Genomic DNA, 72,089 nt, shown 5'->3' on the forward strand with positions numbered 1-72,089 from the left:
CTGAGGGAATTTTCCTGAAAAATCTCTAATGATCTCTTAGTTCGTTGCAGCCTCAGTTTTGCAATGAACCCATAATACTTTTATTATCTCAAAAAGAAAACAAAAAAGGGGGGGATCTATTTTAAAACTGTGTATCTATACTAGGTAAAAAGGAGCAAAAACAGCCTTAAGGGCAGCGTTGAATCTTTTTCCGTTCTAGCTAAGCAATTCTCTTCTCCAAGCGTGATAGGAAATATCATGTTCAACAAGCCCCGTCTGGATCAGTGAGGTCTGGGGAGAGAGCATACGCAAAAGGCAGAATGGCTGGGCCTCTTTGGGTCTTGCTAGAGAAAATTCTTGCAGCAGTTAGGAGGATGGAGTAGAGGCAAAATGAGCTGACACATTCTACACGCCCTCCCTTATACTTCAGAGTATTTCTGAGAGGACACATCGCAGAGAAACTTGCGGAAACATAGTCTCATAGGAGACTGACACTGAAGAGAAACATTGGCCGTGTGATAACTGTCTGCCATCAGCTGGTAGCCAGGCAGAGGAGCGTGGATCTTGCTCTCTTGTTAGCCTGGACAGCCATGTTCACTCTCTTTCTCCCTTCCTCTTTCCTTCTCTTTCTCTCAACACACACACATACACCAAAATTTTCAAAGTATTCACATTACATTCTACTTACTCAAGAGACCAAAAATTCAACCAACAATAGAATAAAACCATAATCTTTCCTAGGCATCGTTGAAACATAGAAGTAACAAAAGTAAACATAAAAAAGGTAAACATAAATATAAATGAAAATAAAAAATAAATAAAACCACTGCTAGAGCATTTTGGAAGAGAAGTACCTTTTTAATCGATACATTAATTATAGTTATTTCATTTGCAAAACACCAACAATTCTAGTGTTTCTGGTAAGTAGACTTGGTATCTCTAGAAATAGTTACATGAACTTGATAAAGACCTTCTTTAAGGTCTTATGAGTTATTGTTACAATGAGTAAGGCCCAATTCTAACACAAAATACATTCTTTGAATATTAAAATAATTCTCCCAAAGCCTCTATTAAGCTGTGCAAATTTCAGGAAAATTTTTGTATCTGAAACTCTGCCCAAGATATATACTGAATAATGTGTTGCTATGAAAGCTTTTTGGATGAGGAAAAAATGAACTTTGGATCTGAGAATATTTGATTTACTGGATTTTGGCTCTCTCTTCCGTTTCTCTTGCTAAACGTTTAGACTGAGACTTTACTATGATTATCTAATCTTACTCCATCTTGGAAGTCTAGCCTTTGTAAATAGTGAAAAAGGAGACCCTCCTGGATTGTTATGGTGAATATTTGGCTCTGAATTAAATGAATGTTTAAATCTCTAAGATTTCAAGTAATGTTGAATTTGGCTGGATACCCTGTGGTTATAATATTTTAAGCCTTTAGAAATACATGGGTTCTCAAATAGCGATATGCTTTTTTTTTTCCTGACTAGCATTTTGTTATTACCCTCACTGTCTACTTCAAACAAATTTTATGCAGTTTACAATTCTTGTAGCATATGGCTGCTGCCTACAAGACTTTGTGTGCCTTGGCAGACAGCCACATGTGACACCAAAGAATGATTTCCTGCATGAGTAGTACAAAATCTTGCTTTTATCCATTTTTCTACTTGAGTTCAACTTTTAAGGTAGGCCTGGGTTAGATCTTTTTTTCTTTCCTCCCTCCGTCTTCCCTTCCTCTTTTCCTTCCTATTTCTTTGGTGCAGTTTCTCTTTACACCAAGCAGAGTAGTTTATACTGTCAATATTATTAGAGGTTCTAGTCGAGAAATGATAATGTAATACTCATGTACTCGTAGACAACTCCAGGTGTTTCTAGCTTTTGCCTTCTTCTGAATCCTCACCTATTTTTCCAAGTCATTTTGAGTATGGACCCATTTGTCCTTTGTTTTGTTTGTACTTCTGGCTGTAGAGAATTTCTCAAAGCAGAGAATGTGTTTGTTTGTAAGCCTTACCACTCGTATTGAGACCCTATGTGGATTTCTGTTTTGGAAAAATAATAGTTTTTACTTAGCAATATCTGAGATGAGGTCTGGGTATAATTTCCTACTGCAAAAGAGGGGGTCAGAAAGAAGGAGCAGTTGTTCTGAGAAGATAGACTGAAGCAGTGACTGCAAGAGGTGTTGGGAAACTCTTTGGAGACAGTGGTAGGTGACAGGGAGGGAACCGAGGAGTTGATAGGGGCAGGTGAATATTCTGCCTCAAGACTATTATTTACAAACAAACCCATTCTCTGCTTTGAGAAATTCTCAAGACTTTGGTAGCACAAGAGGCAGGGGATGAGCATAGCCTCTTCTCAGTCTGAGGACCCCAATTCCTCCCTGCCTTAGCACTTTCAACCCACTTCCTTTCCCACTTCCAACCCTTTCCTTGCAGGAAGCCATGAGTGGCTTGAGTTGCAAGGCATGGTCTGAGTTGTGTAGAAGAAGCAGCTGGAAAAAGTGAGCAATTTACAGCTCCGAGCGTTCCCCTGTTCTGTTTATGGCCTCTTGTGGTCATCTTTGTTATCTGTGCATTCTACACAGATTTGCAATCTAACCCAGCTGCTGTTCTGTCATTTGATCAATTGGCTGAATTTATTGATTGATAATTGAGTTACTTATTTTTGCCCTAAATACTTGTGTTCTGAACCTACTTCTGATTTCATAGGGCATTAGTCTACTGTAGTTCCAAGTGCAAGTAAGAGATCATCTTTTTGACTGGCATCTAAATATTTTGCATGAGAGAAATTCAAAAAAGGATGAGAGAAATGTATGTAAATATATACATACATATGATATACACATGTGTATATATGTGCAAAAGCACATATATGTATATATTCAAAAATCAATCCATATGTATATATGCACACATATGCATATATTATTTGTATAATGTTTAAATGGAACCTGGATGTCCATTACTTACTATAGAACTTATTAAACTATGGAAATAAATACAACATCACATTTTCAATAGTTATATATTGTAGTGGAAGTCTTTAAATACCAAATATTACTGTTGATTAACAAATTGAATTAAGTCCAATGTTAATGGCAAATTATAATAATATAAATTTTCTATTCGTATGTTTTGTTGCCATCCAGGAAAATTATACCGTCAACCAGTGTTAACTAGAAAAGCTCCGTATCAGTTATAAATTGAGAACAAATAGCAAAGGCTGAATGTGCTCTACATAACATTTAAAAATGGTTTGATTCTAATTAAGTCTCTTCCAATAGACATCCCTAGTCCTTAATGCCTCTTTCAGAAGAAAATCTGTTATGACAAAGATGTGAAGTCAGGAAGATCAGCCTCCGAGGCCGCGATGAGGCTTAGTCTACTCCCTCTAGATTGGGGTCGGACCCTTTGGGCACCTGGGGTCTGGCTGAGACCCCTTGTAGCGGGCCCTCTGCTGCTGCTGGTGGAGGCTGCCTATTGGGCTCACAGCCAGGTGCTCCAGCTGGAAGTTGCTCACCTGCTGGGGGTGGTGGGGCAGGACCATTTGCCTCCATTACCCACAGGGAGGCCTCAGAGGGGGAATGTGGGGCCTGACTGGAAGCTTCTGCCTCTGGCTTCCACGGCTGCTGATCAGCCTGTGCTTCAATCCGGAGACCCTGGTCTTGGAGCTCTGCTTCTGACGCTACAGGGGGATTACTGGCTATGGGGGGCTCCTCTGACTCAGTGCTTCCTTCTGCCTCAGCTTGGGGAACTGGGGGAGGCAGGGGACTCTCTGAATGGCATGCAGGGCTCAGAGGGCATTGGTCTGGCTTTTTGAGGGCTGCGTCACTGGCCCCTGGAGGACTGCCGAATTCTGGCTGGAATTCTTTGGACAGGTCGAGGGTTGATCCAGGATAATGAATTACCGCTAAGGCTGTGGCCAGACTTTTCACGGCATCTTGAACTCTGTTGGCGTCCTCTGTGTCAGCCTCTTCACCCGCCGAAACAGTTGGCTCTGGCTCTTCATCCGAGGTGTGCTGAGCTTCCTCATCCTTTTCTGGCATTTTCGCTTCTCTAATTTTTTTGTAGAGTTCATTTCTCTCTTCTTGTAAAGCTCGACAGAGATTCTCTAGCCTCCCAATTTTCATCACGAAGCACTCATATTCTTTTGCTCTCAGTGCTTTCTGTGATTTGAAAACATACACATGCATAAAACATCATGAAAAGCAAATCTGCCAGGATGCTTTAGGAGACAAAATCATTGGTCCAGGAATTTGTCTACCGGGCTCTGGGGTCTGACCACAGACTGGTGGCTGGATAGACCCTTGGTCAGAGACATCAATTCTTTTTTTTCTCATTATATGCTAGACTCTGGTAGAATTTTAGTCATTCTGGCAGAGGTTAGGAGAGAAAGATGGCAAAGCCTGTCTCTGCTTCAGTCCAGGGCCTCTAAAATCAAAGATGAATTTTCTGCTTGCGAGACAGCATGTAAGCGAAAGCTTGTGGCAGAATGAATGAGATGGACTGGCACTTGGCCATCAGCAGTGCCTTATTTATCCTATAGATAAACGCCATATGCTAATCCAGTGACTGTCTGATTGATGTCGATGATAATACGCTTATCTCTTTGGAATTGGTTGCCATTTGGGATGAATTGTTAGAACAGTCATTATAACCAGAGAAATTCACCACACCCTAAGTCATGATGCTGGCTGCTCAAAATGTTCACTTTTCCTTCTTGTCTCTAGAAACGACGGTGTGTTTGTGCATGACATTGTTCTTACTCCTTCGGCCCATCTTTGTGTTGCTCTGTACCCTTTAAGACATTTTTTATTTTTACTTGTTTACATGGAGAGACCTTCACCTGTCAGCCCTGCCTCTCAGGTCAAGGTTCATGTATCGTTGCCTGTATAGTCTCAAAACCTACTTGGAGCCTGATGTAGTATCAATGTTTAAATGACTGTTGGAGGAATTAATACATCTCCACATCTGTCTATAAAATAGCACATATCCTGGGTGCTTGGGCTAAGGTCTTCTCTCAATATGTTCAAATCAGTGAACTAATTCATTCTGTACCTGTGGTGTGCTAGGCATTGGGGAAAATCAAAGACAAGTAAGACACCTGCCAGGCCTTTGAGGCCTTCACAGTCCAGCGGGCCTGCTGCTGCTTTGGGGACAGCTTCGGGATCCACAAGTAGGCGTGGGAGTTGAGAGTCACAATGCTCCTTGTGAGCCTGGACCCGATTCTAAATTACTTCACTCTAATTATTTTCGTTTTATGTTCATCTATCACATCCCAGAAAAATGCAGGCCTTTTTCAAAGGTAATCACTTATACTATTAAGTTATAATTTTCTACGTCTGAATGTTTTGACGAGCCAGGGGAAAATAAGCTAAGGGAAAAGCTTCCTCACCTCTTCAATCATGTCCAACAGAGCTTTGTTACAGCTCTCAAACCGGGCTTTCCACGTGGCCGTGTCCTTTTCCAGCTTCTTCATTTTCTTAGTTGTCTACAGAAATTAGAGTGTTTTAATATTAATCCTGAAGAGTTAATATATCAAAGAAGCTATTAGTTCCATATGTGATATCAAGAAAAATCCTTTTGTTACCAGCTGCTGAAGTAAATGCAAGTTTAAGGTCAAGGAATGAAGACTGAGTAGGGAAAGTCACAGTTTATTCCCGAATCATCTAGGTCAGTGGTGAACAAACTTTTTTGGCCCTGGAGCCAATTCAGGAAACTTAGGGCCACACTGTTTTGTCATTGGTTTTTCTTTCATTTAAAATAAAAATAGCATCAATCAATCAATAAAATAAAAATAGCTTAATTTAGTCCCCCAAATAAGCTTGCAATTTTGATTATTTACTGAGTAGAAGACTATCGGTGAGAAAGCTGGCCTGGCTCTTTAGCCATTAAAGTGTTGATAATATCTGGGTACATCAGAGGAGTAGCCACACAGGGCAGTTTTCTATTTTCTCAGTCTTTACGTTTGTAGAGTGCAGTAGGGTTCACAGAATGCAATTACACATCATTTCATCCTTGAAACAGTCCCACAAGGAGGTTCTTTTTTTCACCTCCACTTTAAAATGGGGGAGCTGAGGCTCAGAGAGGTGGAGTAATAGTCAGGTGAGTTAGCAGAGACTGCGGCTGGAATTATTTCATTCCATTTAATGCAACGGAATGACTGGTCGTCACCAGGCTGGGCTGGGTATGTGGGATACAGAAGTGAATGAAACACAGCCTGTCTTTTTCAATCCTGAAACTACTCGCATTTCTGGTTGTAGGCTCAGCTAGAGCTGTCTGCTTGGATAAAGGACAAGGCACGTAATCAGGTGCAGTTTCCCTGGTGAACCACAGCTGGGCACTTGCTGCTTTGTGCCAAGCTGCCTGAGGCTGGGGGAGGCCAGACGCTGGGCGCAGGCTGTCAGCTCCTGGGCTCTACTAAGAAGCTAGGTTAGCCTTGAGTGGTGTTTCATTTTGATCATTTTTTTACCCAACTTATTAGTTGATAAACTTTTTAAGGTCATCAGCCCTTTTCAGAATTTGATGAAATTTGTGGGGCCACACTCAGAGAAATGCAAATATGAATGTGAAATTTTTTTGCTTATTCTCAGATTTATTTCTGAAAGTTTATAAACTCCAGATTAAAAACTTCTTCTCTTAATCATGAAGATTAAGATTTCTCTTTAAGATTTATTCCAATCTTAAAGCTATGTAATTTTTAAATAAACATTTTTCCTGATCTAATATTTATTTCAATCTTAAAACTCTATAATTAAAAAACCTTGTTTTTTAATTGGGTAAATCCATCTAGGAGTGGGAAAGCTGTCACTGTTAACAAACGTTGGTCTACTTAAATTTGCTCACTGAATTATGAAAGTTCTCATTTTGTGAAAATGTTTTGAAAAGGATGCTTTCTATGCTTAAAAATGGTTCATGCCAATGCTCGTTCAGAAGCACAATTCTGATGCTGATCTTGTTTTGGGAAAACACTACATTGAATAGGATTTAAATATTATAGCCCACAATACTATGAACACCTTATATTTGTAAAAGACTTTTAAAACATTTAAAACCATTTTAAAATCTATTCATTTATTTGAACTTCCCACTCTTGTGAAGTAAGCAAGAGAAATAGTACCTTGATTTATAGATTTAAAAAACAACATTGAGGAAGTTGAGTGAATTGTCCAATACTACTTGATGAGTAAGAACACACCCAAAATTTAATTTAGGCTTCCATATTCTCATTCAAACGCTCTGTAAGTTACATCATACTACATATTTTCTCTTCTAAGAAGGGTCCTATAAAATGGTATTTTCTATCCTAATATTCCAGTCTTGAATATTTGTATAAAAATTTTTTTAACTTTTTTTAAATTAGTTTCAGGTGTACAGAACAATGAAATAGTTAGACATCTATTACTTATATCCCTCACGCAATGACAACTCCCTTACCCCCCTCTACTGCCCCTCTGACATCCATACAGCCATTACATTTAATTTTTTTTATCTATAGAACAGATATTTTTTTTCAATATAAACAACATAATGTTAAACTGCTAGTTCTTGTCTTTTTTTATATTTTTATTTTTATTTATTTATTTTTAAAGCTATCCATGGACTAGGGAAAAAAATAGTCTTTCTTGGAAAGAAAATGTATCCTAGTGTTTTTGGACTCTTCTTAAGATTAATTCACCAGATACTTGCCAATAAAAAAATACAGCCCAAATCACATTGGCACCTATAAATGTTTCATTACTTCATGAAATGCACTGGAATATGTTAGCGAGAGAAAAATGAGCCCAAAGGAGAATTGCCTGTCAAATTAGAAAATGTCAACGTTTCGTGTGGGATAAGCAATACTCACTTTATCCATTTCCTGTTTGAAAGTGGCAAACACCTCATTGCTTTTTGTCAGTGTGCTCTGGAACTCTTCAAACCTTCCAGAGTAGAGAGTGAGCTGTAAGCAGGGGAAAGAGTGAATCTATTTTAGGGCTGCTTTCTGAATGCTTCCAGAACAAAACAACATGTCGTTGTTCATTATTTGAGAAGAAAAATGATTTAAGGGAATTCTCAGTACAGTGTCAGCAATACGTTCAGTTCTTTTATTGACTATCAGATCAACCTAGGTCAGTGACTATAATTGAAGTACTTCTTTAAAGAAAAATGAAATAATCAAACATGTTATCACCATTGCATGATATAACTTTTACCAACAAACATTTATTGAACTCTGAACAAATGCATGAACTCTTATGTACAAAAGTATTTAACGTGTGGCTCCTGTTTCTAAGGGACCTGCACTCTGGATGGGAAGACAATCCCAAAGACCACTTGACTACGGGACTGTGACTACAAAGTGGCAAAGCAGGTAAGTGCAGTGCCTGGTCAGCGAAAGAGCCATGTTTGTGTAGAGATGGTGAGCCTTGAACCTGGTCTTGGAGGAAGTGAGGATGTAGACAAATGAAAATAAGTGATACAAGAAATGTGGGCGAGACATGCAGTAGGGCTGCTGCCATTACGCAGGTTGTGCCACTCTAAACAATGACTATTTCCATTTTAGACATTGTGGTTTTGTATATTTATGAATCCAGTGTTCTAGCCAATAGCAGTTAAATGTCCCTTTTCATCAAAATCAGTTTCTTATACCAATTTTCTACAGATGGAAATAATGAGTCTTAAGGAAGGAATGTCTTTTTCTCATTTGAACAAAAACAACATCGTATGGGTTAGCGCTGGCCAGTGCGTGGCTCGTCACAGGAGGATAGAGAAGAGCCTTTGTACCTCCACATCCTTAATTCCAAAGCTTGCTTTTGGGGATTGGGTAGGATAGGAAAGGAAAGTTGTCAATACTTGATTGTTAGCGACAGTAACACAAGAATAAAATTTTGCTTTTGAAAATCATTTTAAGACAGCATGTTTTGAGTGAGTGGACATTTAATATGGATGGTTCGAGTAAGTAAAGCCTGCATTTTCAAATGAGCCTTTGGTACCTGTAAGTGCCTGGAACAGCCCCAAGTCCTCCGATGGGCACAGAAACGTCTTTTGGGTAAAGAAGCAAGCCTGCAGCATCCAGCAACAAACAAGAACTTGAGGCTGCCCTTGGTAGGTAGGCTGGGATGGTTGGGTTATTGGCCAGAAGGCAAGCACCAGCTGACTAGCTGCTGGTACCTGTGAGCCTGTCCTTGCAAAAGCAGAGAAATGCACACCAAATGAAAGCCAGCAGAATGGAGAGTTCTTAGTCTTGGGGTGGGAGTTAGAGGGTGTGCGTGGGAATCAAACAACCCCTGGAACCCAGAAAATGTGCTCATCTAGAATGGTTCATTCTCAAATGATTCAGAATAGTAAAGGTTTTGCTGAACACAAGAACAACAAAAGGGCACCATAAAACCTTTTCATAAAATACCAATTTTCCAAAGAAAAGTCAAACAACAGCTGACCATCATTGTGAAATCATTCATTAGCACTGTGAGTATGTGACAGAGTTTGGGGCAACCAACTCTGGTGATCTAAAATGTGTTTCTCATGATTCCTTGGCACACAGATTAGAGATGACTGGATAAAGGGGCTTCAGGGAATTTATGGCCAGGAAGGTTTTGCATTTGTGTGCATGAACACACATGGTGTATAAGACACTATTTGCTCTTACTATGTGCTTTGCATTCTTGATATATTTACTTCTGTTTCATTCAAAATACTGGCTGGGATCCACTGAATTGACTTCAGGGCCCATGGGTAGGTCAGGCCTCTCAATTTGAGAGGCTCTACCCTAGTGTAAGCTCCGGTGGGACTGGCTACTAATACTGCACATGATTTCGAGACCTAAGGTGGGAGCAGCTACCCCCAGCTGATCCTTTCATCTTCTGTCACAAAATCTGATGATTTGTATTCTTGGCCAAGCACTCCTATTAACTTAGTTGTCTTACTTCCTCCCCTTCTTTTTCCAACTTTTCAGTAATTCCAGCAGAGTTACATGGGGATCACAGATTCTATGGTCTTCTGAACTGGTCCTCCCAAGCCTCTCTTGTAGCCCTGTAGTTGCAGGCTGCAGACAGGAGGGGGCAGGAGTGAGCAAGTGTGCGGTCCCTCTCACAGAGACAAACTTGGCAGTATTAGCGGAGCAGCTACACCCGCCCCAGCCAGCTCTCCCTTTGTTCGGGCAAAGTGTTCATTTTGTTGTATCAGTTGGGCAGGTTGAGAAGACAGACACACCCAGAGTGCCAAGAAATAGTGTCTTGCTTCATTACCACCTCTTCTGGCCTTTTTCTAATGATTCTTTTGTTTCTTTCATTAAATTTTGGTAAAATATACATAACATAAAATTGACTTGCGTAACCATTTTTAAGTATAGAGTTCAGTATTGTATATTCACACTGTTGTGCAACCATTCTCCAGAACTTTTTCGTCTTGCAAAACTGAAACTCTGTACCTATTAAACAAGAGCTCCCCATTTCCCCCTTCTGGTGACTGTTTTTAATGTTCTGCTTTTCTTTCTATTTGACCATACATCACAAAATCTGTGTGGATTATACCTTTCTCAAGTAACCAACTCTAACTTTCCTAGTATTCTAGATAAAAATGTACACTTCCTGTTTACTGAATGGATATTTGTTTGGTAGTAGTTTTCCTCTCACTGGTTTGCTGACGTGATGCATGTTTGGTTTGGTGTGTCATGTTCCTACTCTCACTTGGGTATTTCAGGAAAGCATGGAAGGGACATCCAGAGGTCATCGACAGTACCTGTCCTGCCAGAGATAGAAATAGAAAGCAACTGTTCTAGGGTTGGTAATAATAATTGCCTCAACATTTCACTTTCAAATGGACTGAGTGACAGACACATTCCTTTAACTGAGCACCGAATTTTAATTATAAACATTCATAGCATATAGGAAACAGAATTGTGTCCAGGAATGGTCTTAGCAAACTTGTGAGATTTGGTTTGGGAACAAGTCAATTATGATAGCAGTTGCAGAGGAGTCTCCTCTCATCCTGTACTGATAAGGTGAGGACTTCTGAGTTGAAAGATTATGATGGCCCGTCTTTAACAACTTACTCACTGATCTTTCCCCTTGGGCAGTATTTTGTGTCTGCGTTGTCAGGTATTGCTGACTTTCCACATCAACTACCATCTTCATCCTTATCGATCCAATGAACACTCTATCTGTAGTGACAATTGCATTCCATTGATCATGTCTGACATTTACTCTATTGCTTTGGTTTGTATAATTGAAAACCAAACATCTCTTCCCTAAGTGAGAAGCATGCCCCAAACTGGCAAGCTGTTGTCTTATGATTGAAAAGTGACTTCCATCGAGGAAAACATAATTCATCCTTGATAGTTCCCTTGCTCAGATGGTAGAAATGGGACTAGACTCCCTCTCCTACCACTTATCCCTTTAAAGATACTGTGAAACCAAAGGAAGTGTTTGAGTGCTATGCAAAACAATCTGTGATAGACTTTGTTTTTCAAGGTTTAAAAGTTTTAAAAATATAACATTGATCCTGAATGAGTCATTCTCTAGTCCAGAGTCTAATGATTAATCTACTCTTCTCAAGTTCATTATCTTTATTTAGCATGGAGAAGTAGCGATGGCTTGTAACATGATGCAAACAATGAATAGCTTCAAGTATGTCTATTGTGCCCCTCAAGGCTCAGTTGTGATTAGGGCAGAGACAGGGCCAGAAGCCTTGGCGTGCTTCTCTGGACTCCTGCTACGACAGTGAGGTCACACCTCCTTTCCCCCTGCCTGCCTATGGTTAGAGAGCTGCCATAGCCTGCCACCTACCCTGCACCAGGATATAATGGGTGCCATGACTGCCTAAAGGATGACCTTGAGTTTGTAATTCTAAAGTTTGGTCGTTTAACTCTGGGTCCTTTCATTCTATTGATAGTCAAAAACATTATGGCTCCAACGTCTACGTAATTAGTATTTTTAAACGATTTTGATATATTACTGGGGGAAAACAATTCATTGTTGCATTTGGTACACACATTGGAAAAGCATGCTTTAGGAAGGTTAGAGATCCAAATGTTATCTGTGTTTCTGTGTGTGTAGTCGTATAATTTGTGATTTTAACTTTCTTAGTTTTCTTGTTTTTTATTTTACAATGAACAAGTATTCATTAAACCTTTTAATTCATTCAATTGACAGGGTTTTTTTTTTTTTTTTTTTTTTTGCTTTGGTTTGGCTTTATAATGAACGAGTATTCAGCAGTCAGCCCATAAACATTGACAAGTGAATTGCCCAAATCTTAAATTAATGCTGCCCAGCCTGGAAGGGCACTTTCTGTGAATTTACTTTATGTGATTTCACAGTTGCTTCAGCGCTTGGGCATTTCTCCTAGCAAATGACCTATGGCACGATCGCTGTCCTGGAACCTGACAGGGAATGTTTGCCAGGAGAGGCAGAGCCCTCAGGATACAGAAAAGATGGATAGATCTGGCTTTCCCCCAGAGTCAGCTGTTGCATGAGGCTTTTGAATTCCCACAGTCTAGTCAAAACACACACATGACATCAGAAAGCCAAATCAAAATCGTTCCTGACTTTCCACCATTTCTAGACATTTGCCACTGATCAAGCCAACCTCAGATAGTGCAAATACTTGGGCGCTGACTCTATTTTCTAAACTCCTTTTATTATAAATAATAACAAACAAGTCAGAACATTTTCAGTACTGACAGTTATAGATGGCACATCTGAACGTTTTAGGCTGTATTCTTACCTTGTTAGGGTAATGGGTGAGGGGAGAGAGAAGAAATATGAACAGATAGGTGGGAACCTGGACACCAGCTCATTCTCGGTGACCATTCTTGTGCCCTCCTGTGCATGTCAACAAACCTTTTGACTGGATGTGGTCAGTGCAAAGGCATTTCTTTTTCTTAGACATACACTGTGCTTTTACTCTTACTTAAAAATAACAAATATAAAGTTATTCTTCATTTCTAACTCCTGTCCCTCTGCCTCCTGCCACCCTTGGTTTACAGCCTCTTGGGTAGAGCAAGGCGAGCATATCCCAAGCATTGTTTCCACCCCCTTCCCCACCCCACCCCAACCACACACACTTCACCTGAGCCTGCAGGACTGTCTCTTGTTCCTTTAGCACTTTGGCCTGAAGTTTCCACTCTGCTGCCTGGTTCAGCAACTGTGAGGAGAGAGAATGCGTGGAAGGACTGTCATTTTGTCTTTTAAATTACCATTTGGCTGTCATTTGTAGAAACTCTGTATACACTTAATAATTAACCCTCTTAAGTGATTTTTTTGGGAACATTGTAAAGAATCTAAGAAATCTGAAAAACAACTAGTCTAAAAAGTTGGATTCTCAACTAAAAATGAGTGGTTCTATTGGGGAAAAAAGAGAAACCATCTTCAACTGAAGCATTAATCACACAAAATTCAACCTCCCACCAAATTCTGGAACCTTCTGTCGAAATTCTGCCCAACCATCATTCAGCCTCTGCTTGAACATGTCCAGAGCATCCCCACCTGGGGCACTGTTGTGACAACTGTTCCTTTAGGTTAAACCCAGTTAGTCTCCTAAACCCGTGTTTACCATCTCATGCTACAGAATCACCTAGGGCACATGGTAAAATGCTACTCCCTCTCAGAGACTATGAGTTAGAAATTATTTCGTGGGTGATTGGAATCTGTGCTTAATGCAAATACCCAAGATGGTTTAGATGAGTGGGGGCGGCGGTCCATGGATTACAGTTTGAAAAACATTGGGTTAGAAATTTGACCTATTGTCTCAAATCCTGTGTAAGGTTTACAAAATAAGTCCTGTATAAGTTTGCAAAATAAGATCCCTTTTCCTTAAGGTAGCCCTTCAAATACAGCCAAAGTCCCTCATATGAAGCCTAATCAGAGCCTAATGGGAGCTGAGGGGTTAAATTGAAAAAAAATGTTTTAGGCATAAAAATAACACACACATAAAACACGTTATTTTAAGATGTCTGTTCATCTGTTTATCCACTTTGATATAGGGCTCTGGTGTTTGTTTTGGATGTGGACTTTCAGATTGGAATTCAGAGCGGTTTGTTTTGTTTTTACAAAAATCATATCCATGATGTGCCATATAAGATTTAGAATATTTTTTATTCTTTGAACAAACATGGTGGAACCTAAAGACACTTGTGAAGCCACTTGATTGTTTAATTCTCTAGAATTTTACTGCTTTCTCCCAGTGTTTATAGCTACTCACATCTAATTTGACAATTATTTCTTGCTATTTGCTTACGCCTCGTCTTTCAAAGCATTAAGCATAGTTTTCATAGAAATAACTCTTGATTTTCACACTTCTATTGCTTCAGGTAATGTATGATTCTGTTGGTTTACATAATGCAAAAATAAGGATAACTGGAAAGAAAAGTTTTAGGAGCAAATGGCTGATTGATTCTCGATCTGCACCATCTTACTTCTTGGTAACAACCACGTGTAGACAGCCCGGAGTGACTCACTAGCCACACGATTCGACATGCTGTGGGCATCTGTCAGCGCATTTACAGAGAGAATGCTGAACGCCATGGATTAAGCGGGTTAGTCATTCAGGTGGCTATCAGTTAAGAAGATTCTAATGTATTTGAAGAGAGCCAATTTCAATTTTCTTCTTTTTGTTTTCTTTACTGCACAAGTGTCCATGAGGTCCATGTATTACTTTGGTAATCAGAGCAACAACAACAAAGAAAACAATGAAATCGTTATTTTTAAAACCTTGAAGGTATCTTTTGTCTTATCCAAGTTTGTTTTTTCTCATGGCTCGACCTCTCCATTTGTCAGATGGGTTATATACGTTCCTCTACACCTCCCAGCATGCAGTACAGATGAATTATTATAGAAGTGCAGTAATTGGGGAGGTCCGGGCTCACTGTGAAGTAGAAGACCTACAGTGTCCCCTCTAGCCATCAGAGCAGCATGGTGGCCCTGTACTTGGCCCCTGCTTTCCTAAGCAGCTTGAGGAGGCCTGTTGTGATGGGTGGTCCTTGATGGAGAGGAGGCAGGTGGCTGCTTGTTATACTTGGAGTGAGGAAACCTCCCAGCTCTGATGTGATATTGCATCACGTTCAGAAAGAAGCATCAGAGCTAGAAACTGGGTAGGTGGCTGGCCATCTTTGATGAACTGATGGGGGCCTATATTTCTTTGACTCAAAATTGGCTATGTGTTGCCGAACCAGGGTAGGCAAATACATAGCATGGCAGTTTCTGGCTAAGACTGGGTCACCCCCACTTCTGCCCCTCAGCCTCCCTCACATGAATCTTTGCCTAGTCGTTCCTCTCTCCTGTCTCATCTGTTATATACCAAAAGTACTGATATGCTGTAGGAAGCATATTTTACCTAAGTGGGTAATTATGACAACAATGGAACATCCATTTTCTTGGATATGATTAATAACTAAATGTTTTTTTCTTGCTTTGAGAGCTAGGTTGTCGATGGCTTTAATAATTGAATCTGTTTATTAAGAACACATGGACTTCTGATTTGGAATTATTCAATGTATACTAGGTTATGTTCTTCAAAATTCATCCTTTGGTTGCTACATTTGAAAGCCAAAGTTATTTTTAAATTGTTATTCTAACAAAGTGAAGTGATTCTGGTCTGATTTTAGGCAAAGTCAAAGCTTGTAATCAATTGTTAAATGGCCAAATTCCAATGATTGGTCTGTTGACTGTGTCCTAAATCTCTCTCTCTCCCCAGCAATAGACACACACTTCAGCTCTTGCCTCTGAAACACACCTCTGAGTGTGATGTACTGTCACAGTTTGGGTTTGGGGGCAGACACACTTGGGTATGCAACACATCTTGGTCACCCAGCGGTGTGTGACCTTAATTAAACAAGTTGCACATCTTCTCTGAGCCTCTCATCTGTAAAATGGCCTGATCGCTGTCTTGGAGTATTTGGGGTTAATGAGATGTCAGTGAAAGACACCACTGAGTTTGTTAACACAAAAACAAATGAGTCTTCTTTGACTCCTCCCTTTCCTCCCTGTCACCATCTTCAGTGCACAGCGTTGCCTGCTGGTTTTACACTGAAAACATACCTTTCATCCATAGCCAGCTTTCCTTCACCACTGCCGCCTCTCTAATCCAAGCCGTTGTCATAGTGTATCCACATTGCTGCAGTAGCCTCCTAACTGTCCTGCTTTCTTGTCCCTCTTTAGTTCATTTTCCATTCAGGATCCAAATTCATCTTTTACAGATGCCAAGCAGATCATGTCACTTCCTTTGCTGAAACTACCCAGTCCTTTCCCATTATATTTAGAATAAAGTCCGAACTATTTTCCAAGCTTACAAAGCTATAGAACTTGGCTCCTGCTTACTTCTTCAACTTCATTTTGCAACTTTCTCCCACTGGCTCAACATGCTCTTGCTACCCTGACCTTTTCCTGTTTCTGGAGGATGCCAAGCTGGTTCCAGCATCAGGAACTGCTGCAGACACTGCTGCTGGAGACCTCCCTGACTCCTTCTCACCAGGCAGGGCTCAGCTCAAGCCTCTCCTCTAGGGGAGGCCTTTCTTCTGCCCCTTCTCCGTTCCTCCTATTACCCTAGTTGCATGTATTGTTACCTAAAATTACCCTTCCTTGTTTGGTTGCTTGTCAATTGCCTGTCTCTTCCCAGTTAGACGTTAGTCTCCATGCTGGGTCATGGCCTTCTCCGTCTTGTTCACTGCTATACCCCAACACCCAGGATGGTGCTTAGCACATGACAGGCAGTTGAGAAAGATTTGTGAATGGATATATCATTATTTTATGCAGAAAGTAGTTTAGATATAGTGCCTCCTACTGGGCTGGCTAAGTTAGTCTCCAGGGAAGCTCAGGCTCTTTCTCCATCAGTCTAGGGCTCTGTGACCCTTCTCAAAAACAACCTTCTTGGAGGTTCTCTGTCCCTGCCACTGACCAGACAAGCACATTGACACAAGCAAATGATAGTTACATATTCCTTTTCACGTTTGTGTCGCTCCTCTGCTTCCTTCATCATTTCTTGTGCCTGCTCAAGTTTTGCATCCACTAGCTTCTGCTGCAGTTCTCTGTGTTTAAATATTTTGTCCAGATGCTAAGGAAAAAATAAAGTGCACATGTCAAGCCTGACTTGTTATTAGTGCTGAAAAATGTAAATTAAAAAGTAATATTCACATAAACACACATTCTCCAGGTTTTAAGATTAAAAAAAGGGGGAATAAATGCATTAGCGTCACTTATGGCTTTGTATAAAAGCCATCAATTGCTGAAATCCTCGGCATTTTGCACTACACACAAACGTGGTGGCAAAACGTGATGGTGCCAGAATTCAGCAAATAATTCCAAAAGGTCACATTATTTTTCTAAATTGGTAACTATGAGATACGATGCTAGAAATGATGTACATCACAAGGGCTGTGACAGTGTCACTCAGTATTTGGGCTCTTTCTATGAATACAGAACCACATTTAAGTGCAACATTAATTTATCGTGGTGAATTCTCCTCCATACTGTTGCCTCCAGGGTTGGGAGGAAGCTCTGGGATACCAGCATGTGGCCCTAGCTTAGCGCCTAGGCCACAGCCCCCTGACTTCAACTCTGTTACTCTGGTGGATAAGATAAGGCCAAAGGTCACAGGTGCATTGATATGCAAATGTGCTACTTTGTGCTGCCACACCTTTTGATCTCTCTACCGGTGTGGTGAAAAGAAGCTTCTAACTCTACCTCAGTGTGGAGAGTTTCTTGGTCATTAGGGGGTCCCACCGGCAAGAGGACATGAGGAATTCTATCCTTGGGTGTTACCTAGAACCAGTCCCAGGAATATACAACCAGTTTACCAGGCTACCAACCTGAGATCTTTCTAAAGAATGTGGCAATGTTTCTTTGTAGCTCCTTATGTTTTGCTTTTGCCCAAGCCTCCACTGTGTAGCGGGGTCGATCTTTGTGACAAGGAGATGTTTGTGAAAGGGTAGCATGGCATTTTGGCTTATTGTGAGAAGTTTCTCGATTTACCTAAGTGCTGTTACCATGTGCTATTGGCTCAGTTGTTTTCTTGACAAAATCTTAGCATGTTGCCAACAGAACCACTTTGACTATGTTATATTACATTTTAAAACAGACTTAAAATTTGGGTGTGATGGGGAAAGAAATATGATATCTCAAAATCCTAAAGGAACATCTGGAGTCTTAAAAACATATCCAATATTAAAATATAATTTTTGAATAATAAAAGATCCGTATAGTTTCCCTACTGTAAGCTATTGAAAGCAAAGCTCTCTTGGCTTTTGTAACAATGGGTAAGTGATTTAGTCTTGTAGCCTCTGCTTCCATCTACAAAATATGGATAATATTTTATTATCCAGTGCATAAGGTCGTTGAGACAATTAAATGACATATTGTATGCATAGTTCTTAGCATATGGCATACACTAAGCTCTGAATACATAATATCATTCTAATTATATTTGTTACATTACTAATATAGTATTGGCTTGTGGGGTATATAGAATACAGACCCTTAATGATACGGCGATTCTTAAGAGGGACTGTGTGTGATATTTCTTGACTCTGCAGAGAGTTAAAAAGGCTGAGAAATACTGTTTTCAAGGATAACTGTGCTCACAACCTACTGCTTTCTATTTATTGTCTCTGCTTTACAGTGATTCCCGTTCTGAGGAAATTCCATACGACTTTCAGCCAGGTATTTCGTAATGCCATCTGGTTCTATTTGGCTCGTAGAAGAAATCCAATCCTAAATATTAATCAATTGAGAAGGCTGGCCATAACTTTCAGATTAACCACATCCCCCACCTTCTCAACCCAGGTCACGATCTGTGTGCAGTGTTCTAAGTTGTCTGATGTGGTTCTCACCTCCTCTCTGAGCTCATACTGATCGATGATGCTTTTCAGTTTCTCTGCGAGCTCTGTGTTCTCCTGACACAACTTCATATTTCGCTCACTCTGCTGCTCAATCTGGGCCTGGATATCTGTCAAGGTACTCTGGAAATGACTTGTAATCTCTTTTCTTTTCTCTTCTTCCTCGCGTGCCCGCTGTAGGGTTTCTTCCTACAGAAACAAAAAAATAAATAAAGCAAAATCTTTCATTTTACTCATTTACATCACCCCAGGTTTATAGAATGCAGGGTTACATCAATAAAAGGAGATTAGTGTGCAGGGAAAGTAGGATGTTTTTTCTCAGTTCTCTAGAGCTAATCTTGCTCAGCCCCAAAATAAATGTATGAGCAAAGGTTTCAGTTGTGAACACACAGTCCCTCGGAGCAGGTGCAGTGAGAGTCTTGAATTTGACAGCTGGTGATGAATAGGCTTGTTTTAAAGATGATGGGTCTCCTGCTGAGTGAATAAACTGCAGCGATTTCTAATAAACATGCAGTCGCCCGGTTTTGATTTCTTGACTGTGGCCTGGAAGACAGGGCACTTGGTTTTACTGATTGATGAGACAAATCATGCGTTGCTTTGGTTTGGTACCGAAAAAAGAAGAACAGATCCTACATTCCTCTATAAAAATTATGGCACATTAGCCACGTAATTGTGTTATCCAAGTTTTGTAAATATAAGTGATCATGGCATAAACTATTTTGGTAGGAAAAAATCTTTCATCAAAAAACTTGAAAAGGAAACTAAGATACCCTGTTTCCTCCAAAATAAGACCTAGCTGGACAATCAGCTCTAGTGTATCTTTTGGAGCAAAAATTAATATAAGACCTATATTATAATAGGTATATATTATATTATATCATATTATAGTAAATGTTATAGTAAAATAAGACCGGGTCTTATATTAATTTTTGCTCCAAAAGACGAATTAGAGCGGATTGTCCGGCAAGGTCTTATTTTTGGGGAAACACAGTAGCTAGAGATCAATTACAGCAATTTAAGAATGTAAAAGAAAATCTTAGAAAATGTGCTGGATATTTTATTTCTGAAGACCAATCATCCCACATGTCATGTAAGGTAATTGAAATGTTCAATGTAAATTTTGAATCTGAAAGCAATATTAAGTTCCAAATCTTCTTTAAATCTAAAATGAAACATCTAATTTTCCCCTCTTTTGCTTTAACATGTAAGAATTGGAAATTAACTTTGGTATCATTTCTGTTCTCTTTTCTCCTAAATCAAAACTCTCCTTTCATTGCTAACTAACAATGTATCCAAATTTCCTCCATATCGAGTATTGTTTGCTTTGTGATTATTTCTCTCATTCTTTTAGAATAAAAAGATTTAATCTTGCTACATCATACCAAGATGCACTGCTGACAAGTGATACAGACATTTTAGGATTCCTTTCAGTTATGATTAATTGTTATTGTGAAAGCTTGCTTCATTGTTGGCAAGTAAAATTATACTGCATTTGCTTGCTGACCATGACCAAATTGTGTAACAGGATTTGAAAAGAGGAATAATGCTATAAACAGAAGTAATTGCGCAAATCTTTATTATGATAGTAGAATAATGTGATCAAAATAAAAACCGACGCTGAACGTATATGCTCTGGAAATATTTTAATTTATCATTAAGGGTCCTCTTTCCTTTACAATATTTACATAGAGTTTCTAACTCTAACATGACTCCTGATACCAGAATCATAACTTACTCATGGTATAAACATTTCTTGGGTGACCATATCTTAGGGATATTGTAGAAGATATCGGTACTTTGTAATCTGAAGAAATTAACTATCAGAGATATTATTTCCCTGAACGTTGTGTGCTAACACTTATTATACAAAATTTCACTGCAAATGATTATGGCCATTTGTTAAGAGCAATTGAATATACATATGATAGTGATTGTTTCTTCATAGCTCCTGATTAGCTTAGAAGTCAACAAGTTCCTGGTCATAAAATTACGGACATGACCTGAATGCCATTTGCATTTATGATTATCCCATCCATGAATGAATAAGTAAATGAAAGAACCATCTCATGCTATGCAGCAACTCTGAGTTTTTCACCGGCAGCTGGCTACAGAAAGAAGGTGGATGTTATGATGGAGTTAAAGAAATGTCAAACCAACATAGCACCCATTCTTGGCCCACGAAATGACGTTTTGCATTGTATATTGTGTTGTTTTTCAATGAGAGAAAAATAAATCTAGCACAATATTACAAAATTTGAGTCAATTGATAAAGAAAATGCAATCATTTTGGCAGTGAGAAAATTTTCTTTAGCAAGCACATAATTCAAAGTAAAAATTAATAATGACAACAAAATGGAGAGACATATTCTGAAATACCTAAGAAAACAAACTTTGCAAGCATCATGTACATCTTAGAACTGGTGCTGTGCCTGGCTTGTGATCCATTGGTGTTCTGTACATGTTTATTTAATGAATTAATGAATTATTAATTTACATATAGACATATGAGTATGCTCATTGATACAAAGGAAAATATTGTCTCAATGAATGAAAAAATAGGAAATCTCAGGAGAGAAAAATAATATAAAAGAAAGAACCAAGTAGAAATTCTGAAGTGAAAAGTTACAAAATATGAAATTTAAATATCACTGGGTGTACTTAGAGCAGAATAGAGATGAGAGCAGAAACAGTCAGTGAGTATGAAGGTAGACCAATATAAATGATCTAATCTGAAGATAAAGGAGAAAAACAATTGGTGAAGAACATGAAGAGTGACTCAAGGACCTGTGGGACAATATCAAAGGTCTAACACACATAGAATTAGAATCTTAGAAGGAAAAGAGAGAGAGAGAGAATAGGGCAACAAAAAATATTTGGAGAACTAATAGCTGAAACTTCCCCAAATTTGGTGAAATATACAGAGAGTGCCAAAAAAAATGTATACACATTTTAAGAAAGGAATAAACTGTATTAAAATTGTAATACTCAATATATACTGATAACAAAAGATGAATATAAGTCACGTTTGACTTCTGCAATTACAGGAGGTGCTCAAAGTGGTTACCGTCAGTGTCCAGACACTTCTGATTATGGTGAACTGCTTGAGAAACATTGACCAAAGTGTCCACTTGTATATATTTTTTTGGCACTACCAGTCTAAATTACAGATACAAGAAGCTCAGCAAATCCAAAACAGGATAAATATGAAGGAAAACACACCTGGGCATAAGGTAGTCAAAGTTCTAAATACCAAAGACCAATAGGAAAACCCTGAAAGTAGCCAGAGGTAAATGACATGTCACGTAAAAGGGGATAACAATTCAAATTATTGTTGATTTCCATTATTGAAATTATGGAGGTCAGAATACAGATTCTATAAAAGGCTGAGAGAAAGAAAAAAAAAACCCTTATCAACCTAAAATTCTATATCCAATGAATATAGCCTTTAGTAATGAAAGCAAAATAAATTTTAAAGATAAACAAACAAACAAACAAAAAACAAATAAGAGCACTAACTGCAAGCAGCTCTGTATTATAAGAAATACTAAAAGAAGTTCATCAGCCTGAAGGGAATGATACCAGACAGAAATGTAAGGATTCAGAAGGAACAAAAACATCAGAATGATAAATATCTGGGTAAAAAGAGATAGATTTGCCTTTAATTTTAAAAGTGTATATATATATATATATGGAGTTTTATATATATATATATACACACACATACTGGGGCTGTATAGATAGATAGATAGATAGATAGATAGATAGATAGATAGATAGGTAGATAGATAGATAGATAGATACTGGGGGTACTAAAAAATGTATACATATTTATTTTAAGAGATGTTGTCTATGTTCAAGCAGTAGTTTGCCATAATCAGAAGTGTCTGGACAGTGATATATTGATGGTAACAATTTTGAGCATTTCTTGTAACTACAGAAGTCAATTAATACAATTTTTTTATATATATATGTGTATATATATATATATATGTATATATACCTATATATACATATATATATTTAAAGTTTAAAGTAAAAATTATAATAGTGTCATGGATTTTGTAAATATATGCAAATGTAATACTTTTAACAATTACAGTGTAAAGATGGGTGCCAGTAAATTGACTTTAGTTACATTGTTTCTACATATTATGTAGAATGATACAGTATTAACTCCAGGTGGACTGTGAAAAGTTAAAAATGTATATAGTAATCATAGAGCAACCACTAAAAATGGAAAGAAGTATAATAAAAAAATCCAAGAGATAAATTAAAATGGAATTTAAAATATATCCAAATAATCCAAAGGAAGTCAGGAAAGAATAGAAAGCAGAGGTGAAAAACAGTAAAGAAGTAATAAAATGGTAGATGTATATCCAGTCACTCCAACAATTACATTATATGTTAATGGACTAGTACTCTAATTAAATGGCAGATATCATAAGACCGAAAAGAAGCAAAGTCCAACTACATACTGTCTATAACAGATGCACTTTAAATAAAAAGTCTCAGGTTGAAAGAGCTATGCCATACAAGCAATAAAAGTCAGAAAACTGGAGTGGCTATATTGATATTAGATAATGTAAACATCAGGATAAAGATGATTACTAAAGGGCATTTTATAGTGATAAAACAGTCAAGTCATCAAGGAGACCTAACAACCATAACGATGTATATACGTTATATAAATGCTTCAAAATACATGAAGCAACAATTGACATAATTGAAAGAAGTAGACAATTCCACAATTATACTAGGAGATTTTTAAACATCCATCCCTGAGCAACTGATAGAACAACTAGATAAAAATTCAGTAAAGATATAAATGATCCAGAGCTACTTGTTACTTATGCAGCATCATACCTAACATCTGGACAGACCTTCTTTCCAAGTGCATTTAATATTTTCATCAAGACAGACCACATATGATGGGCCATAAAGACAAACACTTCTAAATAATCCCTGGGTGAAAGGAAAAAAAAAATCAGAAGGGAAATTAGGAAATATTTTGAATTTGAATCCTGATTTTGACACTTAAAATATGTGTGACCTTGGACAACTGATTTGGATTGATGAGTCTCAGTGTCTTCAATAAAATGGAGATATTAACCTTCATAGCATTGTTGCGAAGATTAAATAGAATAATATATGTAAAGCACTTAGACCATGTCCTGGAATAATAATGATACTTAATTTCGTTGTCCGTACCTGGAGCCATTATTGAGGGTATGTGAGTATACCTATAGGATCTCTGGCCACTTCCATCATTCTGTGTTTGAAGGCTACCCAAACAGACCAAGCCACATCATTCACTCTTTAAAACTCCTTGTTGATAAATCTTCCCACTATATCTGATTTAATAATACCTCCTTACTATACAACACTACTGAAAGCCAGGAGATTTATGTTAACACAGAGCACTATTAATTGAACATGTATCTTGAGTTGAAGACGACGCTCCCATTCCCAGTCCCCCATCTAATCCGGGGTTCAATTGTCCCTAGAGCAATGATCGAAGAAATACCAGAAGCCCATCTCCATGTACAACTCATAATTTGAGAGTTAGAGTTCATCACACTGGTCTCCCATTTCCCAGATATCAAAAACAGTGTTAGAATATGAGTAACCATTATCCTCTTCTATTTTTTCCCCCTAACTTCATTGTACAAACTCAGCAATGATCTTGATGTCTCTTTTTCTTTAAATATCTCCTCTTACACACATGTGATAATAACTTTCTCACAGGAATATCGGTGTCTAATTCTTGTTCATCAAAAGCTTTCGAATCTTCAGCCTCGAAAGGGGATTGTGGACGCATGCAGTATTATATTGGAGAGCCCTGCACCTTACTTTATTGAATGGAGCTAGTGTCTGCGTGTGTAATCAAATTAACCACACTGCTAGAGGCTTATGCTCTAATTAATGAAACCCATGCAGACTGAACGAAGTGATCAGTCTATTATTCTTAGATTGAATAATCAAGTCTGAAGAGCTTCAGTGTTTTTTCAAGTAGCTTCTTTTTTCAGATGACTACTGGCATTTCGGCTCTCAATTTTGCTTTACTGTGTCAATTAGCTTTGTGCCAATTTATTTTATGTCATGTAGATTTCATTATCATACAAAAAATGTTGCGTTTTTACAAGTTTGTGTTTTAAAGAGTAGAACTAAGGCCTACCTCAAAAAACAAAGCAGAACAACCTGAATGTAAGAAAAAGGTACGGGGAATGGCACACATTTTGCTAAGGGCCTGCTCTATGTCAGCACTCTGTAGGCACCTTACAAATGTGCCCTTATTTAATTTTTCCCCCAACCACACAGTGAAGTTGATATAAGCCCTATTTTATGGATGAGGAAACAGGCTTGGAGAGGTAAAATAATTTATTGAAGCTCACATGTGAGCAAGTGCCAGGGTTAATACTTGAACCCAAGTCTCTCTCATTGTAAAACTCATGCTCTTTCGTGAGCAGACGTCTGTGCTTGTGCCGCATACAAGGAAGTGTGTGTTATGCAGGCCTTGGTGACACGTACCTTCAGGGTCTTGTTATGTCTTTGCAGCTCCCGGCACAGACTCTCCAGTTTGCTTCGAGCGAGGACAGCTCTGCTGTGTTCACTTTGTAACTGGTCCTTTTCTTTTTGGATTTGTACCTGTTTCTTTTGTAGAAGCTTCAAAGTCTTTTGCTCAGTGCGATGTTCATCCAGCTAGACATGGCCATGCAAACATAAAAGAAAATGGCAGGAATCTCTTTTGAGTTGATAAAACAAGAGCAAAAGAGGAAATGCCTAAAGATCACTCTGTGGTTAGGAACAACAATTTTTTTTTTTTTTTTTTTTTTTTGCTATTATCACTTTCCCTCTGGAATCAAATGAACCTCACCAATATTACCTTTCTAGTACTGTAGATACGGTTTTAGAGCATAGCAGTGACAGGTTTTTCTTTACCATCACTATTATTATTGATTTCTTTTTAATTTGGTCTTCTTTTTTGTAGTCCAGAAATAGCTTTAGCTAGTCTCCCCAATGATGCCAGTCAATGTTAGAAAGGCATGTCTCAGAATCTGTAAAATGCCAGAAGTCATAATAATTAATGGCTTGCATCGGAGCAATGGTCAGCAGTGTGTCTGCATGGTTTACAGTTAGTTCTCAATATTCTTTCTCAAAATAAGCTGATAGCAGCCATTTTTTAAAGTAGGAAAGAAAAAAGCAGCCTTCTGGGAAATAGAAGATGAAGTCTCTGGGTTGTGAGGAAGGAGGAGAAGACAAAGTACCCCTTGACTAAGTATTAACGATTTGTCACCAAAGTTTCAGAAATAGGCACTGCTCAAGTCAACAGCATGAATGGCTACCATCTGTAACATGCCCAGCTGCACACCCGCTGTGCTTACGGCAAATAAGTCATGACAATTGTTTTTGCTAAGCACAGGTGGGGCCTTTTCTCACACTCCTCCAGTAGCCGTAACTAAAGTGTCAGGGATGGCGTGGAAAATGAAACCAGTGTACCCCTGGACTTGTCATCTCAGATGCTAAAGTTCTAGGGTAGGGTTGCCAGATAAAATGTGGGACACCCAGTTAAATTTGAGTTTCAAATAAATAAGGATTAATTTTTTAGTGAAAATATATTCAAAGTAATGCATGGGACATACTTTTACTAAAAAAGATTTGTTGTTTGTTTACCTGACATGCAAAGTTAACTGGGCATTCTGTATTTTTATTTGCTAACTTTTGTAACATTTTTATGGACTTCTAGTTGGGCTGGGAGGCGTTTGGGAATCCACCTTGTGAAGCCACCGGAGACTAACATACTCTAGGAGTGTGGATCTCAGACTGACATCAGTGTGGCCACACGCAAGTAGCAGGCTTTGGTCCATTTCCTAGGCTGGACTCAGTTCCCTGAGTGCCTGAAGTGTGCTGAAGCCAAGCAGGTGCTCATCCTAATAATGACCTTGTTGGCTGATGAAGAGGAGAAGCCTTGGGAAGCCCCTGGGTACTTCAGGACTCTGGGTGTTTCTGGCACCTGGCATAATGGTACAAGTAGATACACACACGACATGAGCCCTGATGCATGTCTCAGTTTCTCCATCTTAAAAAAGCATTTGTTCTTTCTGAACTAGATGAACAGAACTATCACTTTTTTTCAGTTCAGAAGCCATTTTACTCCTTTCCTCCCTCCCTCCTGCCACACTGTAATGTCTGTTATAAAACCTTGCCTGATCAAGCTGGGGATATTCATACATGATATTCTATCTTCAGACTTAGGGGCAATTTTTACTTATTAGTGAGAATTAGTGTCAGGAAAACTAGGCTCATATTACTATAAATATTGATTAGAATTGATATCCTTCTTGAGGTTCAATTGGAAAATCAGTGATATTGTATTATATATTTCTCATGCTAACCTTCTGTTCATAGGATAGATGAGGTTCTTTCATTTTGCACCATAGTTATTAGATAGGGGTGAAACTTCTCCTGCTTTTGTTTGGACTTTAAATGACCTATTGTCCTTTATTGAAATTTATATATTGTTATTATTGGTATTGCCATTATAGTTTAGACTTTACTTATTGAAGATGAAAACATATGTCAGGGTTTCTCAACCTTAGCACTATTGACACATGGGGCCAGGTAATTTTTTCTGTGTGGGGTCTGTCCTGTGCATTGTAGGCTGTTTGGCAGCATCCCTGGCCTCTACCCAACAGACGCGGGTAGCACATCCCCCCACCTCAAATGTGATACCCACAATATCTCCAGACAGACACTGCCTGTTGTCCCATTGTGGGCAAAGCTATCCCTTTTGGGGGAACACTGCCCTATGTGATTCATCTGAGCATCAGGAGGATACCCTACATGAGTTTCATAAGTTGGAAGAGATCTTCTGTGCTTACTCATTGACCATTTAATGTTATAGTTTTACTGCAACGTCATACACATCTGAGATTTAGCTAGGTCTGTCTTGCTTTCTTCTAAATAAAAACGCTTAACTCTCCGACAGTTTTTTTATTTTAGAATGTGGCTAATTTTGTTTAAATACTTCAGACTTATGTGAATGCATATGGCGTTTCTTAATGAATGAAAACAAACATGTTGCAACTGAGTCAACTTCAGTCAAATGCTGGCTTTGTGATTTAATAATAACTTGACACAGTTCTTCTGTACAATTGTAACAGTCATATAGTAAGATTTATGGCTGCAGTTTCTTTTGTTCTTTCTCTTTTTATTAAGTTAAACAAGTAAAATTAATGCCAAGTAATAAATAAGAGTAGTATTAGTGATGTTGACGTAACTACATTAAAATTGAGGAAATCTGCAAAAAATATTCCTCCTAGATCATTTCTTAATTTAGTCATGGGCTGTCCTTGTTTATTAATGAGCTTATCCTTGTTTATTATTGAACAGTACAGTAGATTATTTATCAATGAATAGTACAGTAATATTACAGGATTGAGAATCTGTAAGGATGAGTGATCTAGAGTGGCAGTTTGATGCACAGCTTTGAATATGATGATTTATTCTATTTAACACTTATGTTTCAGACACTTTCTATATTAATATCCAAATCAGTGAGCAGGGAAATAGGTTTTAGTCTCCAAGTAAAAGATTGAAAATCCTCATAATTTTTCCTTTCTGAAAAGGAAATGTAACGGTTTTTTGGCCAATCATCTCCTATTTATTTTTTCTAGAATTATCTTTTAAAGTTTATTATAAGACATGATACAAATGTGAAAATATAGTAACTCTTGAATGTAGTAGGATCTCTGGAAAAATAACTTCTGTGGGGGTGACTGCTGGGCTAGGAGACTGAGTAGGTGGAGGGAGTTCCCTGAGACCACGGTGAATAGTCCCGGCTTCTGAAAAAACTCTTGGGCAGACTGGAGAAGTAATTCTTCTCCAATGTACTGCTCTGGGGCTGCAGCACTGTACATGAACTCCTGTGTTAGTCTAGACTGCTGCCCAGTCCAGCCAAGTGCAGAACGTGCACTAGAAACTAAACATGAACAGCGTTGGGATGAGTAGATAAATTGAAGGCGCAAAAGGAAGATCACATGGAAAATACTAAAAAGAGGATGAACAGATGAAAGTGAGTGTCTTATTTTTTTTAAAAAAAGATTGTTTTTGACACCTAACTTATTATAGGGCATTGAAATTGTTCATAGATGGCTAATAGCCAATGTTAAATAAGTTGCAATGAAATTGATATACTGATCCTTGCTTTATAAGTTTTTACCATTCTTTCAGAAAGCAGTATGGTCATTAAAAAAAAAAAAAGCTTTCATACTGTTTAATCCCAATTCTGGAACTTTTTCCTAAGCTCGTAAGAAAGGAAAAGAACAAATCTATTGCATAATGATGTTCACTGCAGCCATATCTGGTAAAACAAAACAGTGGAAGGAATCTAACTATCCTCAAATTAGAGAAGCAGTAGATATGGCCACTTAATGGAAAATGACATAGCTTTTACAAAATATAATTATGAAGACTATAAACTACATGGAGAAAATGTCATATGAGCCAAAAAACCAGACACCAAATTACAGTCGATCTTTGAACAACACAGTTTTGAACAGCATGGGTCCACTTATACGCGGGTTGTTGTTTTTCAATAAATACTATAAATGTATTTTCTTTACGATTTTCTTAATAAAATTTTCTTTTCTCTAGTTTACATTATTATAAAACTACAGTATATAATACATATAACATACAAAATAAGTGTTAATCAACTAAGTTATTGGTAAGCTTCTGGTCAACAGTAGGCTCTTATCGTGTTTCCCCGAAAATAAGACCTAGGCAGACAATCAGCTCTTTTGGAGCAGGAATTAATATAAAACCTGGTCTTATTTTACCATAATGTAAGACCGGGTCATATATAATATAATATAATATAATATAATATAATATAATATAATATAATATAATACCGGGTCTTATATGAGATTAGAAATATTTTTCTAGATTACGAGGTTAGAAATATTTTTGTATTGTATATTCAGCATTTTTCTCATATCATCATGATGTAGTTTATGTGATTAAAAAGAATTAAAAAGTATTGTTGGCTGGCAGAGTTAAGCATTCAGCAAGTCCTTCAGGGTTTCGGAATTTCTCTGGGTCTATTGCATAGTAATTCAACATATTAGGAAGTGTCAAGATAAAAGAAAGAACAAACAAGGATTATAGGACTAAAGTTAGAGTGGCGGGAGGGGAAAAGCAAAAATAGTCACTCATTAAACTCTACTCCATCCATAGGGATAAGATGTAACTAGGGACCCGAGAGGTTTGTGGCTCTGAAGCGTATTTGGTTTTGGATGTCCTCTTTTTTAAAACAAAAACCAAAAAGCAAAATTCAGAAAAGAGAATTACGTCCAGGGCCTCAGAGGGGCCCATGCAAGTGAGAAGCCCTGACTCTTAAGCTTCTTTGGCTGCAAGGTAAATCTGCTTTCAGGAGCAGGTCCAGCTACTGCGTTGGAGGAATTGTTTTGCTGTGTGTGTGGATGTAAGTTTCATTTTCCTGTCACTGTTTTTCCGAATGAAATAAGTAACTGAAAAAAATTTTTTTAAGAAAAGAAGCAGATATGAGGGAGAAGTATTAGATTGGTGCAAAAGTAATTGTGATTTTTGCAATTATTTTTAGCCTTTTAAACCACAATTACTTTTTGCACCAACCTCGCTTCACTTGAAAGGCTGCCACTTCTCAGCGGTGGGCCTCACACACCCTGTGGTGGTACACACACCTGGGATGTCGCTCCTTCAGCAAGTGTTTGTGGGGGTTTACTGATGCCAGACGCATTGGCTTCATTGAACACTCCCTTTTTTCCCAACTGGCCTATTGTAGGAGTACTGGTGAGGAAAGAACGCACATCATGGATTCTCTGATGTCTGGGAGTGGCTTCTCTTCCTCCCAGTATCCCTAACTTATTGAGAGGGAGGCTGCATGTGGAAGACCTAGAACTGGGCACAAAACAGTCCACATCAAATGCTTTGCCATTGTAGGGGAGGGAATGTAGATCAAAGAGAATGAATGAATGAATGAATGAATGACTAAAGTCAAGACCAAATGAGAATGTGTCACAAACTGAAGGAGTGGTATTAACTCAAACTTCTGCCTTTTTGAGAGGACCCCCCTCAAAGAAATGGGGCACAGACCAAATGAAAGTTTGCCTTTATGTTGAGTGTTCTTATGTTTTATTGCAAAGCCAAAAATAACTTTAAAATATTCACAATTTTCAATTATCTATAATTCTCTCTTCCATCCCCCAAATTATACACATACTTGAAGGTGGAGTAGACTCCAACTCTATCCTCTTTTCCCCCTTCTGCTGTTATTCCTCAGTTTTTCTGTTTCTTTTTCCTTTAAAAAATTTTTTTGAATTCTAGCTTTGTCTTGTCTGAGGTAACCGGTTATGGTCTATAATGATGTGCCTGGAAAACTAGCAGCCTCCTTTTCCTCAGCTATAACCGGAGCCTGAATCTAAGAAAAGCAGTTAATCAAAAATCTTACCAATTCAGCATACTTCTTGAATAAAAAATCAAGCTTTTCTTCAGGAGTTTGCAACTTGTTCAGATTTTGCATTAGTAGGTTGGCTTCTTTGCCTTAAAAGAAAACAAAAAGTATAAAGACATTTTTAAAAGTAAGTGTTGAACTTAAAGTCAGATGAGATGAGCTAGAATCTCAGGTTGTCCACTCACGAGGTACTGTCCCCCCTTGACCAAGCCACTTAACCTCTCTGAGCCTCAGATATACATCTCATTTCCTGTAAGAAGGGATAGCACTGACCTGACAGAGTCACTGAGAATTAGTTGAGAACTTTGTGAAACTGTGTGGTATAGTATTAGGCTGATGGTAGAATCTCAATAAATGACTGCTGTAACAGTAGTCCCCAAATTTTCATCCCAAGAATTCATTCTCATTACTCGCCCCCCAGCCCATACTCAAACGTTCAAAAGAATTTTGAAAATATCAAAAGCATCAAAAACACCGACTTCATGAAAGAATAAATCACCCATTTCCCCAATTGATGATAATAAGGAGAAGGAGAAGAAGAAGGAGAAGGAGAAGGAGAAGGAGATGGAGACGGAGATGAAGATGACGAAGAAGAAGCCATCACAATTTCTGACTACCATGAAACGGCCAGCATCGATACATGGAGTTGCTAGAAGTCCTGCCTAAAGCAGAGAAACTTGACTGTTTAGTCTGTCGTTTTTTGTTGTTCTTTTAGTACCTCTTTCCTCTCTTTTTTGGGGGGAACCCATTCTCTTGTTCCTGTGCATGAACCCATTCCGTGGGGTTTGGGTGGGAATAAGTCTAATCATATTTCTTATCAAGCAGAGAATGAAATCAATATATAGAGAAAATGGACCCAAGACCTGGAGGGCCTTGTCCACAGCCTGGTATGTCTCTCTCTGGTTCCAGGTTTTGCCTGCCTGGGCATTCCCTTCTCTCTCACAGACCTTAATCTCTGTTGGCAGTTTCATTTTCCGTTCCCGGTTGGAGTTTATGCTATATTTTAAATCTCATCTGTTCATGATTATTTGACAGTAAGTCTCGGATTCTTTTTCTTTTCTTTCCTCATTGTTCTTCCTTTTGTCTACTGCGCCAACTGCCCAGCCTGCCTTTCTGTGATGTGTGGGAATCTTGTCTTTAAGTAGCCTTTGGGAGGGAAGAGAGGGACCCCTAGGCCTACTTCTACAATTGAGCATATCTTCTCAAAAGTCCTATCGAGGTGAAAGAGTGAGAACCACTCTGTCTAATCTGAGTAGGGCAGTCAAGCCATACAGCCCATAGCCTGATATAAATCTGCTTAAGAAGATTAGCAATTTTGACAACCTCTCCCCCAAGAAAAGGCATTTCCCCTTTGCTGGAACTTTTGCTTTCATCCTGGACAGGCAGATAAATCATGGAATTAAGGTTGCCAGATAAAATACAGAACATGGGACATAGTTCTAAAAAAAATTACGTATTGTATTGTTTATCTGAAATTCAAATTTCCCTGGGCATCCTGTGTTTTATTTGCTAAATCTGGTAACTCCAATGGCATCAAAGAATTTTAGGTCTAGAAGGAACTTCAAAGAGTACACAGACAACTGGTTAATTTTCAAGATAAGAATCTAAGGCCCAGAGAGTCCAAAGTTACATGATTAATACTAGCAGTGCCAAGGCTTGAATCCAAGGTTTGTCTGCTTGCTCTAAATTGCTCTACTCCCATGTGGAATTCTGATGCCAAGGAAACCTAGAGAAATAAAAGGAAACTTTTTTTGGGGGGGAAAAAAATGATCTCATTCCTAACAGCTGGTTTTGTCTGTCTTTGCCCAGTGAGTCAGTTCATATTAGCGACAGGGGAGAAGGTGGGTATGCGTGGTGCCCCAGCAGCTCTCCAGTTGTGGCCTGTGGCATAACATCCTGCCTTTAAACTGAAAATCACTGCTGCCCCACCCCCACCAGGACTGGACTCTGACTTATTTCTCTAGCAGCTGGGATGATTTGTATTGTACAGGTCAGGCAATCTCTTCCTCCTTGTCTATAATCTGTGGAGGGTGCCCACAGGAAGTCTGCTGTCCTGAGTTGGTGTCATCCGTTAAAAGCAAGAGACTGTACTGTTGATCAGATTTGGTCCAGGACCCAGCACAGTGTTTGGCTCAGGGCAAGTGCTCAGTAAATGTTGGTCATAATGGGACAAAAGAAAGCAAACCAGTGCGCACAACTTTCAATCAAATGAATACTGTCTTGAAGACAACTGTGTAATTTAGAGGAAAGATAGGTCTTACTGTCACCTGTGCCATTTAGTGTATGCTAGGGTACCTCACAGTGTGAATACCGACACGTAAAACCATTACGTGTCTCCTTTGGGGAAACAGAGATGCTCAAGTGAGTCCAATAACTCTCTTTTTCAGATTTTGTATCATTAAGTCTCTTCTCTCCTTTTTGTTTTCTTTAACTGTGAGAAGGTTTTTTTTTGTTTATTTGTTTGTTTTTGATTGTCACACTCATTGAGGTCTCTTCTTACATGCTGTTATTTTGTATAGAAGATTAACAATCAGAAGCATCAGTCTTCCCTTCAACAAAAAAATCCAAGAAATCAGAACCAGGTATGTGCAGAATTCATAAATTTATGACATCAGATAGCTTAGTTTTTAAAATTACATTGGTTTTGGTGAACTGGAGTGGTGTGTGGGTTTATCATGGAGGAGAGGAATAGACAAAGAGATTTGTTCTAGAAAAGCTGTGATTACAGTTCCATGGAAATGGGATCATTTGGTGACAGTATCAGACATAAGAGGAAAGATCGACTTTCTTCAGGGACATTTTATTGGGAGGGGGTGGTCTGCCTTCTCCCAGTGTGTCATTGTAAAGCAACATGATTGTGAGATTAGTAATAAAGAAAACCAGCGGCAGACCTGAAGTCCCTATTAAAGGTGACATATGGCCACCATTCCGCAGCACGCTGAGATTGGTGGTTAAGTCTATATGAAACTTAACAGTGCATCAAGAACAACCGTGTCACACATGGCTGTGGCCACTGGCACCGTCGTAGACTGAGGGAGTGTTGGAATATGAAGGAATTATTTTCACATCAAAGAAACTAAGATACTTAATGAAGTCAGCTTATAAAAATGTAGACTGATTTTTCTTAAACTTTTAGCATAGTGATGACTGTTTATATGAAGGTCAGTGGCAAATTACATAGATTTAATGAGTGTTCAAAACTATACTTTTTCTCTTACAAAATTGTCTTTTAGAACTTTGGGGCTAAAATGTGGTCTTGGATACACATGTGCACCACTCTCCTCCCTTCCCAATTTCCAAGTGTGGTGGCAGAAGCTTAAAGCAGGAAAAGATTGTGAATGTCCTTTTCAAATGTTAGACCCAGAATCGTGTTTCAGTGTTAACTTTGTTTTCTCTCTAACATAATTTAAAGATAATGAGGGTAATACAAAATAATTCCTGAACATCTATAGATATCTTTTAAGGGAAATGTATGTATGTATGCAGATAGAAAGAATAGTGTAAGCTTCCAAGTATGTAGATAGGCAGGATAGTATACTGCGGGTGCCCAAAAAATGTATACAAGTGGACACTTCGGTCAACGTTCCTCAATCAGTAGTTTGCCATAATCAGAAGCGTCTGGATGCTGACGGAAACCACTTTGAGCACCTCTTGTAATTGCAGAAGTCAAAGGTGACTTGTATTCATCTTCTGTTATTGGTATATATTGAGTATTACAATTTTAATGCAGTTTTCCTCTCTTAAAATGTGTATACATTTTTGGGGGCACCCTCTGTAGTTAAATTCACACTGGACTAAGGTTGGGAGACCTGGGTTCTGGAACTGACTCTGGCATCTACTATAGTTGAGTAACCTTTTTTACAGACTTTAAAACTCTCTGGGCCTCAATGTCCCTTGTCTATAAAATTGGTAGGTGACCTGTGTCTCCCCAGATCCCTCCACATAAAGGCATCCATGGTGAGCTGTCACTCTTTGGATTTGACGATTCAATGACTGAAATAGCTTTATTATTTTTAGCTTTATTTAAACAACAACAAAAATGACATTGTTTGGAAGGCGTATTTGTTTTCATTCAATGTTTTGGTCCACTCAAAAGTTATAAAGATTATATTACCCTCACTGTCAACCTCTCATAGTCATGGGTTTTATTTGTTTTACTTGGTTTTATTATGTCTGTTTTAAAAATACTACCTTCCCTGTATTTTCTAGACACACTATTTTCCATTTGGCTCACATTTTATTTCTCTTGTATTTTAGTGAACTTATTATATATAATTGGAAATTTGGCTTCTCACTCATTTGGAGAATGGACTTGAACTTTTGTTGTTGTTGTTTTTTAATTAAATTTATTGGGGTGACAATGGTTAGTAAAATTACATAGGTTTCAAGTGTACAATTCTATAATACATCATCTGTATATCACATTCTTATTAGGTCAGTTGATGACGTGTTTAAACTACTAGCAATTTCTTTGCTATAACTATTAAAAAACAAACAAAAAAGCTTTCTTAAAAAAAAACTTTAAGAGTCTAATAACGAGGAAACAATTCTAGGGAAAACAAAATAAAGCAAACCTTCTAATAATAAGAAATGAAAGAGCAGTAAGAAATGAATACATCCTTTCCCAGTGCAGTTCAGAAGACGACACTAATCATTTCATTCAAGACATATTTTTCTCTCTCCTGTCTCCTTACCTACACCCTCCTCTCCTTTCCAGATCTGGCCTAAGTTTTATTTTCCCTATGAAGCTTCTCATGAACCTTTCAGTCTCTGCTGATTCTTCTTCCCCATGAATTCCTCTGGTTTCCTACCATCTCTTCCAAAAAACATATTTAGCATTTGTTTTAAAGCATCAGTTTATTTCCCTCTCAGAGTGAAACTAGAAATCAAGCTGAAACGGATAAAACGGACCATCTAAGACAAGTGACCACTGTAAGGCAAAGTGAGTAAATAACCGATGACATTTTAGGATACCAGTGTCCTGATCAAGTTGCCCCTCAGAAGGGCACTAGTAACTAGAAAGATGAAACCCATTAACTGGTATTCCTCAACCAACAGATCAATTAGTTCAATATATCTTTGGTTCTGCAATATTAATGACTTAAAGCCTGCCCCTTGCTTTCTTTATGATTAATTTCACAATCACATCAATTAGTTGACTAGTTGAGTAACTTTTTTCTTTTTTCTATTTTTTTCTTTTTTTGCAGTCTTTACAGCTCTCTAGGTTTCAATATTTCTGTCCATAAAATTAGTTGGCTGACTAGATGGATTCTGAGCTTAGAATGGACCTGTCTATCAGCTAGCTTTGTTTCCCTACTGGGTTTATGCTTCAAACCTATGATTTCCTACTCAATCAGTTATCAATCGAAATATTCGAAGGTGTATGTTATCATTGTGTTGTGCTTATGACTTTGTGATGCTTGTGCAGCCCACATAATGTTGACAGAGAAATGATTAGACACTTGTAAGCCTAAAGGATGGGGTGGGGAAAGCAAGAGAGAGACTTTAGATGATAACAGGATGTGTCATGTTCTCTCTAATGGTGAATCTGTTTTTGTTTCTTTCAGTTCAGATGCCAAGGAGAAAGTGAGTGTACCAAGTAAAGAGATTTTAGAATGTTCCCCCAAAGCTCTGGTGTACAGTGTGTTGATTGTGGGAGGATACTCAGCCTCTAAAGGAAAAATAGGTCCTGAGTGCTTGAGTTGTAGAGACATTTCCCAAATATTCAGAGGTATTCTATGAAAGAAGAGTATTTTGCTTTAATAAGTTTAGGAAACATTATAAACTATGCCCATCAGTATTAGAAATTTTCATTATTGTATATATTAAAGGTCAGAGAATTCTGGCAATAGGAAAACTTTAACTTGGTCCGAAATCTCAAATATCTCAAAGTTGGAAAAGTGAGAACATTCCAGTGTCTCAAAAATCCCAATAAAGCAAATATCTGATAAATATACAATACTTAAAAACTCATCTTTTATCAAATATGTAAGCGAAATCTAAGGGTATATCTTCAGGTATAGGATGAATGACAAGTAAAATTCTATAAAATGTCCAAATAGATTCTAAAAGAAGACCACTACTGGCACTTTATATTTTCTCCAAAGGGTGGAGGAAGCACTTTTCTGAAACACTAGAACATTGCTTCCACAATCTATTTGTGTCAAAATTACCCAGGGTGCCTTGGCCCCAATCTAGACCTACCAATTTGGAATCACTGTTGCCCACGAGGAGCATTTTTACAAATTCTGTATTTGATTCTAATGCACAGTTAAGTTGGAAAACCATTGGTCCAGATGATAGTGAATGCCACTTGATAAATGGCCAAGAAGCCAGTAAAAATCACTTGCAGGCAACTGAAATAATGTTTAAAATGGTGGTCACATATTTGGGTTAGCTTAAACATGTTTTAACTCATATTGTAGCTGAAACAGTACAGTGATTCAAAGGATATGTTTATGGTGTTCAGAGGAGTGGCATGGAAGGGTAGGCAGCTTGCACACACGTAGTGAGAGTGGATCTACCTGGACGTGCTGACTCACAAACACTGACTCTCATCAAACACGTTTAATTGAAATTTGGTAACTTGCACACAGTGGCAGAATTCGAGTTATGGAATTTTTTTTGTCTCAAATGTTTTTTGATTATTTGGTAATTATGAAGTTAATACCTATTTTTAAATAACTCACGGAAGGTAGAATAGAAACCCAAATCGGTCATCTTTAACTTTACTCCTACTTTCTTCTTATCCATCCCCTCAATACAACACATACACATTCCTCTGTAGAAGTAGTTTTAAAGTAATAAAGCAAAATAACTTTCCTGGTCAGGAACACTTGAAGTCATTCACCTCTGAGTTGTGATTTTGTATTGTCTTATGGAAAGTTTAACGATGACTAATGCAAAGGGACTTTTTTGAGATGCCTTGGATAGAGAAGGAACAATAGCTCTATCTCGCAGAGCAACTTTATTTTCTTTCCCTAAGTTCTAAAACACTACAGTGATTTCAATCTTGCACATTGGAACTTGGTATTATCTGGGTTTATCTTTTGCTGGGTGGGTCAAGTATGCTTTTTGAATGTATCTTTTAGCCCTCCTTAAAAGCATTGCCAGCAATAGGTTTTAAGCTTCATAGTAATATCCTGTGCCAGCCCAGACACACATTGGAGTTTATAGGTAACCTGTTACTGGAGTCTGAACCGAGTTCTGATTCCAGTGCCCATAATCTCACTCTGCCACCTTGACTTCCAGAAATAAATAGTGTGATCACTGCCCTTGATAGATTCTCCATCCAGCTTGGGAGGCAGCTATGTAAACAAAATGATTGCTGCAGAAAATTTAATGGCGAACTAAGGAAGATGATGCTAACTCTACCTGGGCATGTCAGGGAAGGTTTCACATAGGAAGTGGTATTTGTAGTGAGTGTTTCAGTGAAATCCATGAAGACAGGCAGGAAGAGGGGCTTTCATATGTGAAGTAACATCTTTCACTGGTAGCTAAAAAATTAGTTCTCTTACTCTTCTTTCACAGCCATTTTTGGTGTTACCAATTCCTCATGTTCTCCTAACAATTTTCCTGTGCCTGTTTTAGCCTATCCTATATAATAATTAGTTTACATGTCTGTTTTTCTCTCCATACCTAAAGCTCCTTGACTAAAGGGGCATGACAACTTATTTATCTTTGTGCACCTAGCACTGTGCCTCATAAAGCTAGGTATTAATAAATATTTGCTGAACCAATGAAATCATGAGAGCAAGAATAAGCATTCTAAAGCATTCTAAGCAAGAATAAGCATGAGAGCAAGTTGTTGGCATTCTAAAATTGATGTATTTCTAAAGAGTTTTGTTGAATAAAAAACATTTTATGTAGTAATGCAACATATTACTGAGTAATCTAACAGACAATCAATTTAAATATACAAAACCATCTTACACTTATGTTCTGTTTAAATCCAGATTCCATTAGCTTTGCTTTAAATAACTTCTCATTCACTCAATTCATTCATTCTTACAACAAATATTTCTTGAGCACCTAGCATATGCCATCCAGCCATCCATTGTCCTAGACACTAGGCATCTGATGATGTCAAAATACATATACAGTCCCTGCCCTTGAAATAAAAGTGCTAGTGGGAAAGTCACACATTACCCAAATAATCACAAAAGTAAATATACACACTTAAGTGCTGATAAATACTAGGAAGGAAAGATACATAGTACAATAGAAACAAGAAACAGACTTCATCTAGGATTGGGCTAAGAAAATGCCATTTGAGTTGTGAGCTAAATGATGAGGTAAGTGTCCAAAGGACCGAACTGAGTTATGGGTAGAGATTTTTTGGGAAGAGAAAATAGGATGTGCACAGGACCTGTGCAGGATGGAGTGAGCGGGTGTAAAAAACTGAAAGAGAAAATCAGAATGACTACTTACTAGACAGTAGTAGAATGGTGGTGATAGGAAGGGAATGTTGTAGGGTAGAGTGATAGGAGATAAAGCTGGAAAGACAGGTTAATAGCCGGAAAGACTGTTATAGAATTCTGGTCTTTGCCCTAAGAGCAAGGGGAAGCCATTGAGGACAGAGGTTGGTGGGTAACATGTTGAAAGTTCACTTTAGCCCTATTGAGGGGAAAGGGCTGGGAACACGGTCGGCAAGAGAAGGTGTAGGGAGCCCTGAAGGAAGCTGGTAGTCATCCAAAGATGAGATGTGGGTTTTACTAAAGGTTGGAGAAAATGCCCTTTTTAGGATTAATTCAAAGAAAAGTCAGATATTAAAACATAATTACTTGCCTAATCCTTTTAGGATTTTCTTTTCCAATTTTTGCTCTTTATTGCTGACAGTCTCTTTGGCTGTGGGTCGCTCTTCGGAAGCTACCGGTTCTCTCTCAGTTTCTTCAGTGACCTCCTCACAATCCCCATCCTCGTTGTCGGCTGGTTCTGTGTTCTCAGGGTGCTCCTTGGCCTTACTGGGACTCTCTTTCCCTGCTGTGCCAGCAGCAGACCCATACGTGTTAATGATGTCTTCCAGTTGTCGATTCAACTCTTCAGAGATGTCATGAGCTCCTGTTTCAGGCTGCACATCTGCCCCTTTCAGGGGTGCTTGGAGAGAGGTTGAGGAATTCTGATCATGTGGCTTCTCCAGGCCATTTTGACTGGGTAATGATGAACTGTCCCCCAGAGGTGTTGACTGTGGTTCTCCTGAGAGCTGTGCAGAGTGATTAGTCTCCATCCTGGGAGCAGTACCTAGTGGTAAGCACAGTCAGGTTTTATGCAGTTAACCTAGTTACGTATAAATGGTAAGGATACCTCCAAATGGGCGCCTACTAATTACAGTTTCTTACATAGAATGAATGTACTTTTACAAACGATTGATCTTGCAATTAGGTAGGTAGGAACAGTGGGACGCCATTTTTCCAAATCAAGTCATACTATTTAGCATAGTTTGTTTTTGGTCTTTAAATTCCAGTAGTATCTCCTATTGTTGACATTAGCAGAGTAATTCAAGATATTGTTTTTTATGGCCCTATCTGTCATTTTGCTTAGAATAGCCAATTTGTGTTACCATTTTCTTCTATAATCCTATGTAGATTTATAATCACTGAAAGTACATGGATGTATACACTTAAAATATTTAAATTTTAAATGGTGTTATTTTTACAAAGTTAAAATATTTAATACAAGAGCTACTAACTTACTAAAATCCTTCATAATAATGTCCCTAAACTCTATTTTAATCTATAAATGAAGATTTGATTAATATGAGTACATTGATATAAATGAATTATTATGCTGGATACAGGAAATGCTTTCTTGCTTTTTCTGGTATTTTCCTTTTCCCAGATGAGCAACATGTAATTATTAATGATGAAAACACTTTTTTTTTTTAGGTACACTAGCATCATTTTTGGAATAAGGCAGAGAATGAGGGAAGTTATAAATTAACAAACAAACTGGCATGGAAACATGGTGATGCTTATAATAATAATTCTTTGAATTTCTGTAATACATTTTCTTTTTTCCAGTATAAAAACTGGCATTCTTTTAGGAAAAAAAAAAACAGATTACAACATTTTCTTCTCAGTCAAGAAGTTCTAGGATAAGTTGATAATTTTAAAGAAATGGCCATGTTTAAGGCAAAGGGAGGAAATGAAGTAAGGAAATTATCCAGGTGTGATATGGGTTCTTTGGAAATATGGAGTGAGCAATGAGCTGAGTCAAGGATTCCAGGATTTCTGGCTATCCTCATTCCTGGGGTTGCAAGAGATTTGGCTTAGGCCTTTACGTTATGGTTCATTTCCTTTGTAAATGATATTTAGTGGTGATGGTGCTGATTAGCAGGACAAAAATATGACAGGATCCTCATAATGCACAGGTTTTGCTGCTGTGGAGGTATGGAAAGCGAAAACACAAACATGCTGCTCTGTGCACTGCACAGCTTCCTCCTTCTGTTCTCAGGGCAGTAGATATCAAATGCTTGGCCGCCAACAAGAATGGAAAATTCAACGTACAAACACTGCCACCCACTTGTGGTCCTCACCAAGTACACATTAATTTAGAAGGGAGTATTTTTTTTTCCCCTCACTCATTGTAATCCACCAACTTTATTATCAAATGATACAGTAAACAGCTTCATGTCTTCATCACTGGAATTTCTTTATCCTGACCCTTACCTACTTCTTGGGCACAGTCATCTATATATATAACTAGTGCCTCCCCTGAACTTGGAGAAAGACACATGGCACCTGCTTCCAGCCAGAAGCTATTTTAAGCTCTTCTAAAAGGAGCCATGGCATTTAGCACTTTATCCTTGAAAATCAAGGGAATGGAGTACTTTTTAATACAAATCGAAAACAGTAAACATTTGCTGGCATAAATTCATATGTGGGTTTTAAAGTGTTAAAAAGTCTTTTTAGGATGAAATAAAATCTAAAGTAAACCAAACTTCAAAGCAATGAATTTAAAAACTGACTGTCCATAGGAGTTTTGGCATGGTTAGTTTAAATGCAAGCATTTTATTTGTAATAGCTTTATTCTTCATTCCTCAGAGGCCATAATCATTGATGTTTTTATATTAATCCCACGGACAGCCTTTAAACTCATATTCCATGTTTACTTTAAAACAGAATAACTGAGTCATTGTGAACCACAGGAAAACTCAATTCCTAAAAGTAGCCTCAAGATAAATCAGCAAGAGGAAAAAAAAACCCAAAGTCAAAGAACTCTGTTACTTTTAAATTATCTCTTTCTAGATTAATTATACAGCAAAAATTATTTCTAAATTTTATCTTCCATAAATTTTATTGCTGCCTTTTCCCTCCTCTGAAAGAAAGTTTATCACTTGTACTGGCAGTCCCAGTAGATTATCACACACACATCCCTTCCTGAGCAACACATTTTAATTATAAATAAAACAATGGAAAGTTCTTCAACAGTTCGCTGGCAATCTTAAAGTTGCAAATTTCGAACACCACAAACCGCACCCCACATCTTCTCACAGGGCTTGGGGGAGTGTTTGTCATACTTACCAGAAGGCAAGGAGCTAAGCAGAAAGAGAAAGGAGAGGCAAGGGGCAGCAAAAAGTTAGTCAGAACAGCAGCAACAGCAGTAGACAGGCAGGCGGCTGTGTTCTTACAAGGGGACAGAGAAACCAAATACACACACACACATACACACACACACACACACACTCACACACGCACACACAGCAAGAGAGCAGGTGGGGGAGGGGAAAGGAACATCATATGACACAGCAGAGAGAAATAACACCCAAGCTTCAGTAGCTGTCTCCTGGGTCAATGTCTTAGAAAAGGGAAGCAGCTGGTAGATCTGATCAGACTCCATCTTGATTCCTTTAAAAAAAAAAAAAATGAAACTCTCAGTATGTAGACCTTTTGCTAGCACAGTTTTTCACCATTGTTGTTCTTTTGGGCAGAGAATTGGTTTTTCTTATTTCTTGGTTAATTTCCAGTGTGGCCTATGATTCATGTCCTTTTTTCCCCTTCTTACGCTAACCTAATTAGTGTCAGGTTTCTTATAGGAATCATGGAAAAAGGAAAACAATGGCCTAACAAAAAGGAGGTGGGAGAACTACTTTAATTCTGATGTCATTGTTTGGTTTATTTATAAATTTTGAATTAGAAATTTAGACGGCTGTCTTGGCAGTGGGCTAGTATCATCTTCAGGCACATGGTAGTTGGCGTGACCTCAGATTCCTGGTCTGACTTGGGTAACCACCTCCGCATTTCAGATAAGCCCCTGGGCACTTCACCTTTTCTTTCTTAGTTGGTGGCTTTCCTACCTTCTGCAGCCGCATTTCGAGGTCTTCACTATCCTTTCCAAACCCTCAACGTGCTCCTTAATCCCTCAGAAAAAGAACCTCCTCCTCATTCACCATAAAATGCTTCTCTTCACCTACATTCGTTCCCCTTTTCTGTCTGTTTCTGGAGAATGTGTTCCCACACTTTTCCAAAGTAGTTTCCTCCATCAGAGTTTCTGCTCTGGAGAATGGCTGGGCATTGTGACACCCCCTGTGATAGGCAGCATAATGCCACCCCAAGAAGTCCAAATCCCAACCCCAGGAACCTGTGCATGTATTACTTACTTTATCCAGTGAATGGGGACTTTGCAGATGTGATTAAGTTAGGGATTTTTGAGATGGGGAGATGATCCAGAATTATCTGGATGGGCCCAATGTAATCTCAAAGGTCCTTATAAATGAAAGAGGGTGGGGGGAGGGGCAGTCAGAGTGATAAAATGAGATTTGATGACTCAGCAGAGGTCAGAGTAATGCGAGGCCACAAACCACGGGGTGAGAGAAGTGTTTAGAAGCTGGGAAAAGCAGGAAACAAATTATTCTCTAGACCCCCCAGAAGCAATATAATTCTGTTGATACCTGGGCTTAGCTCTGAACTCATTTTTGATTTCTGACTTCCAGCACTGTAATAAATTTACATTGTTTTTAAGCCACTAAATTTATGGTAAATTGTTAGCATAGGGAGGGAAAACTAAAATATTCTACCCCCCAACTTTTCCCTACCACTTTCTCTGTGTTCAGGGGAGGCATAAGTTATATATAGATGAGTACACCCAACATGGAGAGGTCAAGATAAAGGAATTCCAGTGACGAAGACAAAGCTGTGTCCTGTCTCATTTGATAATAAAGTTGGTGATGTAAAATGGGTGAGAGAAAAAGTACTTCTATCTAAGGTAATGAGTGCTTGGTGTCGGCCACAGGTGGGTGGTATTCCATACTGGATTGTAGCGAACTGAATCAGTCAGCTCTCTCGGTAAATGTAAACAATAAATTAGTGATTCTCAAATTTAAGTAATGTACAGACTCTTAACAGGATAACTTAATCTTAAATTTTATTTTAAAGATAAAAAGCTCTCCATGGTTGAACTAAAGAATATTACTATTTGTATTGATATATACTAATAAAAATAGGTATAGACTTCTGATGTTTATTGTTATATAATACAAACTTTAAAAAATCTTATTTAAAAAAAACCTACAAAAGCAACAAATATAATTCAAATTAACAACATTGCTTTTATGTGACAGATAATATTTTGTTGAACCCAAACTGCAATTTACAACATGAATATGGTATTGCCTGTTGCTGGTTCTTTTGAGTTCATGGTACTCGTCTACAATGTGCTTTGTGAAATGACTCAATTTCTTCAACACTTGATCCATTCAAATTATTACATAAGTTTCAGTCATGTGACCTGCCATAATTTCAGTTCAACTTCCTTTGATACAAATGCATCATTTATTGCTCTTTTTCATTTTCCTGCAATTATTAAAATGTGCTACTTGGAGCTAACTTGATTAGGTATACACATGATAGTGAAGGTACCAAAATGACAGATATACCTACATGGTCGGACAATTAAGTTCGTGAACTTGTTGCAACTCTGTTGCTAAACTTTTTTGATAACAGAGGGATTATTCATTATGAACTTGTACCAACTGGATAGTTAACCAAGTTTACTATTTGGAAGTGCTGAAAAGACTGCATGAAAAAGTTAGACGACCTGAACTTTTCGTCAACAATTCATGCCTATTGTACCACGACAATGCACCAGCTCACATGGCACTGTTTCTGAAGGAGTTTTTAGCCAGTAAACAAATCACTGTATTGGAACAGTCTCCCTACTCACCTGATCTGGCACCCAATGACTTCTTTACCTGAAGATAAAGGAAATATGGAAAGAAAGACATCTTCATGACATTCAGGACATCAAAGGTAATACGATGACAGCTCTGCTGGCAATTCCAGAAAAAGAGTTCCAAAATTGCTTTGAAGGGTGGACTAGGCGCTGGTCTAGGTGCATAGCTTCCCAAGGGGAGTACTTCAAAGGTACCATAGTGATATTCAGCAATGGGGTATGTAGTACTTTTTCTAGGATGAGTTTGCGAACTTAATTGTCAGACCTCTTAATGACACCAAAATGACAGCTACCCAGATGATCCCCAATAGGCTTATACGTTATTAATTACAAATGGAATGAATACAAACACACAAACTTGTGGCTCCCAAGAATCCATCACGACCTGCGAGAGGCCCAAAAAGCTGGAGTAAGTAAATAACACAGATTAATAGAGCTCAGTTCTTATTATAAAATCAACCTTTGAGTTACTGAAAGGAATAAATTTCTTTTTTGAAAATAACATTTTAATTTTTATGCAAATATTACCAGAAAATAATTTGAAAGTCAAATGATGCTAAAAAGCTTATCACAAGAAACAATAATCTCTGTCCTGCCCACTACCTCTTCCTCCAAACTTGTCATGTTCCCCAGAGGTAATAATATTAAACTACTTCAGGTATTTCTTCTGTGATTTACTTTTTCATCTGTAAATATAACACCCATCTTGCTATCTGTCAACTGGTCGATTTTGGCATTACCTATTGTCTTCCCAAAATGACAGTTGAAGATTTAAATTACGGACACCTCTTTTTCTCTCCTCATTTCTCAATGAAATTACATCTCATTTTTAAATTCATATTCTATGTTTTCATTATTGAAATAAAATTCACTGTTAAATCAGGTAGAACACTACGACTATAGTTCTATTCTTTTGAAACTTTCTGGTTTTCCTGGAGTCAATGATTATCTTTTCATTTGCTTAGTAATAAGAGCTTTGTAAAGTGCCTCTCTATGTAATTTTTCCCAAGATCAAATCTGTTAGACAATTTACACATTCTAGTATATTTTTGAATATATCACCCCCACATATAAACACCCTCAGAGCCTTGACTTCCTGCTCCGGTCTGGTTTGGTGACTTTCTCAGCCTGCTGCACAGCTGTTGTCCTAGCACTTACTCTGCTGCCATTCTGGGAATTCCCCTTACCTCTCTCCTGTTTCCTGATTCCTATTCTTCCTCTTTCTTGGTTTACTTCTTCTTTTTATGAAACACACTATCCTTTGATTTCCTGAGAGAGTGTTTATAGGAGACTTTGTATGTCTCAAATGCCTTTTTGCTGTCCTTATATTTACTTGATTGATAGTTTGGCTGAATATAAATTTTTACAAAATGTAAAAAAAAAATTTATATTAACATATTAACATTTCTATCAAAAATGTTAAGGCATTATTCCCTTGTCTTTCAGTTTTCAATTTTTTTTCTTAAAAGTACAAAATCATTCTTATTCCTGATTCTTTGTATGACCTATTTCTTCTTTTCTCTCTGGAACGGTTTAGAATCTTCCCTGAACTCTAAAGTTTCACAATGATAAAATTAGATGTGGTTCTTTTTTCATTTATTGTGTTGGATGTTTAATGGGTTCTTAATCTGGAGACTCATGTCTTTAACCTCCTTCTCCCTTTATCATTGTTTATCACCCTTGTCCTGCTCTGGACTTCATATCCTGAGTCTAGAGCCTTTCTAGTTAAGCTTCTCCAGAGAACAGTCTTCAGGTAATTCAGGTAGCCTGAAAAAATGGACACAGGTTACTTGACTTTGTGAGCGGAATTAGGGATTTTAGGGTCTGACTGTTCATTCTTCTAATAAAAAAATGAAAAAAAAAAACCAGCCATCAAATGATCCTGCTGGAGTCCCCTGCCTTACTACTACTTTTGATATTATCTCTACTTACCAAGTATTAACCTCAAGCTCTTTAGTGTTTTCAGAAGCTACTAGGCAAATTGGTTAGCTTCTCAATTGCTGCCCTCAAGCACGTTTTTTTCTGTTGCATCATTTACCATTATGTCTTGCGTTCTAATCCTCATTCGTTGTGGTTTGGGGTTTATGGATTCAATTCTTCTGGTTTCACTGATGTTAGAGTTTCTATTTTTGTTTCTGTTCTTCTTGTTTGCTAGTGAATTTTAGAAGAGAAACAGGTCTGAAAGATCTTTAAAATGCTATCTTGAAGTCAAGAAGATCTGTTTAACCATTATAGTGGTCCAGTAATGAAATGAACTATCCCCCCGAAGTAAGAAGCTCCAGTTTCAGAAATATCCAATAGAGCCTGGTTGTTCTTTCTTTTAGGGAGACTGAAGAAGAAATTTCTACATGGGGAGTCAGAGGGGGGAGAAAATTAGATTAAATGACGCGTTTAAGATCTCTTTCAAATATAAGAGTCTATGAATTCTATACTTTTCTATTACGGGCTTAAGGGAAACAGAAATGAAGAAATGATATAATAATTAAGATTATATGCCTGAAAATCAGGCAGCTTCCATATGAATTCCAGGTCTGTCTTTTACTTAGGCTATATGTTAAATTTCTTCAGCTTCAATTTCCTTCTCTGTAAAATGGGGACTCCCTGTTTCCCATGGTTGTTATGAGACTAACAGTCAATGTGGTCTAGATGATGGACATGTAGTCTATGTTAACTAATTCCAATAATGATGCATTTAAGTGAGGCCTGTGAAATGGGAATTAATTTTTTTTTTTAACAGCCTTTTGAAGTTGTTGCTGTCTAGAACTAAGTTCAATCTTGAGAATCCATTGTATCGTCTCCTTGTTGTGGTATCCATATCCTTGATCCGGGTTAGATCGGTCTTGGGGTGAACCGATCTTTGTATACTCTGTTCCTACTCAGGAAACATCACCTCTCTGTTTCTAGAATACGGGGAAATGTGGGCTTGTGTCCAACCAGAGATTATTTTCAATATTTGTTACGATATTTGATCCCTATGGTGGCACCTTTTGTAATGTGTACCAGTTGTGTACAGTTGGTCTCCAGAAGTAAAAAGTATGATTCACATTCCTATGAAAATAAATTGGCTTTATGCCTTTGAAGCAAGAATTGGGCAAACAGGATTGTCTCTAGTAAAGGGCAATGTGAACTAGCTTTCCTGAATCAAAGAAATCATTTGAAATGTACATAAATATTGGGTACTATACATGTGCACGAAACGAGCTCGGCTTTTTAAGTGGCCTTATTTACTTATATGTAAATACTTTTTGCATGTTAACAACAGAATCATGAATTTCTTCTTATAAATAATGCAGGTAAGTGTTAGCATAAGCTCCTTTACCCTGATTCTCTGTTTAATCTCAATTAACAAGATTTTGGCGCATGCATGTCAATACTTTATTCAAGGAAGGTCAGAATAAAGTCCATCACATTGTATTAATATTAGACCCCACATCTTTGAAAAGCCCCTTCCTACTAGACTGCTAAGTGTAGCAGAGATCTAGAGTCATGGTACTGTGTGTTGCCTTGTTTATCTGGAACATGTCCGCTGAGGATAGAGTGGAGTTTTAATGGCTGCCACGGGCCACCACAGGGACATTATCCTGGGACAGCCTTCACTGTTCCAACCTCTGAGTGCCAGCATCTAGGCTTGAGGGCCACATGGCTGAAGCATGGAGATGGTTCTCCCTCAGTCTTGTCGAAAACTTGTGTTGTCAGTGGTGTACTCAGCAGAGTTGTAGGATTTTCCTTTGGGTGAAGGTCTGCTTGTTGCTGCAGATTGGCAGGAAAACCCTGCTGGCATCTGAATACTCATAACACAGCCTCGGGGGCAGAAGCTGCTGGACTGCAGTGGCATAGTCCCTTTGTGGGGTCTGTCCCACTTCCTCGGACTCATGTTCCCTACAGGAAACTTGGGAAATACGCTCATTTGAAAGAACTCTGGTCAGAAGATAATAAAATGAATGACAACCAGGAGGCAATGATACAGATCCACTAAAATGTCAAGTGTTGGTGGTCCCAACTTTGAGGTTGCCAAGCTACCCAGGGTTTTGGACTGGGACCCGTGTCAGGTAGATTTCTTCCCTCCTTCTCCTCTTCTCATTCCACCTTGTTGTAGGGTTTGGTGGCTACTGTGGGCGGTGCAGAATCTTGGTGAGGGAAGGGGGACCTCACAGGTCATCTGAGAGGGTCTGTTCAGAGCCACACTGACCTATACTCAATTAGATGACATGTGATGGGGAAAAAAATCAGCCCTTCCTGATGAGATAGCACTACTTGCCAAGAGTTACAGAAAGTCTACCAAAGTGATAGATCCATGTGTTCTGCTGCACAAGCATTGTGCCTCCTTTCAAAGGTTTGACAAAGACATCTTTTTCAAATAGACTTTCTGAGGTTTGCTACGCAGTGACTACAGGTTCACCTTTCTCTTCTCTGATTAGTATCAGAAGTTCTTTTGATTCTTCTCCCTAAGGGTCATGAGCTCTTCTTTCCCCTACCTGAGTGTCACGAGGCCCTTCTTCCCCTGCTGATCACAAAGCAGTTCTCAGAAGGGGTTTAAGGTTGAGCTTGTATTTAAAGGAAAGCCTGTCACTTTGATGTATTAAAAAACAGGGGCGTGGTGGTCATCTAGTTATAATCTAGTGAATACTCTTTTCCTTCCTTCCTTGCAATGCAGTTTTTATAAAAAAGTATGGATCTAGTTTTAAATTCTGTGTGGTCTTTTTCTCCACAATAATTTGATGTGGTTTCATAGGATCTGGAATAACACAGACCCTGAGAATGGCACACAGAAGTGGTCAGCAGGTTAGGATCGTGTGAGTAAGTGCTTAGACCTCTGATATCTTTTTTTTTTTAAATCCTCCTTATGTTCCCTCCTTACCTGCCTTCTGTACACAGACGCCTAGGCTTTGTTGTTTGGAGAGACCATTAACTGAATTTGTCTGTCTGTCTGGTCTTTAAGAAAAGCCTTTCCTGCTTTGAATATCTATAGGTTGTCCCTAGACTACATTGATTTACCATGTGTGCTCCTTAATTCAAGTTCACATTCAAGGACTGTGAAGGAAGCACCTCACCTTTTCTATTCATCTTTCAACCATCGAATGGACCCCATTCTGTATCAGTTTGGAATTGTACCAAATTGATCTTGTTAGTTCCTCTTGTTAATCAGTTATGATCCCAAATTGTAGTTAGATCTTGGCAGAGCTTCCTTGTTGCCTAATGCCAAGGGTCATCAGTCAAACAAAATACATGTGAGGCCCCCGGCTTTGTGTAGCTTGGTGGTCCTAGACTCAACCTGGAATCATGGCATCTGTGCGAAGGACAAATTCCTAATTGCCATCCTCAAAGACACCCACGAGAGGTTGCAAAATCATTAAAAACATGAAGGAAAATGCAGGTGTCTGTATAGTACCACCAAGTGCAACTGTTGACATCTTCAAGGACTTCGTTGTGGGAAAATGTCACTATTATTAGAAAGTAGAAATAGCCTCGCTGTTGGGGACATGAGTGTCTGAGTAACTGCAACTTTGGCTTTTGCTCTTAGTCCAAAGTCTACCTTCCTTTGAGGTCCCATAAACTACCACATATTCCTTCTCTAGTGATGCCAAGAAGTCTTCTATAGATAGTCTAGAAATACTATTAAGCCTATGAGACGTGATCACTATGTCGCCATGATTAGAGGTAATGGGTTTGGGTCCTCAGACAAGGAAGTGTTGTCCTGCAGTGTCCCATACTGAATGGGAAAAAACGCCCTTACCAGAGAACTGTGTTCACAGAAATGAACGCTTCTACTTCCTGAACTTCACTTTCAAGTTACTGGATGTAGATAAAAATGAACTCGTTTCCCCCAGAGTACATATTTAAATATGTATAATCATAAAAACTGTGCATTCACAAAAAAAGGTTGTCCTTTCCCTTAAAACAAAACAAAAAAGCAAAACAAAAAAAAGAACCCTTGGCAGGCTACTAACATATGTTTTTAAAATTCAAAATTCAAAAATCAGAGATCTTAGAATCCAAAGAATGAGTATCTTTTTGGGAGAAGTAACAACAAGAAAACAATTTAAAAACCACACTTAATTGAAACTATGAAGTTTTATTGGTTAAACGCACATATGAAAAACTTACATTTGAATATTTTGCTGGCATGGATTGTTGTATAGTTTAGCTAAAAAAATAGGATGACAATATAAATGTATATATATATAAAGTTAAATGTTATATGAATTAAGCTGTTTTAAATTAATATTTTTTATATAAAAGATTTAAGCTCATTAAGACAAATTTAACTTTGTATGAATAAGAAGAAAGTAAGACCAAGGAAGAGATAGGAAGCTTGGGCCTGAATAAAGATCTGAGAGGGAAAAAAGTGGCCATTTAAAATCTGTCCTAATAACAAAAACCTCAGTTCTAGAAAGACAGGGATTGAACAGTAACAACACCAAAAATTAATCTGGTGGGTTTTCTATAACATGGATTCCAAAATTAAATGATGTTGTATTAAAAACGTGTTAAATTTCAAAGGGTAACCTTATCTATATTGTATAATGAAACTGGGAAATTTAATGGGATTTTTCTCCATAAGGATAAGTGGCACAAGTTTAGATTTCTACATAAAAACTGAAGTAAAAATATGCAATTACCTTCGGTAAATGTACATAATATTTTTATTGAACTATCTTATTTTGATACATTCTGTTTATTGTCTGATATTCTAAAGTAGTTTTTGGAAGTTTGAATTCATAAAATGTTAAATAATGGATATTTTTATTTATCCAAAGTCCCCTGAAAATTGGAGTTCTATACTGGTGTACTCTGTAATTAAATGAAAGACATATATGTTTTTGATAAATGAAAATTTGTCAGATGTCATATTAGAAATATATGAATTTTGGATCATGAATCAAAGGAAAGACTTTCAGCCTAAACCTCAAAAGCCTGAGTTTGCATGAACTGTTATTTGCATACAAAGTCTTTCTGCAGAAAATTAAACACTTTGAACTGGCCTGGTTCTGGCACCGAAGTGCTACTAACCGGGAGAATTACCTGGGTTTATAAAATGCAAATAAAACATTTTATGATATATTAGGTTGCTAAGGTAATGAGGAAATGTTGCATGGTACATATAAGAAAGTGCCTGGGTTAGGAAAGGGAGCAAGATATATTTAAAGAGTTTTAAGATAAAGGCAAAATTTAGGAGAGCCAAAATTTAATTGAATGTGTGAAATAGAAATTAAAGAGGAGTGGGAAGAATCAGTTTGTGCAGCATCCACTTGGATAAATGAGTTTATACTTTTAATTGTGCACTAAGTAATAGTGGGCTCGAACTGAAACTCTTTCCATTCCCTCAGAGTGGACTGGACTAGCTCTTGGACTCTTTTCCAAAACTGGATATTAGCAAGAAAGGAGTCGTGACCCAAAGCTTCCACTTCTGAGAATGCAGAACTGGCAGCTGTGACCAAGACCTCAGACTCAAAAACCAGTGGAAACAAGTGAGACAAACCATCTGTCAAACAAGCATTTACGTAGCCACAAAGAACGAGGGCTGAAGAATGAATCTGGAACCAAGTAGCGGGAATCCACATCCTTTCCTGGGATCCCTTCTCAAAGCAAAAGCGCCTGCATAGAAAATATTGAGCTTCCTTCAGTACTTTACTGTTCGTAGTGATATTAGGGTGGGTGCCTTGAAACTCTTAGTCAAATAAAGAAAATAAGAAATTATGCTTGCTTGTGTAAGAGAAAAGGTGCTGCTGCGATGATAGGATTCCTCAAATTAAGTAAGAACATTGTAATTTTAGAACAGAATTAAAGACATCAATGTAAACTTTAAAAGAAAACTTTTGTAGCATTGATACTGAATTAACCTAGGAACAAAATTACCCAATGTTACACCCTATTACCTCGTTCTTGGTCTCCATATTTTTTTCACTAAAAGAAATTTAGGACTCTTGGAGAAACATCTCAATCTATGTATGTTTGGCCTAGAAATATATAAGATAACTTGGATCATTTTGTGCCAGAAAGCAAGAAAGCTTTCAAAGATTAATAAATCATGGGAAAAAAAGCATGGGAACCTGCCTAGAAGAAGCTATCACTGGCCAAAGTTGTGACATTAAAAATTATAATAAACCCTGCAGTCAATTGAAACACATTTAATCTATTAAAGAGCTGTGTTTCCCTAAAGATGAACAAAAAGAAAAAAAATTACATGAAGTATTTGAAAAGAAGATGAAGGGACTGGAACTTATTACTGCTGAGTCTTGTTATTTATTTGGCGTTGTTGGCACATTTATTCTGCCTATTAAGAATACAGAAATTAGCTAATGTGAAAAATATCAGTTAGGAGGCATTTTCTGACACAAGGTGGGCATGTCAGTCGAAAGACTCCATAACATGTGACTACAAGTCAGACAAAAGTCAAGGGAAGTACCGGAAATTCAGTCGTACCAGTTTTTAAATGATGCCAAGCATGGGAAATAATGCATCATGTGTAAATGTCTTTAAAGGTAAATGGAAAAGGCAAAAACTGTCAAAAGCACAAAAGGAGGTCAACTTAAGTGAAGGAGCAGGAAAACAAGAGTTCAAGAGGTGAGGGCAAGGCTGTCAGCCAAGCCTGCCCTCGCATATTGAAACAAAACCACAAAAGGCAGCGTGACCGGACACAGCTTCAGACAAAAATAAATGCAAACAAAAGAGAAAAAAACTGAGGTGGCTAGCGAAGAAATTATAGAAGACTCCCCTGCAGAAACCAGAGAAACTAAAAATGAAGGGAGTCCAGCCTCTGATGAAGCAAGGGAGAAAGAAGCCACGTCGTCCAATTAGTGTCACATACAAAGTCTCACCAGTGGTTTTCGTATGTCTCTTCTTGCTAATCCAGAGGTATCTGTTATAAATTCAAATTTTGGTAGTTCTGGGAGGACATTTTAAAGGAAAAAAATCCTACCCCTCATTTTCTTTTTTCTTCTTTTACATGTTTAGGTGGGTGCTTTTTTTTTTTTAAGTGTAAATGCTTTTTTAAAAAGTGAATGCTGTCTTATGTATCAACTTAGCCGTCTATAGGCTGCCAAAGGGCAGTTGTAATAGTCTACAATTTGAAGTATGATAACTAAATAGCAATTTGAAGTCATAGTCATGCATTCCACATGACAAATATTTTAAAGGACTTAACTTTCAAAACCCATTTTCTAAGTAGAATTGTTCCCATGAATGCCTGCTTCCTGTTCGTAGCTCTTCCGTTAGCGCTGTGATAGCTTTGGTAGTGGCGTCCAGTTTCCTTACTACTTTATTAATGTGTTGTGAAAATTGGACATTTTTGAGCATGCAGTGTGTATATACTAAATTTTGAATTGGAGAGAAATTAGGCCTGACAGCTTATCAATATTTTATAATATTGATATTTGAGATACTCTAAGAACAATTTGCCTACAAATTTTATGATAGAAAGTTACTGGAAAAATTGCTATGGATTATAACATGTGAATTTTTAAATTTTCAGTATTTGTGTTAAGAATTGTTTGCAAACAGTTGTGTAACATCTGTGGACTAATCATGGAACATGATAATTTAAAAAAAAATGAAAAGGCATCTATATATATTATGATGTTACCAGTTTGTAAGTCTTTAAAGTCAAATTGATATTTACATAGTTTAAAAATCCCAAGCACATCACATGATTTATTGTGAATAGGAACTGTAGATTTCTATAGGTAGCTGGAAGAATTAGATATTGTGTATGATGTAAACCCAGGAAAGTGGGCTGGATAACTTTGATTAGAGTTGTGGAATTATTAACAGAATAACTATAAGCAGAGTTTTGTATGTATCCTCAAGTCTTGGGAAGGATCCGGGTTTTTCATCTGTCTCTAAAGTAACCTCAATTAATTAGGAAACGAGTTATCTTTTTTTTATATATATATAAGTAAGTGTCTTTTAATGCCCAGAAGATTTAGAATTAAGTATAGAAAAATTTAAAAGAGTCAAAATGATTTGTTAACATTAGTATCAAGTAAGGAACTATAAGACCTACCTAGGAAAATAGCCGTGATTATAACATTTCATCATTTTATTACCATTATCTATTTGCCTATATCCCCACTAGACCATGAGTTCCTTGGGAACAATGGTGATGTCTTTTATCTCAGAATTCTCAACACACTGCGTGGCCCAGAGTCAGTGATCAATAAATTTTCATGAATGAAAAAATGAGGTCCTTAAGGCTGTAGTGGGATTTGGTTCTCGGCAGTATCTGTTTTCAAACAGATCAGAGGAAAGTCTGTCTCAATCCAGTACTACTGAGCTGCCATTTTGAAAGCCCCCTCCTGCAGCCATTTCAGAATGTAGTAGAAATACAGGAAAGAATTCCTCTGATGTTTTGATGTTTAGTCCAGGGCATGTTTACAGATTGGAGGGGTCAAATTTCAAGGATGCTCCAAGGACACAGTTCTTGACATTTTCTGTGAAAAGATGTGCTGTACAAGGATCTGCCGGCTAGCAACTGTGCTTTGAATGCCGCATGGCTGAGGCATGGAGACAGTTTTCCTTTCAGACCCTAACCATTCGTTATCAGGAGAGATAGATAATAAATTTCAAACCACTCCTTATGACAACCCTTCAAATGTCTGAAAGCCATTTCCCTTTTATCTAACAAATCCTGCTTTCTTCAGTTGTTCCTCATATGACACGGTCTCCAGATCTTTCCTCCACCAGGTTTTCCTTTTCTAGTTTGCCCGTGTTTCTCCTACATATTGCCTTGAAACCCAGAAATGAGCAGAGTAGGTGGGTTGTAGTCTGACCAAAGAAGAGAGCAGGGGATTATTGCTGCCCTTCTTCTGGGCATGGCACATCCTTTGTAGCCAAGATATCATCTGCTTGGCAGCCTTATCATGTTGACCTGCCACACTGGCAGCTAACTCAAGTCTCTGTGTTTTGTTTTATATATATATATGTGTATGTATGTATGTATATATATATATATATATATATATATATATATATATATATATATATAGAACAAATATATATATATATTTTAATGTGATATGTTTTAAATATGATTCTCCAATTCTGTACTCACGTTTTGAACAAAGTTGTTATTTTGAATCTAAGGATTTAACTTGGATCTCTATTAAGATGATAGGTTTGACCATTATTTCAACTGATTTAGACATTTTGGAATGATGATTCTACCATTAAATATTTCAAATTCCAAGCTTTTGCCACTTATACTTTTGATAAGCCTACTGCCACATCTTCATCCAAGTCACAGATAAAAGTATTGAATAAGACAGGTTGAGTGAAAAGCCCATAGCACACCACTAGTGTTCAACAAATATTTATGAATTAAATCACGAATTTAATGAGTAGGGTGTAGTTATCTCTAGTACCATACTCAGGTGAGAGTATGCCCTTTTAATTTTCTTCATAAAAGGATGTAGCATATTTTTCCAAGGGATAGTTTTCTTGTCTTTCTCAAAGTTCCCAGGAAAATCTTATTGTTCCTATTCATTCTTTCCCCCTCCCATTCATTTGTGTACAATACAGGATTTAATAAATAGCACACAATATTTGTAGTACGCTCTATCAATTATCTAATGCTGCATAAGAAACTACCCCCAAACTCTGCAATCTAAAACAACAATTTATCACAGTTCTGTTGGTAGGCTAGCCTCCTACTGGAGTCACTTGGACTCACTCATGTGGTTGCATGCAGCTGATGGATCACCAGGGTGCTAGGCTCAGCTATGACAACTTGAATGTCTGGCTTTCTCCCTCCATGAGATCTTTTATTTTCAGGGAGACCAGTTCAAGCTTCTTCCCATGGCAGTGGCTACATTTCAGTCAGAGAAAGCCCTATGTGCTAGTTTGAATGAAGTCTCTGCTTACATCATGTTTGCTGATGTCCCATTGGTTAAAACAAGTCATGTGATCACATCCAGAGTCAGTCAGGAAGGGGAGGACCCAAGGGTGGATACCAGGAAGTAAGATTTATTGGGGGACATTAATGTAACTATCACATAAACACTTAACAATATTTACAACACTTTTAGTATACCATGTCTTGTAATTTCTGTTTCTTATTATTAGCTTTAGCAAGAATTTCTATTGTTGTAAGACTTAGTATATATTATGAGAGAACTTTTATAAAAAGCAGGTATTGGATAAGTATAAAAAAACTGAAATCAAACATTTCTAGCTTAAGTAGAGTTTATACAGATATACTAATATTTGAAGAATATTTTTCGTTAGTTTATTATCTTGATGAATATCTCAAAATGTCCACCCCGTGGTGCTGATGCTCTATCATAGAGGGTTAAATAAAATGGATTATGCTTCTTTTATTCTTTGGGAATCTGATCAAGTGGCTTTTTAGAGGCAATATTAAATTTATTTAAACATTTTTAATTCTTCAAAATATAGGAATTAGCTAAGCCTAAGAAATAATTATGTCATTTTCACTGTATAAAGTCTTAAAACATTTTTGATAAGTTAATTTTGTCTAGACATGTGTTTTAAGATAAACCTTGCTCCCAATTAAACAGAACATATAGGTCTGGGAACCAAGAGTAGAAGTGGGGGTACCCATTGACACCTGGGTTCTGTTGCATTCAAGATCTTAGAATCCAAGTGAGAAAGGCTACCATAGGGCTATAATGGTTCCATGAAAATTAAAGCTGACACCAATACCTGGCTATTTGGAGCTTTAGATGCTATAGAACAAGAGACAAATGTGCAGGGCGGGGGTGGTCGTTGTTAAGAAGTTGTTTGGAGTCACTGATTTTGGCTATCGGGCATATAAGTTTATAATTATGTAATGGGGACAGGGGACAGTATGGATGGAACCTGTTATACACCTGCCTAGCTGCAAAAATTAATGAAGACCACTGAATTGCTATATTGAAAGGGCCCTCTAAGCTAACACCGACCAACTAAGGTGCTGTCTGAAAGCAAAGGGAAGATGAAGGAAGTAATGGAAGACGGAAGTCATAGGAGTACATACCACATATCATAAAGACCTTGTGAAAAGTTACAAATATGACTACTATAGCCTCTACTTATATTTACTTCTTTGTTTTGCCATGTATTTCAAGTATTAGTTTAGCGCAAAAGTAATTGTGGTTTAAAAGGTTAAAAACTGCAAAACCACAATTACTTTTGCACCAACCTAATAATTTTTCTCTCTCTCCCACCACACTTTTGTGTATAAATTATGTTGGTGGTTTACTTTACAATTTAGTCCATAGTTACATTATATAAAGATGGGGTTATATCATCACTAGAGGAGGAATAATTATCACCAAGAGATCTTTGGAGCTGAATGCAGAAACTGTGGAGACTTTGGGTCATTTCCTTTTGGAAAGAGAGTACATTTTCTACTCTGTAATGGGTCATTGTATTATATTAGGGCAGGAGCATTTAACTTGTGTTTATTTTAACACAAAGGAAGGTGTCAAAAAAAATGTATACAAATTTTCAGAAAGGAAAACTGTATTAAAATTGTAATACTGAATATATACCAATAACAAAAGATGAATACAAGTCACATTTGACTTCTGCAATTACAAGAGGTGCTCAAAGTGGTTACCATCAGCGTCCAGACACTTCTGATTACAGCGAACTACTGCTTGAGCAACGTTGACCAAAGTGTCCACTTGTATACATTTTTGGGGCACTCCCGGTGTGTGTGTGTGTGTGTGTGTGTGTGTGTGTGTGTGTATGTAATGAATTGCAGTGCATGCTTTCATTTTGTTGGCTGCCCAGTATTTGAATCTTCTTTCCGTTTCAAACCTTATTCACAAATGAATCCATCTTTTGGGGGTTCTGCCTATCCCTTAAAGTAAAGGGGGCATATATTCCATTTCTTACTCAACAGCTAGGAGCACATGACCTAGACTTGTCCCAATACACTCCCAACTGAAACTTTGAATCTGGGGAGTTATGCAGTCATGCAGGGAGCAAAGGTTATTTCCTGGGGAGGTGGTAAGTTTCCAGTGGGGTGGAAAGTTTCCAGCAGTCCTAGTACTACTGCAAGTGTTTTAGCAGCAAAATCTTAATCAGAGTATTTCTGAGCCAAAACTTTTCTGCTTAGATATCACTGATTCCTTACCATTTCCCAAACCTGGTTCTCCATATTGTTTGGATTCAGTAGGCTAGCTGTCAATTTCCTTTCTGTTTAAGTATGCCAGAATCAGTTTCTATTGTATGCAACATGATCTCTGAAGAGTATAACACACAAAGTGCACATCACAGGGCTTTGGAGATGCACATTAAATAGTGATTTCTCTTCCTCCTGGTTGACAATGTGGCCCTAATGCTTTTTGAAATCTTGATCAGTGGAAGCTAGAGAAACACGGTAAAAAGTAGCAACAATTTCTGCTTGCTAAAATAGAAGCTCAGCTTATCTTTGAGCCATACAATTTTTTAAAAATTTTGCATAAAACCTCTTGAATGAATAACTGAGCTATACAAATGTAAATCGAGCATCTGTGGGGAGACCTGCACGCAGGTGGACACTATGGCAGAATGATGTGTCTGGCGATGCAAACTGTACTGCATCCTGAAGCCCAGGCCATGTCTCTGAGACTCTGCTTTGTGATATTTTGGGGGCTGGCTAGCATTATGAACTTAGAGTCCATTGCTGAAATACCTCTTGCATGACTGTGTGAAGCTGCATACAGTCTTTCTTAAGTAGTTTGTGATAGTTAGTCTTGTTTTTACATGGAATGCACTGAGCTGGAGTAAAGTGAAGGAAGGGCATCCAGAAAGAATCTTGACCTCAGGCTGGAGGAAAAATATCCTTATTTTTTAAAATTCTTTATTTTATTTTTTTCAGTTACAGCTGACATGCAATAGTATTTTATATTAATTTCAGGTATACAGTAAAGCAATTATAATTCTGGGTATTTATTTGAAGAACTCCAAAACACTAATTCGAAAAGATATACGCATCCCTATGTTCATTGCAGCACTATTTACAATAGCCAAGATATAAAAGCAACCCAAGTACCCATCAACAGATGATTGGATAAAGAAGAGGTGGTACATATATAAAATGGAATATTACTTGACCATAAAAAAGAATGAAATCTTAACCATTTGCGGCAACATGGATGGACCAGGAGGGTATTATTCTAACTGAAAAAAGCCACAGCCTTATTTTTAAGACCCCTGTGTGGCAGGCAGCTCTAGTATTCATTTATAAGATATTTCCCCCCACATAGTAGGATTTCAAACTTTACCATACCTTTATCTGGAACAATACTAAGTAGCTTTTTTTTTTTTTTAACTTGTTACTGGCATAAAGAGTAAATTATGAGTAAAATTCATGATTTTTCCAGTTTTTGGATGAAGTTGGCTTCCATGTAATTATTTGTCTGTCATACCTTTCACTGAGAATATTACTCATATGAGTGCTATACTAAAGTGACAACTATTTGAATACAAATTTTATACAAATAGAATATTTATAGTACCCCAGAAAAGTTCCAAGTTTCAGATTCTCTTTAAGTAGAATATATTATGAAAACTATGAAAAGCAAGGATGGAGATTGAGGCAAGAGAGTTTGAAATTCTTTATGAGACTAAAATAAATGATAGAAGAAAAAGAATTTATACTGACATGAATAAAATGTATGTGGGCCAGATAAAATCACAGTTCCTTTCTGTAACTTTAGAAATAAGTGTTTAATCAAGAAATTAATGGATGCTATTTTAGACAGAAAATTTACAGAGAGAATTTGGATTATAAGATTAAGATTAGGGACTAAAAAGAAACAGAATGTGTAAATGGTGTAGGTTTAAATAAATGCAAAAGAAATTGGAAAACTAAATCATATAGAGTAATGATAAGAGTAAAATCTCTTTCAGCTGAAATATAATAAGTGAAAAACAACAGGGAGAAAATATATTTTGTAAGGATATATAGAGAAAAGTACAAAAATCTTATTAGAAAATTTCTACTATTAACAATTGCAGAGCAGCTTGTATCAGATCAATTCCCTTCCCCTGATGAGAACAATGAAAAAGATAGTAAAGTGTATTAAACTTAAAAACAAAAACAAACCCCCACCCCCCAGGTTTTGAAGGCATCAGAGAACAACTAAGGCTGTTAGGATTAATTGGATAAGATTCTGGAGATAAAAGCAATGCATTGATGTAAACCTGACATTCTTTATTGGCTGTTCTCTCTAGCCATTTTCCAGTATGTAAGTGGCACAGGTGAGAAGAGAAACAGAAAGAAAAGGTTTAGAACTTCTGGTAAGCTCACAAAGCAAGGGAGGCAAAAGCTGGAGTTCAGTATGAATGATAGCTAAGACTTCAGGGGTCAAGAGCCCAGAGAAAAAGGAATTGCAGAGAACTCAGCCTGATATACGGCCATTGTTTTTTTCCTTAGGGTATTTGATAAGCTGCACAGGGTGAGAATATAAGCAACAAAACTGCAAGTGGAAGCTCAGGTGCTAAACAGAACGTTAGGTAGTTTTGCAGTGTTTGAGATACAAAATCTGGATTTAGACATTTCTAAAGACCTCTTGGATATTAATCATCTCACTCTCTGATTGCATCAAAGTGATCTACAACTTCTCTGTCATAGGAAAGAAAAAAAGAGTCTCTAAAGGAAGATATCAGGAACCCTTATAATTCATACACAGTGACTGGCATTCAATAAAAAATAAATAGGCATCCCAGGAGACCGGATAAATATGGCCAAACACAAAAGCAAAAGCAATAAAAACAGACCCTTGAGTGATCTCTATATTGGAGTTATCAGACAGAGTTCTTCACATTAATTAATGAATGACAATGTAGGCCAGATTTTTAAATTTTTAGAATTTGACAAACAATTGTAACACAAAATGATGGGCAAATTCAGAAAGGCTTAGCAATACACAACATACTAAAATGTGATTAGAGGGATAAAAATGAGGAATATGGGGAGGTGTTTCTATTCCTATTTAATAGAGGCCTGAAGTAATCTTCAGAGCAGTTGAATTATCCAAGTCTCCATATTGATTGAGCAGCAGAGCCAGAGGTAGAACTCCAAGTCTTGAGATTGTTATACCCTCCTCTCCTAAATCCATTCTCAGGCACTTCTAAATCCATTCTCAGATTTATTTACTGTATTTCCCAGAAAATAAGACCAGGTCTTATATTAATTTTTGCTCCAAAATACGCATTAGGGCTTATTTTCAGGGGATGTCTTAGTTTTTCATGTACAACAATCTATATTTATTCAAATGCGGTCATGTCATCTTCTTCTGGAACATCATCATAACTCTCCAAATCCTGAATTCTGGCTTGAAATTCTTGCGACTCCATTTCCTGTAGAGGCATTGGCCCCAGTCTCTCATGTCCGGCAACAGAGCTCTCCTTAAATGAGCACTTCTTGTCCATGTAGCCTGCTCGTAGTGCACTGGCAACACAGCTGTTTGATTTTATCCCGTGAATTCTTCACCCAAGTCACAACCTCTTGCAGGCTAGGCTTCACAAAGTTTCCACGCTGATTTCTCTCCATTCTATTTTCATTGTAGTCATTGATTTCCATGCGCAAATGGTCCTTGAATGGCTTGTTTATTGCAATATCAAGAGTCTGGAGATAGGCAGTCATTCCTGTGGGAATCATTATTTGATCTATTCTTCTCTCTGCAAGAAAGTTCTTCATGTCTTTAGCGCGGTGAGTGCTGGCTGAATCCCAGACTAGCAGACCTCTTTGGCCACCTCACAAAACAAGTGGCAACATTAAATCGTCCCACTTCCATATAACTGCTTGTGTGCACCAGGCTTTTTTGCTTTCAATAACATAAATGCCTGAAACACGTCCAACCTTATCTTTATTGTCCTTAGTGATGATTAGAGATGTGGCTTTCTTTTCATCCAGACGAATTGCCAAAATACAGGTAACACGTGCACTTTCATAACCAGTGGAGGCACCCCTCTGATCAATTGTCGTTTGAGATCCTTGGCCCATAAACACTTCAGTTTCATCCATAGCAATCATGTTGGAGAGTTGGTATTTAGAAAAGTCAATGCCATTCGCAAAGGACTTGAATGGAAGTGCACGTTTAATAACTTCAGTATCTTCCAGCTTGAACAGTGTTGTCGATCTTCTTAGAGACAGTTCATATTGCTGAAGGAAGCCATCTAGCCAGTGTTGTGATGCTTTGAATTCTTCTGGGGATATTTCTAACTGTGGTGCCATGGCAAGGGCAAATGCTTGAATATCAGCCCTGTGCACAACCAAAGCCCTTGCTCTCCTGTCAGCAGTCCATTCACAGATGATGTCTTCCAGCTCAGGGAATAATGGTTGCCGACCTGATCCACACTTGCGCTTCTTATCATTTCCCTCGTCCACAAGTTGGCTGAGGTTATCATACTCTGCTCACCATCTTCGGACCATTCAGAGATCCAATTTCTTCTCTTTGCAGAAAGCCGTAAGATTCTTGCCCAGGAGTACTCCACGATTCCTTTCTTGTACTCAACAGAATAGCTCTTTTTTTTGCACTCATCTTATCTGGGGGTCAAAATATTATTACCTTTAAATCTACCATTAAATCAAGCGTTAATTGAAGACTTATGAGACGGATGGCAACAAATATAATCACAGTTAAGAAGGATGGTCCACACAAAAGCAATGAAAAATTGCAATCACCAAAATTCAGAAAACGTTTCTTTATTTCACACGAGTGCATTAAGTATGTCTGTTACAATACATGAAGTATTGAATTATGAAGATTCATATTAGATACAACCATGTCCGTTCATTATCAAGTCCACATATTATTCTTGCAGTTGTGTTTGTACTCCGATTGTTCATTAGGCAATAAGTCTCGAGTTCATCTGGTTACATAGGTGTATACCTCTCGTTCAAAGGCACCTGCTTGGGTATTTACAAATACTTAATTATAATTTATTTTCAGTGTTAATGTCAATAATATTTATATTTAATTATATATTATTATTTTATAATTTAATACGTCTGTCATGTGTTGCAACAGACGTACTAAATGCATCTGTCTGGCTGACGATCTTAACTGGGGCTTATTTTTGGGGTAGGGCTTATATTACAAGCATCCTGAAAAATCATGTTATTTTCCGGTTAGGTCTTATTTTTGGGCTTATTTTAGGGCTTATTTTTGGGGAAATACGGTAGGGAGGAATGTGCCCAGCTAGAATCTCTATTCCCAGCCTCCCTGGCACTTGGCTCATCAAATGAGACACAATGAGGGGAAACCACTAAGGAGCACTTAGTGTGGACAGGGAATTTGCTAAGCATATTTTCTCTATATATTCCTCCCACGAACCTAGAGGTAAAACCGTTAGTGTTGTCATTTTTAGAAGACAAATCTGCGGCAGAGATTAGTCAACTTGCCCAAGGCCTCGCAGCTATGAATTGGTGGAGGCAGGATTCTCACTTAGCAGATTGGCTCCAGAAACTGTATCTCTTTGCCTCTCCATGCTGTGTAAGCAGGAGTCATTAGATAGGGAAGCTCTTCTGCCCTTTCCTGCTTCCTCCTCCTTCATGCCTGAAAAAGAAGTATTGCTTAGAGCTACAGTGGCCATATTCCATCCGTGAGGCAACTGTGAAGATGGAAAACGTATGCTTGGGATGGCAGAGCAGAGGTCAAAGGAACAGGGTTCCAGTTGGTATCATGGACCTCCCTACTAGGAAGGCTTACCTCCAGACTTCTGTGTTCTTTAAGACGTGGTTATTTGGGCTTTCTATTGTATCCAATGAATTGAATTATACCTGATAGCCTCTCAGTGTGGGAGCGTCCTAGGTCTCAGTTTTGGGACCTCTTTTCTGTCTATACTCATTCCATCTATAGTTTACATTTATGTCTTCAGCCCATATCACTCCCTTGAACTCCATATTCATACATCCAAATGCCTATTGACACCTCTACTTGGGCATATATTTAATGGACATATACAATTTTAAATGTCCAAAGCATATCCTTTAATATTCTCCTCCAGAGAAGTTCCTCCTCTACTCTTCTCCATTGTACAAAATGGCAACTCCACCCTTTTAGTTACTTGGGCCAAGACTTTGGAGTCATTCCTGATTCCTCTTTCTTTCCCTTCCCACATCTGATACAACACCAAGTCCTATCAATTCTATCTTCAGATTTCAACCACTTATCATCTTTATTGCCAAAGCTCTGCTTTAACCACCATCATCTTTCCCCTGAATTACTAAAATAATCAGTAATCTCTTACTGATCTACCTGCTTCCACCCTTGTCCCCTCCCATCTACTTTCAACACAGCAGTCAGTGTGATCTTGTTAAAAGTGTGCATCATGTCACATCACTCATGCTTAAAATCCTCCAGTGGATACCCATCTCCTCAAAGTAAAAGCCAAACCCGTATAATTACCTATAAAACCCAGCATAACCTGGCCCCCCTAGAACCTCCTGACCTTGCTCAACTCTCTCCCTCCCTTTTTCCACTGCAGCCATATTCCCCTCCTTGTTATTATTACACCAACACTCCAACACTCTGCCTCAAGGCTTTTGCACTTGCTGTTTACTGTCTTAAAAGCAGTTTTCCCAGATATCTGTAAGGAGATATCCTTTATTTTCTTCAGTTCTTCGTACAAAAGTGACATTAGTAGCAAGTGCCTTCCTGTCAGCCCTCTGAAATATCAGTGCCCCCACCCCGCTTTATACCTCCATCGTTTGCTTTGGTTTACTCTTTAGAATTTATCTAAAATACTGGATGTTTTACTTATTTACTTTGTTCTACATCTTCTCTTCAAGTCTGTGTGTCCCATGGGAGCAGTAATTTTTGTCAGTTTTTCCTCCAGTTGAATCCTCCATAAATATTTGCTCATTGAATAGTGAGTGATCCAGGACAAACACTCTTAGGGCAATCACTCTTTCAATGTTTCGATGTTCATTTCCCTAAATTCCTTTATCTCCTCTGGGTCTTTCCTCATTTTCAAATACAAGCCAGTACTTCTGTGAGAGATCTGTAGTAATTTCAATTGTCTTTTCAGTAAGAAGTTTCATTTTGAGTTAGTGACTACGATTTTCCTTCACTTGAAAACACAGGAAATCACTTTTCTCAGTATTGACGTTTCTGGTCAGCACAAGATGAAGTAGGGATTTGGATTGTTGTGTGATTAGGGACTTTTTGTTTGCAAGGAGCCTCTAGATATTTATGATAGTAATCCCAAGAAAAAGTGTTTCTTTACTTTTTACTTATCTAATAATAAGCACAAACATGGACTTGAGCTGGGGGTGAACGAGGAAGTCACCAAGAATCATGAGGCACATAGTTTGTCTCTCAGCATCTTCTCTCTGCAAATGTGCTCCATTTTCCTCTTTCTGCTCAGTTACAAACTTCCACTGCTTACTCAGAATTTCTGTTTCCTCTTCAGTTTGCAAGAGCCTTAGTCTATCTCCTTTCATGTCTGCTCCCATCCCCCACTTCTGACTCATTCAACCTGTTTCTCAAAATTGGTCCACTCTTGTTTCAACAGAAGACAGTTCATAGATTGCTCTAGTTAGTGCCCAACCACGAGTCCAATCTGTTGCCTTCAGGGTTTGGAAACAAAACCAGGAACCAAAATATGCCCCAGGAGCTTTGAGCAGAGAAGGTAAATGGAAGTTACCACCCCCTCCCATCTCCATACAAATGGGTTCTATTCAGATTATTGTTTAGCTCTTATATCTCCACTTTTGACGTTGAAAAGTACTCTGGGACACTGACATTGATTTATGATTCCCATCTTTGATCAAGCTACCCTAGCACCAAATGTTAAACATACAGCCTTACCGCTTGAGCTTAGCTTTGTTTTTGGAAACCCCCACGCAAAGTTTTCAGTAGGTTGCTCTTCAGCTTCCATCCACGCTTGAAGGACAGAGTTGCCTCTCTTTAGAAGAACTTTAGTGTATATTTATTTTTGTACTGTGATCTACCTGTTCAGGACCACAGTTTACGAAATGCCTTTCTTTGTATATCATTTTTTCCAGAAAGAAAAGTTCTATTAAAATTTTTAAAATTTGAATACAAAATACATTTTTTTAAAGATTAGGGCTTATTTTGAACCAAATTTGAATGTAGTTCAAATATATGCCAATACTTCCCAGAGTTGGGAAATATTAAGAGACTGTTGTTCTCAATCAGATGGCATAGAGAAAATTCTGGCATATTCATATTACCTTCACACAGATGAAACATTGCTGTAGTCTTGTCTTCTGCTGCCATAATGAAACAGATATGGAGAAATATGTGGGAGCAGAGCCCCACAAATTTGAATATCTGAGTATTAGTCACATATCATTTTGATTCTGAACATCATCTGTGACTGGAAGATAAAATTAGTTCCTTTTGTTTTTCTATGCTTTTATGATACTGTGTTTGATTCCTAATGTTCTGAAAACTGCTGTTCTGTGTTTCTCACAGTGCAACCTAAAATATATTTCCTTTAAGAAAACAACAGGCTGAACCCAACTGTAGAAATTATATTTACTCTGTAAATCAAATTTGTTGCTAGCCTCTGTTTCTGTGGTCAGAGACCAAAACAGTTTACTAACTGCAAGAGTTACTTCCTCATTCAAGGGGTGTTGATTTTTATGCCCACTGATAACCACAATTTCCCTCAAATGCAAACACACAGAGTCATATAATTTGACATTTAATTGTCAAACATTTTAGGTCATAGTATTAAAACATACATTGTTTTCTTAAAAAACCCAAAGTCCAAGCTGCATGATTCTCCGTCAGTAGTATCTCTATTTTGTGAGGAAACTAAAATGAAGCCTTCTTGGATAATCAAGAAGTAGGAAGAGATTTGCTCTGGGCAACGTTGACACGGTGACTCCAAAACGACCACTCCCGACACGTGTCTGTCCGTGTTCCTGCTGGGAACTATTTCGTTTGCCCGCTGGAGCTTGGGGTCCTGTCAGGTCTTCACAACTGCTTCATCCATGTGATTCTGGCCACTGTTCACCACCGCTTCCTCTTCCATGGAATGGCCACCTCCACCACTGCTGATCTATGAAAAAACCCCAGGTGTTTGCCTGCTCGTTTGTCTTCATCTTCCCTAGACGACAGGCTGCATAAGGGCAGAAGAGGGGTCTATGGTATACCCCGCCCTAGCGCAATAAATATTTGTTGACTAATGAGAGAACAGCTCAGCATCAATTAGCAGCAAGCAGTCACGCACTTCCTCTCTTTTCAAAACCTCACTTTATTAATAATCAGTACTATATGCATATATAGTAACTTGAATTCGGTCATGGAACAGTGAGGGTCTAAGATCTATCGGCCCAACATATCTGTATATCTCTGTCCCACTGTGAGCTTTGTCTGAGTGATCTGGCAGTTTAAACAGGTGTTCCCCTCTGTACCATATTTCTGCCACTCATCCCCTCACTCTTCAGGCTGCAGCCATACTCGTCTTTCAGTTCCTCAAATGTGCCAGTCTCTGGCCCTTCTGTCCATTTGTCGTCTGCTGGGAATGTCCTCCCTCTTGCCCTCCTTCACTTGGCTAACTCTTATTGTTCTTTCAGAGTCCAATATCAATGACATTTCCTCAGAGCTGTTTCCCCCAATCCCCTGACATAAATGATCTCTCTGTGTTCTTCCTCCTAGCATTATATTATGTTGTTGAATTCTGCATAGCTCTTACCATTTTGTAATGATATATTTATATGACATTTTGTTTTGTCTGTTTAATGTCTGTTTCCTACATTTGGTTGTAAGTTTCATAAGAACAGGATTGAAAATTGAATGCCTATCTACATAGCGAGTGTTCAATAAATATTTGTTGAAAGAACAACAAGGGAGACTGAATAGGGTGTCCCCTTCTTGTCTCACAGTTCCATGTATGTTAAAAGGATTGAACTTCTCTAAGAGAGAGAGGGAATACATTTTTTTTTCAGATGGTGGTATATATACAATACAAATCAAGCAATGAATAAGTTAGGGCAAAATTTAGAGTACCAATGTCAAGACACATGTGGTGTTTCGTTTTGGGTTACTTTGTTTGCTATTAATCACCACTCAACTAAAAGTTGTTTCCTCATCTGCTTTTTGGAAAAAGCTTAGACCAATGCTTTATGGTTAGTGACCCTCTAAGATACTCTCCATTTCCATACTCCTTTTGGCTTTAGTATCAAGAAATTCTTATACATAACATTCTTTCAACTTTAACTCTCTGTAAATTAGGAAGGTAACATGTATTTAAAATATGCTATTTTACCCTCACTTCCAAATAAAATTTGAATCTACTTTTATATTATTAAGACATTTCCCAGACATCAGACAAAGCAATTACTATGATGGTAAAAGGAATGGTCAGAATTATTGTATCAACATAATTTAATATATACATATAAGAACATAAATTTAGCAATATGTATTTTTTAGTTTCCTGGTAGACATGGGTTCCAGAGGTTCCTTTAGTTATTATAAAAGAAACATATGGGTCCGGCCCGGTGGCTCAGGCGGTTGGAGCTCCCTGCTCCTAACTTCGAAGGCTGCTGGTTCAATTCCCACATGGGCCAGTGGGCTCTCAACCGCAAGGTTGCCAGCTCGATTCCTCGAGTCCCGCAAAGGATGGTGGGCTGTGCCCCCTGCAACTAGCAACGGCAACTGGACCTGGAGCTGAGCTGCACCCTCCACAACTAAGACTGAAAGGACAACAACTTGACTTCGAAAAAAGTCCTGGAAGTACACACTGTGCCCCAATAAAGTCCTGTTCCCCTTCCCCAATAAAATCTTTAAAAAAAAAAAAGAAAAAGAAACATATGTCTTCAGTCAGTAAAAAAACATAAACATAAACAACAAAAAAAAACCCAGTATTCTTAACGTTATATTTTAGGCTGGAATTATGTTCCAGAAGGAATTCCTTGCATGGATCCATATAGAGAAGCAACTGATAACACAGTGGGCAGTAGCTTTAAATATTATTTTGTAGGTGGGAAAAGGTTCAGGAATGACATTTTTTTATATATCAACCTTTGACAGACACTGAGAGGATAATATTAAACTTTTATAAAGACTTTTCAGTGAGGAGTTAATATATGCATGTTGCTTTTTGATGAACTAATTTAATCTAAATTTTATTAAGAAAAGAGATAAGTAGAGGTCCTTCTCAAATGTCACTTACAATAATAAAACCCTAACATGAAGCAAAAAAAGTTGTTCTCCTCGTTGTCTCCTACCCAAGTTTCCACCCTGAGTTCCAGGGTTAGGTAGGGCATTATTCCAATCATTATTTTGGTTAGAATTATATTCTGAGAATTATTTGCAAAATATACCATTACCTGCAGGGTAAACTAACATGTTAATGTGGAGTTTTCTTCTTATTGTCCATGTGGATTTTAAAAATGTCCCAGTGTATTTTAGTATAGTTTATCCTAAGCTGAATCTTCTGACCATAATTAGATAAGTTTAACTGCTTCCTGACAGTCCTCATAGGGTTCTATACAAATACTTGACAAAATAAAAATAAAAGAGGATTCTTGTCTTTTGTAATGAACTTTTCATACAAGATAGTTGTGGAGTTTTTTTATGTTTCTCGGTTTTCTTATGTGTGTTTTTTTTTTATTTGTTTTTTGTTTGTTTTTGTATTTTTTTGTTTGTTTCTTTGTTTTGGCTTTCTATCATCCTTTACCATTTTGGTAACAGGAATTTGTGGAGTTAATCTGCTCATCACATTCCCTGATTGGTTCAGAGATTGTTCAGTCACCCGATCAAAGTCAAGGAGATTCAATGACATTTACTGATTTCTGGGAAATTCTCCCGGCTGGACACTAAGCCTCACAAGATGGAAGTCCTATAGCGGCTGCCCATATCTTGCTACCATAAAAAGCCACAACAAGAGTTTACACAGTGCAAAGCTGGGTGGAGAAATGGTTTGATGACAGCATTTGAGTCCTGAATCCAGCCAAGTTTGAAGAAATACCTTTTTTGTTTAGGTCAATTTGGGTTAAATTTTCTGTTATATGCAACCAAGAACATCTAACTAAAACATCTTCCTATTTAGATGGTTTACTTTTATTTAGTTAAGATCTAAATAATATCCTTCACACACACACACACACACACACACACATTCAAAAGGCTAAAAGACACTAGAATTTAAAAACATTAAAAGTAAATGTTACTCTTGCCAATTCTCATTCTTCCAGAATGTTAAGATATTGGCTGGAAAATAATTCAATGGCTCGTTTCTATACCAAGATCATACACATGGAAAGAAAACCAGTTAAAAGGATTAATGAATGCCAACATGATTCTGACATTAATGTGACTACTTCATGAGTCTGGAAGGAAAATAAAGCAGTATTCTGTGGTCAGAAGGTCCTGTTTTTTCCTTTTGCAAAAAAATGAGAAACCCAGACCAGATGTCTGAAATCTATCCTACACTTTTGAAGTAAGAGAATGCACTGAGAATTTGTAACTCTGATTGACAACAGAATTATCTTTGCCTAGAAGATTGATTTCATGACGAGTCTGTCCTGAGAAGACTATATCTGAGATAGTAAAGAGAACAAAGAATTGGCAAAGATTGAGACTTGTCACTCAGGATAGTTTCCAAAGGATTTTATAGCAAAAAAAAACAAACAAACAAGCAAACAAAAAATAACCAAAAAAATGTCCTTTGAGTCTCCATTCCTCTTGAGGTGACTGAGTAGATACAATCATCTAGTTATAAAT

The 72,089-nt window shown here is 37.8% G+C and overlaps 1 protein-coding gene across 1 annotated transcript; it reads right to left on the minus strand.

Moving 5' to 3' along the window:
• Positions 1–824: 824 nt before the first annotated feature.
• TXLNB (taxilin beta) lies at positions 825–42,930 on the minus strand. The gene is made up of 10 exons (XM_033103626.1): positions 42,801–42,930; positions 40,066–40,518; positions 31,276–31,367; positions 25,314–25,484; positions 18,780–18,974; positions 16,886–17,005; positions 13,028–13,102; positions 7,827–7,919; positions 5,373–5,468; positions 825–4,143 (listed from the first exon to the last, which is right to left on the minus strand). Exons 2-10 carry the CDS (start codon positions 40,502–40,504, stop codon positions 3,355–3,357), a joined length of 2,070 nt encoding a protein of 689 aa, XP_032959517.1. The 5' UTR covers positions 40,505–40,518; positions 42,801–42,930; the 3' UTR covers positions 825–3,354.
• Between the last annotated feature and the right edge of the window lie 29,159 nt (positions 42,931–72,089).

Source organism: Rhinolophus ferrumequinum, chromosome 3, assembly GCF_004115265.2.
Source record: "Rhinolophus ferrumequinum isolate MPI-CBG mRhiFer1 chromosome 3, mRhiFer1_v1.p, whole genome shotgun sequence".
Lineage (NCBI taxonomy): Eukaryota > Metazoa > Chordata > Mammalia > Chiroptera > Rhinolophidae > Rhinolophus > Rhinolophus ferrumequinum.

Coding starts and splice junctions, on each gene's coding strand:
- TXLNB (XM_033103626.1), bottom strand. CDS start 40,504: ATGGAGACTAATCACTCTGCACAGCTCTCAGGAGAACCACAGTCAACA. Junction 31,368..40,065: donor GAAAATCCTAAAAGGATTAG/GCAAGTAATTAT, acceptor TTTTCTTTTAAG/GCAAAGAAGCCAACCTACTA. Junction 5,469..7,826: donor TCAAACAGGAAATGGATAAA/GTGAGTATTGCT, acceptor TAATTTCTGTAG/ACAACTAAGAAAATGAAGAA.